This window comes from Amblyraja radiata, chromosome 41, assembly GCF_010909765.2.
Source record: "Amblyraja radiata isolate CabotCenter1 chromosome 41, sAmbRad1.1.pri, whole genome shotgun sequence".
Classification (NCBI taxonomy): domain Eukaryota; kingdom Metazoa; phylum Chordata; class Chondrichthyes; order Rajiformes; family Rajidae; genus Amblyraja; species Amblyraja radiata.
Window position 1 is genome coordinate 9,216,387 of NC_045996.1, and position 70,260 is coordinate 9,286,646.

At 48.7% G+C, this 70,260-nt stretch overlaps 4 protein-coding genes and 2 long non-coding RNA genes across 9 annotated transcripts in view; 3 read left to right on the forward strand and 3 right to left on the reverse strand.

The window, feature by feature from the left end:
• The first annotated feature begins 9,291 nt into the window (after positions 1-9,291).
• On the forward strand, positions 9,292-12,318 carry LOC116967730 (mRNA decay activator protein ZFP36L1-like). Its single transcript, XM_033014338.1, has 2 exons — positions 9,292-9,546; positions 10,571-12,318. The coding sequence occupies exons 1-2, from the start codon at positions 9,292-9,294 to the stop codon at positions 11,420-11,422; spliced, it is 1,107 nt and encodes a 368-aa protein (XP_032870229.1). The 3' UTR covers positions 11,423-12,318.
• A 9,673-nt stretch (positions 12,319-21,991) lies between these two features.
• Positions 21,992-28,669, reverse strand: sdhaf1 (succinate dehydrogenase complex assembly factor 1). 3 transcript variants are annotated; one of them, XR_004410328.1, is made up of 2 exons: positions 26,015-26,077; positions 21,992-22,584 (listed from the first exon to the last, which is right to left on the reverse strand). XR_004410328.1 is itself a non-coding variant. In XM_033014419.1 (2 exons), the coding sequence occupies exon 2, from the start codon at positions 22,552-22,554 to the stop codon at positions 22,270-22,272; it is 285 nt and encodes a 94-aa protein (XP_032870310.1). In that variant the 5' UTR covers positions 22,555-22,587; positions 28,634-28,669; the 3' UTR covers positions 21,992-22,269. The 3 variants fall into 3 exon arrangements, 2 of the variants coding, with proteins under 2 accessions (XP_032870310.1, XP_032870309.1); XM_033014419.1 differs by lacking the exon at positions 26,015-26,077 and adding an exon at positions 28,634-28,669 and having other exon boundaries at positions 21,992-22,587; XM_033014418.1 differs by having other exon boundaries at positions 26,005-26,077.
• Positions 28,670-29,197: 528 nt separating this feature from the next.
• On the reverse strand, positions 29,198-36,184 carry tbcb (tubulin folding cofactor B). Its single transcript, XM_033014474.1, has 6 exons — positions 35,832-36,184; positions 34,461-34,604; positions 32,836-32,932; positions 31,326-31,517; positions 30,665-30,737; positions 29,198-30,530 (listed from the first exon to the last, which is right to left on the reverse strand). Exons 1-6 carry the CDS (start codon positions 35,952-35,954, stop codon positions 30,413-30,415), a joined length of 747 nt encoding a protein of 248 aa, XP_032870365.1. The 5' UTR covers positions 35,955-36,184; the 3' UTR covers positions 29,198-30,412.
• LOC116967850 lies at positions 35,763-40,777 on the forward strand. The gene is made up of 2 exons (XR_004410340.1): positions 35,763-35,886; positions 40,316-40,777. It is a non-coding gene; the product is annotated as an uncharacterized LOC116967850 (long non-coding RNA).
• Positions 40,732-52,896, reverse strand: LOC116967848 (WD repeat-containing protein 20-like). 2 transcript variants are annotated; one of them, XM_033014473.1, is made up of 4 exons: positions 52,599-52,896; positions 48,819-49,001; positions 46,801-48,060; positions 40,732-41,489 (listed from the first exon to the last, which is right to left on the reverse strand). In XM_033014473.1, exons 1-4 carry the CDS (start codon positions 52,848-52,850, stop codon positions 41,436-41,438), a joined length of 1,749 nt encoding a protein of 582 aa, XP_032870364.1. In that variant the 5' UTR covers positions 52,851-52,896; the 3' UTR covers positions 40,732-41,435. The 2 variants fall into 2 exon arrangements, with proteins under 2 accessions (XP_032870364.1, XP_032870363.1); XM_033014472.1 differs by lacking the exon at positions 40,732-41,489 and having other exon boundaries at positions 46,597-48,060.
• Positions 52,897-69,639: 16,743 nt separating this feature from the next.
• Positions 69,640-70,260, forward strand: part of LOC116967780 — a 1,821-nt gene continuing 1,200 nt past the window's right edge. The window contains exon 1 of the long non-coding RNA XR_004410318.1: positions 69,640-69,673. This is a non-coding gene — a long non-coding RNA (uncharacterized LOC116967780). The remainder of the gene's footprint in view (positions 69,674-70,260) is intronic.

A 70,260-nucleotide genomic window follows, 5' to 3' on the forward strand; every position in this document is an offset into this window, starting at 1 on the left:
GGGGGGGGGGGGGGGGGGGGGGTCGGCTGCAGGACGGGGGGTGGGTCTCAAGGGGGCGAGGTGTGTGTCGCCAGATCTGCTCCCGTTTTCACAAATGGTTATGGGTTTTGAGTTTTTGCCTGGACTCCACTCCCGAGGGAGGGGCGGTGGTGCCCTGTGGCAGCCTGAGCCTGAGCCTGAGCTCAGACAGGTAGAAGGGCTCTGAGTCACAGTGGCTGACATAGTAGCGGAGCAAGCCTGCACGTACCACATCTGCCCGTACACGATAACATCTGTCTCCCAGCGACAAACCCAGCGCCTGGGGCAGACCGTCGGTGTGTGGTTACCCTGGTGAGGAACAGGCCTGATGCAATGCGCCACTGCTTGCCACAGCCAACCACCCACTTGTTATTGAGGCTACAGGTGCAGGTACAAACACAGTCACGTCCATTGCAGCACAAGAGGAGCCCGGTCAATGATTCAGTGACAGGTTATTGTCATGTGTACCAATGTGCTGTGTTTTTGCGTGGAACCCGGTAAAACCACACAGCAAAGCTCCCCTGGGCAGTACACGTGTCGCAGGCGCGGCCAAAGTTACACAAAGATCACTGAACCGTCCTGTGGCAACAAGTGCCCCCTCCCCTGACCCCCTCATGGTCCCATACGGGCCCCCGCTGCCTCGCTCTCCACTGGGCCCCTTCCTCTCCTACGAGGCTACGGGCCCCTGCCTCTCAGCCCATCGAGGCAAGACTTTTTTTAAAGCCATGTCCTCATCTTGTCAACCTTACCTTATCTCAGGGGCAAGTATGACCTTCCTAAACTGCATGCAGTAAGTTACATTGCAGAGCGAGTGAGAGGGAAACAGAAAGGAGGAGTGGACAAAGGGATTATCTTTGACAGGGATGAGGTCAGGATTACCGTGGTGATAAATATTATGTGATCTTGACGTCACATTTTATTGATATATATATATGTAAATATATATATATATATATAGCCAAAAAAAAGGTGTCACTATATATATATATATATATAGAGAGAGATATATATATATATATATATATACATATATATATAGATATATATAGATAGATATAGATAGATAGATATATATATCTATACCTGTGTGTGTGTATGTATATAAGTGTGTATATATAAAAATAAGATAGACACAAAATGCTGGAATAACTCAGTGGGACAGGCAGCATCTCTGGGGAGAAGGAATGGGTGACGCTTTGGGTCGAGACCCTTCTTATACATATACACACATACATACGTAGTTTGAAGAAGGGTCTCGACCCGAAACGTCACCCATTCCTCTCCAGAGATGCTGCCTGTCCTGCTGAGTTACTCCAGCATTTTGTATCTATCTTCTTACACATATATACACATACACACATACACACACACACACACACACACGCACACACACACGCACGCGCGCACACACACACACACACACACACATATATATATATACCAGCGTCTTTTAAACTACCAATGTCAATCTTTCGGAGATAGACAAAAATGCTGGAGAAACTCAGCGGGTGAGGCAGCATCTATGGAGCGAAGGAAATAGGCAAAGTTTCAGGTCGAAACCCTTCCTCAAGGTAATGTCAATCTTTCTCTGTCTCTGGTTACCCTCACACCTAGTGTTAGTGAATCTTGTCCTCACATTCCCCGTACCCTTCCTGGTGTGTGAGATGTCCAAATCTGGCCAAGATCGGCCAGCCGGGACCGAACCCAGAGTTCATAAAGGTGTGACCGAGGCATCATTGTTTTGAGATGGGCGTCTATTTATAATCATGGATGTGGTCACTTACTTTAATAGCATCATCACGCGCTCATCAGGTTTCCCCATTCCTCGATGATCTTTCAAATTGCGCTCATTTGCTGTTCAATAATAGATCACTTCTGGAAAAAGAACAATTATAAATGCAGAAGGTAGACAAAAATGTTGGAGAAACCGCCTCACCCACTGAGCATGCCTCTCCAGCATGTTTGTCTACCTTTGATTTTTTCCAGTATCTGCAGTTCCTTCTTAAACATTATAAATGCTGAGGTCTCAGACCAAAAGAAGGAAGCATGTGAGTTACGAAGCAGTCACCCCCCCCCCCCCCCCCCCCCCTCTCCCTCGCCCACTACAATTTAATCTGAATGGTCATAGAATTCTAGTGTGGAAACAGGCCCTTTGGCCCAACTTGCCCACACCGGCCAACATGCCCCATATACACTAGTCCCACCTGCCTGCGTTTGGCCCATAACCCTCTAAACCCGTCCTATCCATATACCTGTCCAAATGTTTTTTAAACATTGTGATGATGCCTGCCTCAACCATCTCCTCTGGGGGGGACCCAAGACGTTGCCTGTCCATGTCCTCCAGATGTCAGGGGTTATGGTTATTCAGGGACAGTTCCTTCCCAACTGTTATCAGGCAACTGAACTCAGTCTGAAGAAGGGTTTTGGCCTGAAACGTTGCCTATTTCCTTCGCTCCATAGATGCTGCTGCTCCCGCTGAGTTTCTCCAGCATTTTTGTGTACCTTCGATTTTCCAACATCTGCAGTTCCTTCTTAAACACAGGCAACTGAATCATCCTACCACAAACAGAGAGCAGTACTGAACTATTATCTACCTCTTTGATGTCCATGGGACTATCCTTGACCAGACTTTGCTGGCTTTACCTTGCATTAAATGTTATTCCCTTATCATGTATCTATGCACTGGAAATGGATTGGTTGTAATAGACAGTAGACAATAGGTGCAGGAGGAGGCCATTCGGCCCTTTGAGCCAGCACCGCCATTCAATGTGATAATGGCTGATCATCCCCAATCAGTACCCCGTTCCTGCCTTCTCCCCATATCCCCTGACTCCGCTATCTTTAATAGCCCTATCTAGTTCTCTCTTGAAAGCATCCAGAGAACCCGCCTCCATCGCCCTCTGAGGCAGAGAATTCCACAGACTCACCACTCTCTGTGAGAAATCATATACTGGTTTTCATGCACTGGTTTCCGCTGACTGGTTAGCACGCAACAAAGTGCGTTTCACTGTACATCGGTACACGTGACAATAAACTAAACTGATGGGGAGAAGGCAGGAGAATGGGGTTAGGAGGAGGAGATAGATCAACCATGATTGAATGGCGGAGTAGATTTGATGGGCCGAATGGGCTAATTCTGCTCCTATCACTTGTGACCTTATGACTGCACTTTAAAGTGGAGCATTCCAGAGTGTAACACAATGAACAGATACATTCCTCTCGTTTTGCTCTGGGTTCTTTGGCCGATTAACTTATTTAGGATATAGATTTTCCGCTTCGACGATGAGTCAGTCCCTGGGGAGTTTGTGGGATGAGGTGAGTGGTATTGTTCTGCTGCTTCCCTGGAACATGATATCCATGACAGTAAACCACAGAAACATTTTATTGGATTTTCAAAAAAGTATGCGGAATAATGTCAGAGCAGATGTGATCAGATGCAAGAGCAGGGACTGCAATTGTGGAGAGCATCTCTCAATCAACTCTGTTTAAGAAGGAACTGCAGATGCTGGAAAATCGAAGGTGGACAAAAGTGCTGGAGAAACTCAGCGGGTGCAGCAGCATCTATGGAGCGAAGGAAATAGGCAACGTTTCGGGACGAAACCCTTCTTTAGACACAACTCGATTACCAGCTTTAAGGAAGGTGATGCAAAGAAAATGAGTGAAAGGAACAGGAAGGTTTGCATTTTTATAGCATTGAACATAGTTCATAGAATACAAAACTGTCCATCACAGCCCACAGCCAACAATGAACCATTGTGGGCTCAACCTTTCCTCGATCACCATTACTTTTTTTGCATATCTTTCATTTTTTCGTTCTATATCTCTCTGATCACCAGCTACATCTCTCATTTCCCTTTCATAAGATCAAAAGATCATAAGTGATAGGAGGTGAATTTGGCCATTCGGCCCATCAAGTTTACTCCACCAGTCAATCATGGCTGATCTATCTTACCCTCCTAACCCCATTCTCCTGCCTTCTCCCCATTATCCCCGACACCCGGACTAATCAAGAATCTATTTATCTCTGCCTTAAATATATCCGTTGATATTTCCTGGAGTTTTCCTCCAGCACTTTGTGTATTGCTCAAGGTTCCAGCCTCTGCAGTTCCTTGTGTCATCTCTCCTCTTACTTATCCAAATGCATTTGCAAGGCGGCAGTGGATGTGTTTTCCTACTCCCCCCCCCCCCCCCCCCCTCCCTCCCCAGCTCCGCCTCGGTTCTCTCGCACAGTTGCCTCTCTGTTGCATGAGCTAACATGTGAGCTGTGTGAATGCCGTGGGATGCGGCAGGAAACGGCCAAAGTCAACAGCGCACAGAGGCAAGCTTTGAGCGCGGCCGCACCTCCACACTGGAGTCAATGGAGAAGGGACACAGAGCTGGCGATTGGCAGAGAGGGGAGAGGAGAGGAGGGGAGTAGAGGGGAGGGGAGGAGTGGGGAGGGAGGGGAGTAGAGGGGAGAGGAGGGGAGGGGAGCGGAGAGGGGAGGGGAGGGGAGGAGGGAAGAAGCGGATAGGAGGTGGCAGGGGAGGAGAGGGGAGCAGAGGAGAGGAGGAAAGGGGGAGGAGAGGGGAGAGGAGAGGAGGAGAGATGAGGAGTGGAGAGGGGAGGGGAGGAGGGAAGAAGAGGAGAGGAGGTTGGCAGAGGGGAGGAGGGCGGAGGAGAGCAGAGGAGAGAGGAAAGGGGAGGAGAGGGGAGCAGGAGAGATGAGGAGTGGATGAGGGGAGGGGAGGAGGGTAAGAAGAGGCGAGGCAGGTGAAGGGGAGGAGGCGGGGAGGGGAGCAGAGGAGAGGAGGAAAGGGGGAGGAGAGGAGAGGAGAGATGAGGAGTGGAGAGGGGAGGGGAGGAGGGAAGAAGGGGAGAGGAGGTGGAAGGGGAGGATGGGGGAGGGGAGCAGAGGAGAGGAGGAAAGGGGGGGGAGAGGAGAGGAGAGATGAGGAGCGGAGAGGGGAGGGGAGGAGAGGGGAGGGAAGAGGAGGAGACGAGAGGGGTGGGGAGAGGAAGAGAGGGGAGGGGAGGCAGTTCGCTTATACACCCCAGGCTGCAACCAGACACAACACAGCCGGCTGTCCCGCTGCCTGTCAGCGCTTGGGACGCGTTTGAACTTCAAATTCCTGTCGTCACCTCTCCATGTTCTCCAGAGATGCTGCCTGACCTGGCCTGATCAGTTACTCCAGCACTTTAGTTTAGTTTAGTTTGGAGACACAGCGCAGGTTTAAACCGAAGATAGACACAAATTGCTGGAGTAACTCAGCGGGGATTACTGGAGAGAAGGAATGGGTGACGACCGTGCCGAACCAGCAATCCCTGCACATTAACACTAACCTACACACATTTGGGACAATTTACAATTTTTACCAAGCCAATTAACCTACAAACCTGTACGTCTTTGGAGTGTGGGAGGAAACCGGAGCACCCGGAGAAAACCCACGCAGGTCACGGGGAGAACGTACAAACTCCGTGCAGACAGCACCCGTGGTCAGGATCGAACCCGGGTCTCTGGCGCTGTGAGGCAGCAACTCTACCGCTGCGCCACCTTGTTTCCCTGTACACTAAACTCTGGAGCCTGAGCGTAAACATAAAGGTAATTCTTCAATTGGTGATCAAGAAAGTTCACAAAAAAAACCTGCTTAAGCAACTGGAGACAAGAGGAACTGCAGGTGCTGGCATCTTGAGAAAAATATACAAAGTGCTGGAGGAACTCAGCCAGTCAGGCAGCATCTGTGGAGGGAAATGAACACAAAGACCAATCAGTCCCAACCCGAAACACCATCTGTCATTTTCAATAGACAATAGGTGCAGGAGTAGGCCATTCGGCCCATCGAGCCAGCACCGCCATTCAATGTGATCATGGCTGATCATCCCCAATCAGTACCCCGTTCCTGCCTTCTCCCAATATCCCCTGACTCCGCTATCTTTAAGCCCTATCTAGCTCTCTCTTGAAAACATCCAGAGAACCTGCCTCCACCGCCCTCTGAGGCAGAGAATTCCACTGGAATTTCCCTCCATAGATGCTGCCTGACCGGCTGAGTTCCTCCACCACTTTGTGTTTTGCTTAAGATTACAGCACCTGCAGTTCCTCCTGTCTCTAGCTCCTCCGGCAGGTTGATTTTTGGGCATTTTTGATCACCAATTCAAGAATGAACATTTTAAAATTAAAATGTCTTGAGACGGTGAAGAAGTATTCCGTGCACATGTGCCTCGTTTCACACAGGTACCAAGGCTCCTGAGTTTAGTATGTAGGCAATTCTCAATAGGAATGTGCTTTACTGCAGGCTGAGAAAAGGTCTCGACCCGAAACGTCATCTATCCATGTTCTCCAAGGATGCTGCCTGACCTGCTGAGTTACTCCAGCACTTTGTGTTCTTAATTGCTCTCTTCGTCTCTCTCTGTCTCTCCCCCACACCTTCCTCTCTGTCTCTCTCTCACTCTTTCCCTCTCCACTCAATCCATCTGCCCCCCTCCCTCTCTCTTCTCCCCTCCCTCCTTCTCTCCCATTCCTCTCTCTCTCCCCCTCTCTGTCTCTCTGTCCCCCTCCCCCCCTCTCCCCCCCCCTCTCTTTCTCTCTCTGTTACGTCCGTCCGCAGCTGGCAAGAATGTGCAGAAATAGTCTTTTTATTTTTGTGAGATTGATGTAAAGATAAACACTGGCCGGGACCCAGTGATGTGTTGGGCTGAGTGTCGAACCACCAAAGTGCAAACTGAACGCTGACGCAAGATTGTTATCCGATGAATCATGGCAAGTTCGTAAGAGTGTGCGGTTTCCTTCTGGCTTCGCGGCTGTGGCTCAAGAATGGCCATATCGGGGAGGGTCACAGGTGAACGGGGTGGTCTGCCCGAGAGTTTCACTGGGATGGGGCTCGCTGGGAGAGCGGATTGTGAGAGACTGCGCGGCCCCGGGGAGGGAGAAGACGGGGAGACCTCAACACAAGTGTACCACATAAGGACACACAGACGCACTCACACACATTCACACACTCACACACACATTCACACACTCACAGACACACACACTCACAGACACACACACACACACACTCACACACACACACACACACACATTCACACACTCACACACATTCACACACTCACAGACACACACACAGAAACACATTCACACTCACAGACACACATGCACAACACACAGGCATGCGCACATTGGCACAGACACACTCACACACACACTCAGGCACATTCACACACACACACTCACAGACACACACACTCACAGACATACACAGTGGCGGACTGGGTCTAAAAATATTGGTTGCCAGGAGACAAAGGGGGCCCACTTCATCAGGGGCCCACTTGATATAGGGGGCCCACTTCATCAGGGGCCCACTTGTCATCGGGCAAGCTGACCAGTCCGCCACTGTACACACACATACAACACACAGGCATGCGCACATTGACACACACACACAGACACATACAGACAGGTGAACACTGGCGCACACAGACACTGACACATGAGAGACAGGGAAAGTTTTGACAGGCTTGGACTATATTCTTTGGAGCACATGAGAATGAGGGGTGATCTTATAGAGGTGCATAAAATCACGAGGGGAATATATAGGGTGAACAGATTTTACCCAGCGCTGGAGAATAAGAAAAACAGAGGCCATAAGTTTAAAGTGAGAGGGAAAAGATTTAATAGGATCCTGAGGTTCATCTTTTTCTCGCAGAGGGTGGCAGGTGTATGGAATGAGCTGCCGGAAGAGATAGTTGAGGCATGTACAATAACAACATTTAAAACACATTTTGACAAGTACATACAATAGATAGGAAAGGTTTAGAGGGATATGGGGCAAATGAGACCAGGTGGGATTAGGATAGATGGGGCATCTTGGTCGTCATGGGCGTTGGGCCAAAGGACCTGTTTCAGTGCTGTATGAGTCTTGGACTCTATGTGAGAAACTGCGACACGCACAGAGAAAGACAGGCATGCTAAGTGAGAGAGAGAGAGAGAGAGAGCGTTGAGACAAATTGAGAGTGAAGCAGAGAGATAAAGATAGTGAAATATACAGAGAAAGGCAGATAGAGAGGGAGAGAGAGAGAGAGAGAACCGAGCATGGGGGAGAGAGAAATATGGCGAGAGATACAGGGACAAGCTGAGAGAGTGAAGCAGTTGAGATGGTGAGAGAGATGGAAAACAAGTGTTGGGCGACAGGGCCGGGTGATAGACAGAGCTAGACCCAGAGACAGTCAGTGAGAATTCTAGAGAGTGAAAGAGACACAGACATGGACACTGACAGCCAATAACATAGATAAAGACAGAGACAGCCAGTGACAGGTACAGAGGCTGTGACATAGCCAGAGATAGAGCCAGTGACATAGCCAGAGCCAATGACATAGCCAGAGCCAGAGAGAGTCAGTGACATAGCCAGGGCCAGAGACATATCCAGAGCCAGAGATAGAGCCAATGACATAGCCAGAGACATAGCCAGAGCCAGTGACATAGCCAGAGCCAGAGACATAGCCAGAGCCAGAGATAGCCAGTGACATAGCCAGGGCCAGAGACATATCCAGAGCCAGAGATAGAGCCAATGACATAGCCAGAGACATAGCCAGAGCCAGTGACATAGCCAGAGCCAGAGGTAGATCCAGAGACATAGCCAGAGCCAGAGATAGCCAGTGACATAGCCAGGGCCAGAGACATATCCAGAGCCAGAGATAGAGCCAATGACATAGCCAGAGACATAGCCAGAGCCAGTGACATAGCCAGAGCCAGAGGTAGATCCAGAGACATAGCCAGAGCCAGAGATAGATCCAGTGACATAGCCAGAGCCAGAGAGAGTCAGTGACATAGCCAGGGCCAGAGACATATCCAGAGCCAGAGATAGAGCCAATGACATAGCCAGAGACATAGCCAGAGCCAGTGACATAGCCAGAGCCAGAGACATAGCCAGAGCCAGAGATAGCCAGTGACATAGCCAGGGCCAGAGACATATCCAGAGCCAGAGATAGAGCCAATGACATAGCCAGAGACATAGCCAGAGCCAGTGACATAGCCAGAGCCAGAGGTAGATCCAGAGACATAGCCAGAGCCAGAGATAGCCAGTGACATAGCCAGGGCCAGAGACATATCCAGAGCCAGAGATAGAGCCAATGACATAGCCAGAGACATAGCCAGAGCCAGTGACATAGCCAGAGTCAGAGGTAGATCCAGAGACATAGCCAGAGCCAGAGATAGATCCAGTGACATAACCAGAGCCAGAGACATAGCCAGAGCCAGAGACATAGCCAGAGCCAGAGATAGATCCAGTGACAGATACAATGTCCGGTTCGGGGACTCCCCGCCGCCTGGCCCCGCCCCCCGCGGGTGATTCACCCATTACATCACAGGCCAGTCGAGGCCCCGCCCCCGACGATGACGCTGCCCGTTGGCCCCGCCCCCGTGACTATATAAGGCTGTGCGGCGGCGCTAGGCGGCAGAACGCGGCTGGAGCGGACAGAGAAACACATACACGCGCTGCTGCAGCAACAACAATAATGTCGGACTTCAGGGAGCTGTGCGAGCTGGTGTCTGAGGTGAGGGAGCGAGAGAGGACTGGGTGCAGCGCAGCGACTCCGATCGACGGGCGTTGGAGCCGGGGTGGGGATGCGCGCTCCCGTGGGGGTGGGATGGATGCGCGCTCCCGATGGGGTTTGTGGGCAAGGCAGGCGCGCTCCCGATGGGGTTTACTCGGCGTGATTAAGGGGAGCGCACTGCCGGGGTTTGCGCGGGCACGTGTAGCGCGCGCTCCAGGGGTGTGGGGGTTTGCGCGGGCACGATGCCCGGGTGCTGACGGGTCAACGCGTGATCCCAGTTCCCTGGGCGTTTGTGTGTGAACGCGCGGGGAGAGGAGCAGGCGCGCCCCCGGGCCGGTTGTGTTTGCGTGGTCGGGGGAAGAAGGTGCGCGCTCCGGGGGGGTGAGTGCACGAGCATTCGTGTCGCCGAGGAGGGGGGGGACACGACTGACAGCAGCGGGAGCGCGCAATTCCCGGACGGGTGAATGAATGCAGGGGCCGGGGTGGGAAGGCGCGCTCCCGGGGGTGGACGTGAATGCCCGGGTGGGTGGGGAGGGGCGGGAGCGCGCTTCGTGGGCTAAAAGCGAGTGCGCGCTCCCGGGGGGTCGGCTAAATGCACGGACTGTGGGGTGGTGCGCGCTCCTGGACGGGGGGGGTTGAATGGAAGGGGCGGGAGCGCGCTTTGTGGGGTAAATGCTAGTGCGCGCTCCCGGTGGTCGGCTAAATGCACGGACAGTGTGGGGTGGTGCGCGCTCCCGGAGGGGGGGGTGAGTTGAATGCAAGTGCGAGCTCCCGATTTGGACTGAATGCAAGGGGCGGGAGCGCGCTTTGTGGGGTAAATACTAGTGCGCGCTCCCGGGGGTCGGCTAAATGCACGGGCAGGGGGGGTCGTGCACACTCCCGGGGGGGGTTGAGTTGAATGGAAGGGGCGGGAGCGCGCTTTGTGGGGTAAATGCAAGAGTGCGGGTGCGCGCTCCCGAGTAAAGCGCGCCGCCGCGGGCCTCCGCCCTCCCACACCGACTGACTCTCTCTTCTCTCCCCGCAGTTGAGCTTCTTGGATCCCGACGATTTCTCCGCCTGGAAGTCTGGCCCCGAGAGCCGGGTGGTGGGTTCGCCGCTGCCCGCCACCTCCCGCCGCTACTCCACCAGCCAGCTGCCGCTGCCGGGTTGCCGGGGCCCGCCGGGGCTGGGACTGGGGCTGGGGTTCCGGGAGCCGGGGCTGGGCGACGTGGAGTGGGGGCAGGAGCAGGAGGAGGAAGAGGAGGAGGAGAGGCGGGGTGTGTCGCTGCTGATGCCGCCCTCTCCCACGCCGTCGGCCCGCTACAAGACCGAGCTGTGCCGCCCCTTCCAGGAGAGCAGCTTCTGCCGCTATGGGGACAAGTGCCAGTTCGCCCATGGTCTGTCCGAGCTGCGCTCCCTCAGCCGCCACCCCAAGTACAAGACTGAGCCGTGCCGCACCTTCCACACCACGGGCTTCTGCCCCTATGGCACCCGCTGCCACTTCATCCACAACCCCGAGGAGGAGAGGGGGCCCCGACCTCGCCTGCGCCAGAGCGCCAGCCTGGGCTCGGCCTCCCCCGGCCCTGCGCTAGACTGGGCCGCGCTGCGGGCAGCCTTCAGTCCTGACCTGGAGTTGGAGCTGGCCCGGACTCTGGGCTTGGGTGTGGGCAAGGGAGGAGGAGGAAGTTGCTGCTGCCGCCAGCACCACCACCATCACCAACACCAGCGGCAACACCAGCAGCTCCAGCGGGCGCCCGGCTTGCCCATGGCCGGCAGGAGCCCGTCCGCAGACTCGCTCTCCGACCAGGACGACACCAGCAGCAGCGGCTCCGAGTCGCCCGTCTTCGAGCAGGGCCGGCGGCTGCCCATCTTCAGCCGGATCTCTGTGTCGGACTAAGGGAGGGGAGGGGGGTGGAGGTGGAGAAGGGAAGTTGCCTCACCCAAGCTGTGTCTGTGGCTGGGTGCCGTCTCCCCAAGGGTGTCACCCTCCACTCCGGGTTTGTGGGTGCTGTTGTACCCTGGTGTGAAAGACTAAAGGGGGCAAGGGGCGGTGGTATCTTTCCCATTGAGAGAATGTTAATTGTTTTGGTTTGCCTGTGACTTGGGAATGTGTGTGTTACCACCCCAAGTACATGAGAGACCAGGGGTGTGTCCAGTATCAAACTTGCCCGTGTGTGTGTTACCCTGGGGTGTTGCTTCTGCCTGGGAGTATGTGTCGCTGATGGACTAGGGGCATTCCTTGCCTGTGCCCCAAGTTGTATGTGGCACCCCTTGTGTATGTGTGCTTGGGGGGGGGGTATGTCTCTTGAGTTTCACCCCAAGGTGTATGTGTGACTGGGGTGTCGGTATTTGTCCCCCTGTCTGTCTGACTGGGAGGGGTGTCTGGTTGGCTCTGTGCTCCCTCACCCTGTAGCCCTTGTGTACAGAGGTGGGAGGAGGGTATCTATGGATGGTGGGAGCATACATCCTGATGTAGCAGAGGAAGGGAATGCCCATTGCCAGGGATTGCGCCTTGCCAGCATTGTTGGTAATCGGGTACCTACATACAACGCATTAACCTATTGTACCAAGTATTTGTACAAACCTTTTCTAAGCTGTCTAATGCACAATAGATTATATTTAAATTATTTATTGAAGATTTTGGAATGTTTTGTATATTTAATGATAAAGTACTATATTTTTAGATAATTTATGATCTTTTTAAAAACATTCTGAATGTATCGATTATAATGCTATCCAGTGCCTTATAACTGATTTCATTTTGAAGTGAAATAAACTTCTAATTAAAAAATCTGCCCTCTGGTTTAGAATATTTGATGTTTGCACCAGTATCACAGACTAGTCAATGTCATGAGTTGCAGATGCGTGTTGAGATAGTTCTGTGTTGGCTACATTACTCTTGTTTGGTTGCTGTTGTTAATTAGTAACTGGAAGGTACATAATACCTGGCATTACCTCATGCAAACCTGTTTTTAAGTCATTGTACTATACAGTGGGTTATTGCACTTTAACCTGGTGCTGGCTTTGAAATTAAGTGGCGAAAGTGCTCGATTCTGTGGATTAACAAACCAAGGCAACCTGCCCAGCCCAGCTCTTCCACCTTCCTCTTGAGGCCCAATTTATGCTGCGTTTGACAGGCCAGCCTGTTGTGATGTTGAAATCAACAATCTATTCCAACCTGTCATGAGAAGAGATGACTATGCAGCCAGGAAAAGATTTGAGGGTGTGATCAAAGCCTTCATCTGAGATGGTGACAAATAGTTTGTTGGAGGAACCTGGTGTGTCATAAAGTATCTGAGGGAGAGGAATAGTCTCAGCGTTGGAGGGTAATGGGTCCAGACTAAGTCTAATGTCTACAAAGATGGGCTGAAAGGCCAGGACTGTATCCCAGCTTAAAGGACCATTCTCGAGTCTGATTGAAGGGAAAGAAGCTGTTCCTGAGCGTACAACATATGGAACTGAAATCCCTTGCTAAAACCTTCACTTAAGGGAGCCCCTTTAAAATAGTCCAAATAAAATCATACGCCAAGGAAATGGGTCCCGCAGCCCAACTAATCCGTGCTGACCAAGATATTCTATACTTGTCCCATTAGCCTGAGTTTGGCCCATATCCTCCTCAATCTTTCCAATCCATGTACCTGTCCAAATGCCTTTTTAAAAATGAACAGGAACCGGCCACAATAATGCCAAGTCAAACAAATCACCTCAGTCTGTGTGTGTGATCCATATCCCCCTATTCCCTACACATCCAGGTGTCCAAAAAAAACTCTTAAATGTTATTTTACTTGTCTCAACTGCATCCTCTCACAGTTTGTTTCATATACATACCACTCTCTGGGGAAAGTAGTTGCCCTTCAGGTTAACAAATCTTTCTACTCCCACCTTAAAGTAGATAAGAATTACCGGTACCTTGGTTTCCTGTGTTAAAGGACACACATGAAACGCTCCCAGTCTGCTCTGTGGAGTGTTTGGTTCGTGCATCAGCCACCTCAAAACCCACAGGATCATAGTGAAAGTAATTCATCCTTGATCTTCAGGGATTGTCGGTGGACTAGGGGCAACATTAGTTTCTGCTGAACTCTGATGCAGAGCCTAATACTTAAGCTGTAAATCCACATGTCGTCAGTGCAGAGGTGCAATCATGGAACGTTTGTGTGCCACATGTTTAGCAGTTGGACTCGCAAGTTATTTTCCACACAGAAACGGCCTTTGGTCCAATGTTCAGATCGATAAAGATGCCCCATCTCCCTCCAAAACCTTTCCTATCCATGTAACTGTACAAGTATCTATTATAGGTAGACAAAAATGCTGGAGAAACTCAGTGGGTGAGGCAGCATCTATGGAGCAAAGGAAGATGCTGCCTCACCCGCTCTATAGATGCCTCCTCACCCGCTGAGTTTCTCCAGCATTTTTGTCTACCTTTGATTTTTCCAGCATCTGCAGTTCTTTCTTAAACAAGTGTCTTTTACATATCATTATAGTATCTGCCTCAACTACCTCCTCTGGCAGCTCATTCCACACCCATCGCAATCTGAGTGGAAAATGTTGCCCCTTGTTCATATTGAATCCTGTCCCCCTTGCCTTAAACAGTGTTTTTGATTCCCCTACTCTGGGTAAAAGACTTCATAAAAACATAGAAAATAGGTGCAGGATGAGGCCATTCGGCCCTTCGAGCCTACACCGCCATTCAATATGATCATGGCTGATCATCCAACTCTGTATCCTGTACCTGCCTTCCCTCCATACCCACTAATCCCTTTAGCCACAAGAACCACATCTAACTCCCTTAAATATAGCCAATGAACTGACCTCAACTACTTTCTGTGGCAGAGAAATCCACAGATTCACCACTGTGGGGGAAAAAATAATTCTCATCTCGGTCCTAAAAGACTTCCCCCTTATCCTTAAACTGTGACCCCTTGTTCTGGACTTCCCCAACATTGGGAACAATCTTCCTGCATCTAGCCTGTCCAACCCCTAGATGCAAGAAGATTGTTGCATTCATTCTATTCCCCTCATGATTTTATACACCTCTATAAGATCACCCCTCATCCTCCTGCACTCCAAGGAATAGAGTCCTAGCCTTCTCACCTTATAGAGCTCAGTCCCGGCAACATCCATGTAATTCTTTGCACCCTTTCCAGATTGCCTATTTTTTTTTTTTTTTTACTCTATTCTCTAAGTGGTGCAATATGCAGTTGTTATCAGCTCATCGTGGTGTGATTCATCAGAGTTTTAGTTCACCATTTTAATGATGTGAATCAGCTTACTTCCGTTTTCCCAGCTGACTCCTCGCCCAGGCCTGGAGTGCGATGACTGGTTTCAGTAAATATGTTTTGAGTTAATTTTACTGTGTGATTGCACAAGAAATATTCTCGCTTTCCACTACGTCTGGCATGGGGGATGGATTCGCATGCACACCCAACTCTATTTCTGCAGCCTGAATTGACTAAATACTATTCTTGTTCTCAATATCACCTTCCTCTCCTGTAGACAATACTCCCCTCACTCCATCCATCCCAGCACAATCCCTGGCTCATAAGAGACAGGAGCAGGATTAGGCCATTCGGCCCATCAAGTCTACTCCACCATTCAATCATGCCTTCATTCTACTGCCTTCTCCCCGTAATCCCTGATACCTGTACTAATCAAGAATCTATTTCTGCCTTAAATATACCCACTGACTTGACCTCCATAGCCTTCTGTGGCTCCTGCCACAATGTTCATCAACAAGACCAAGCATATACTCACAAAGTAGGAAAGAACTGCAGATGCTGGTTTAAATTGTAGATAGACACAAAATGCTGGAGTAACTCAGTGGGACAGGCAGCATCACTAGAGAGAAGGAATGGGTGACGTTTCAGGTCGAGACCCTTCAGACTCTTTCTGAAGAAGTGTCTCGACCCGGACCGTCACCCATTCCTCCTCTCCAGTGATGCTGCCTGTCCCACTGAGTTACTCCAGCATTTTGTGTCTATCCAAGTGTAGACTAGGCTGTTTCGTCAAACACTTGCGCTTGGTCACCCTGGATCTCCCGATTGCTAACCATTTTAACTCCTTCCCATTCCCATTCTGGAAGGTATGAAGGGTCCTGACCTGAAACGTCACCCATCTTTTTATCTCCAGAGATAATGCCTGACCTGCTGAGTTACCCCAGCACTTTGTATCTATCCCCAATCTGACCTTTCTATCCTGGGCTTCCTCCATGGTCAGTGAGGCCACAACCAAACTGGAGGAACAGCACCTCGGGCCGATTGAATAGGTGACATTTTGGGTCAGAATTCTTCCTCAGACCCTCCAGGAATCACTTGGCAGGATTTTCCCTACAACCACCTCTCTTCCAGCCTTCTTCCTCTCACTGCAATCAGTCTGAAGAAGGGTCCTGACCCAAAACCTACCCATGTTCTCCAGAGAGCTGCCTGATCCATTAGGTTACTCCAGCACCTTGTGTCTATATTTGGTATAAACAAACATCTACAGTTCTTTGTTATTATATTGGGTGGAGGGAGTTTAAGTACGTGGCACATACAAAACAGAAAATATATTTTTTTAAATAGATGCAATTTGTAACTCCAAATAAAAACAGGAAATGCTAGAAAGACTGGGCAGATCAGTTTGCATCAGTGGGAAGAGAAACAGGGAAACAATTGATGTTTCAGCTCAAAGACTTAGACTTTACAGAGTGGAAACGCCCTTCAGCCCAGAATCCACTCCCATCAGCGATGACCCTGTACCCTAGCAGTATCTTGCACGCTGGGGACAATTTTATTAAAAAGTCAATTAACCTACAAACCTGTACGTCTTTGGAATCTGGGAGGAAACCGGAACTGCCGGAGGAAACCCACGTGGTCACATGGAGAATGTAAAAGCTCCGTACAGACTCTTTGACAAAACTGAGAAGGGGAGAAAAGTAATTCATGAAGCTTTGGGGAGGGCGAATCTTTGCCATAAGGGAAAACAATTAAAAAAAAAAAAGTGACCATGAGGATAAGCTTAAAACAAGGTTATGTGGTCAATGAAAGGATGGGAGCAGTCAGAGCCTGGACTAAAGAATGCAGGAGTTGCGAAACATAGAGCAGGAAGACATGCCCGGCTGGTCAGAGTGGGCATGTTCTCCACTCCCTGAGATTTAAAAAAGTGGGGCATTGGGGGTGGGGAGAGATAAACAAGCTGAGCCAATATCACAAATGGATGAAAAAGGGCCCCGATCCAAAACGTCACTTATCCATGTTCTCCAGAGATGCTGCCTCCCCCGCTGAGTTACTCCAGCATGTTGTGTCTACAACAAACGGATGACTTGTACAACCAGAGAAATCGGGTTATCTGAATTTAATGGGGACATGAGGAATTGTAGATGCTGCAATCATGCATAAAAGATGCTGGTTTACACCAAACTACACACAGAGTGCTGGAGCAGCTAGGCGGGCCTGGCAACATCTCTGGAGGGGACAGATAGGTGATGTTGCAGATCGGGGCCCTTCTTCAGACTGATTGTAGGGGAATCAAGATTGTAGGGGAGGGGAAAGGTGAGGGTAGGATTTAATATTAAGTACTGCAAGTCACATACTCTGAACTGGAAATGTATCAGTCCTTTATTGTCACCAGATCTAGATCTGGGAACCTCTTCCCCAACAACATTGTGGGATCATCTTCACCAGATGGACTTATGTGGTTCTGGGGAGATGGCAGGAAAATGGGATTAGGAGGCAGAGATCAGCCATGATTGAATGGCGGAGTAGACTCGCAGGGCAACAGGCCTAATTCTACTCCTACATATAACTTGTGCTGCAGCAGTTCAAGAAGGCAGCTCACCCCCATCCTCTCACAGGCCATTATAGAAGGCAACAAATGCTGACTTTGCCAGAGATATCCAGATCACATGTGTAAAAGGGCAGCTTGATTAATGATGAGCGGGCAACAGATTTGATTAACGTCGGTGATTAATACTGAACAATGCATCTCTCGGATGAACAGATCAATAACCAGCTTGTGATGACTGTGAGTGGTTGGTCATTGATTAGCAGAGAGCTAAAATTGTGATTTTTGAGCTCCGGACTCTGCCTTGTATTTGGATACGTCTGCAGTGAAGAGAAGCAAAAGCAATGAGCTGAGAGTAGAATGCTGTAGAAATTGCCATCTGGACTCAGCTTTTTTAGTTTAAAGATACAGCGTAGAAACAGGCCATTCGGCCCACCGAGTCAACGCCAACCAGCAATCCCTGTGCCTTTAACACTATCCTACACACACTAGAGACAATTTACCATTTTAGCAAGCCAATTAACCTACAAACCTGCGGGTTTTTGGAGTGTGGGAGGAAAATCGGAGCTCCCGGAGAAAACCCACGCAGGTTACAGGGAGAACATACAAAAACTCCGTACAGACAGCACCCGTGGTCAGGATCGAACCTGGGTGTCTGGCGCTGTGAGGCAGCAACTCTACCACTGCGCCACCATGCCGGAAACATTCCGGAGGGGGCCTCACAGATCACCATTTATACGGCATTGGTTAATGTTCCATCAATCCAGTACAGATTACTCACAATTAGACAGCAGATTCTTTACTCACCATCGATCAAATATGTTGTTTACTCGTAATGAGGGTGACACCGAGTAATAGTGATCAATGTCACACACCTGCTTAACAGTGAGCAATGTTGCACACCTGATTAATGGTGAGCTGATTAATAGTGAGCAGTATCACACACCTGATTAATAGTGAGCAATGTTACACACCTGCTTAACAGTGAGCAATGCAACACATCTGATTAATAGTGCGTAGAGTAAAAGTGAGCAATGTTAAGCATCTGATTGATAGTGTGTAGTGTCACACACGAGTCAGAAATGTTACACACCCAATTTATGGTGAGCAGTGTTACATACCTCATTGATATATTACGGCTAGACTCGGCTTGTACTCGCTAGAATTTAGAAGATTGAGGGGGGATCTTATAGAAACGTACACAATTCTTAAGGGGTTGGACAGGCTAGATGCGGGAAGATTGTTCCCAATGTTGGGGAAGTCCAGGACAAGGGGTCACAGTTTAAGGACAAGGGGGAAATCCTTTAGGACCGAGATGAGAAAAACATTTTTCACACAGAGTGGTGAATCTCTGGAACTCTCTGCCACAGAAAGTAGTTGAGGCCTGTTCATTGGCTATATTTAAGAGGGAGTTAGATGTGGCCCTTGTGGCAAAAGGGATCAGGGGGTATGGAGAGAAGGCAGGTACAGGATACTGAGTTGGATGATCAGCCATGATCATATTGAATGGCGGTGCAGGCTCGAAGGGCCGAATGGCCTACTCCTGCACCTATGTTTCTATTACACCCAATTGATAGTGTGTAATGCCACCCACCTAATTAATGGCAAACAGTACTCACTCTGACTAGTGTTTAAGAAAGAACTGCAGATGCTGGAAAAATCGAAGGTAGACAAAAATGCTGGAGAAACTCAGCGGGTGAGGCAGCATCTATGTAGCGAAGGAATAGGTGACGTTTCAGGTCGAGACGCGGAAGCATCTATGGAGCGAAGGAATAGGTGATGTTTCGGGACGAGACCCTTCCAGGTCTCGACCCGAAACGTCACCTATTCCTTATCTCCATAGATGCTGCCTCACCCGCTGAGTTTCTCCTGCATTTTATCCACCTTCACTATGACTCATGGTGAGCACCGCACATGTGAAACAATGGTGTCCACTGCACACCCTTATTTCCTGGTTCACTCTGATTACTGAGCTGTGGACTGTTGTTGTTTTGGACATACCGGAATTGCTAGTGAGTGAAGTCTGCAGTTGAAATAGCAATGCTGTGACTTGCAGTTTTCTGGATTTGCCTACAGCATGTGCTGAGTACATCTCACCCTTGGGCACGTTCCTGAGTGGTTGCAGATGTGGAATGTGTTGCAATGTTGGACCGGCCCCAAACTTTCCGAGCTGATGCCAAAGATCGCAGGCGACTGAACCAAATAAGCAAAAGAACAGGGGACGCTGGAGACTGTTGGATGAGAGGGGAAACTCATTGAAACTTTCCGAATAGTGAAAGGCCTGGATAGAATGAAGAAGGGTCTCAACCCGAAACATCACCCATTCCTTCGCTCCAGAGATGCTGCCTGTCCCGCTGAGTTACTCCAGCATTTTGTGTCTATCTACTAACCCAGCTCATGGATCCTAGCCTTCAGGGCCGTGGTGATTTTAGTTCTCATCTGGATCCGGTAAATTTGTAATAATCCACGTAGAAGCACGGAACTGCAGATGCGGGTTTACAAAAAAAAAGATACAAAGTGCAGGAGTAACTCCCTGGAGAACATGAACAGATGATGTTTTCGGTCGGCACCCCTTCTTCAGACTGCTTGTTGTGAGAAGTGGTCGATTGAGTGTAGATGCCTGAAAGCTTGGTTGGGCCCAAACTGTGTGGGATGGAACCAAGCCCCGTGACACAAGATGTGTTGCGGAAATACGCGTGGCTGTGGTAGTGAGTCCAGGTTGGAACATGGTCGTAGAGCAGGGGAGCAGCAGGAATCACAGAGAGGAGGCAGTGAGAGAGGGTCTCACAGAGTTCACGTTGGAGTGAGGTGGAGAACTTCTGTAAAGTAGGCATACCGTGAGGAGATTAAGCAGTGGAGCAGTCAAAATGTAGAAAGATGGAACTTTGTTCATGGTGCATGTTTACAAAATAAGACACTACAAAGTGCCGGGGTAACTCAGCGGGTCAGGCATCATCTCTGGTGGACATGGATAGGTAAGGTTTCGGGTCGGGACCCTTCTTCAGACAGGAAATACTCCATGTTTAAGCATTTGCAGTTTGCTATGGTCAAACACATCCCACTGATAAGAAATGTGTCTGTTCAGCCCTGCATGTTTAGTACCCAAGACAGACAAAATGTTAGAGTAACTCAGCAGGTCAGGCAACATCACTGGAGAAAATGGATAGATGACCTTTTGGGTTGGAACCCTTCTTCAGACTGATTGTAAGTGGTGGGGAGGCAACTAGAAGCAAGAACAGATGAGGACAAACCAGGGCTGGCAGATGACCTCAGGCAGGGAGGTTCGCTGTTTGGCCAATTGTTGGCTAGGGGCGGTGTGATCACAAGAAGGATACATGGAACTGGTTAACCAACTTTTAGTAGAGGGGGTGGGGGGGGTATGTTGAAGTCACCATTAAATTACAGAATTCAATGTTCATTTTCAAAATGTCATTCTCAGCAATGGTCAGTACCCATATTGACGCGGGTCCCTCCAGGCTGACACTCTCAATCCTGAGGATGTGGTGTCTCAGTGCCACCGACACATGGGTAGAGGTCTGTAAGTTATAGCTTGTACTCGTGGGGTTTTTTTACGGGTGCTCTGGTTTCCTTACACATTCCAAAGACATGTGAGTTTGAAGGTTAATTGGCTTCTGTAAAATTTCCCTAGAGTGTAGGATGGAACTAGTCTACAGGGTGATTGTTGATAGGTACAGACTGGGTGGTCCGATGGGCCCGTTTCCACCCTGTTTCTCCAAACTCTATAAACTCTCTACGTTGCGGCAGTATGTTACATCAGTGAGATTACTTCCCACTGCTCCGTATCCACTCCTCACTTGCCTTCCCCCCCCTCCGTGACCGTGGCAAACAGCCAACTTCATATTTCAACATGGAAAAATTATTCAAAAGGACCAAGCCCAATTCTGAACTACATATTTTACAATGACGACAAAACAAATCTCTGACATCCTTTCCGAGAATAAAGACAGTCTAAAAAAACACACAGACTGTTTCGCCCCAAGGTTCAAATCTTTCCTGGTCACGATTTTGTGAATTAAAATCGAAGATCTATATTTACACAGCAAAATAAAATCCCGTGGGAAGAACTTAGATGGTCAAACAGCATCATGGAAGCAGAGGGATGGTTGATGTTTCAGGTCAAGACCCTGCACCAGGACTAATGGTGGAGAGATTTACAATATTATAATATATTTATATAATTATATGTTTAAGCAAGAACTGCAGATGCTGGAAAAATAGGTAGACAAAAATACTGGAGAAACTCAGCAGGCGAGGCAGTATCTATGGAGAGAAGGAATAGGCGGCGTTTCGTGTCGAGACCCTTCTTCTTCTTGCGTATGGCGTGCACAGCCTAAAGTTGTAGGACAACTTGTTCTATTTGATTGCACGCCGGGTTGATGGCATTCGTCGAAACAGGGCGGACCACGTGAAGGTTGCAATCTCCCAATCCGAGACCCTTCTTCAGACTGAAGAAGTCTCGACCTGAAACGTCACCCATTCCTTCTATCCAGAGGTGCTGCCTGTCCCACTGAGTTACTCCAGCATTTTGTGTCTATCTCCAGTGTAAACCAGCATCTGCAGTTCCTTCCTACACATGTATAATACACTTGTGTGTGGCTTGATTGTACTCATGCTGTACTCAAGTATATTATGAATGTACAATTGGACTAGATAGCATGCAAACACAGCTTTTCACTGTATCTAGATATACTTGACAATAATAAACCAATATATTTATGTATTATACGTTTACATACTACCTTTCACAATCATAGTGTGTTACATTCTATGAAGTAGGTTTGGACTGTAATTACTGCTGGAGCGCAGGGTAAAATGCAGATATCTTTTTTTATGCATATTTGTGGCCATAACATCTGGTTCTTGGATTCAGTGCGTATACCGCAGCTTCATTCTTATCCACGTCACACTATCACTGCAGATGTGTTTCATAATCATAATGTTCACTATCTTAGATTGCCTCTGACGCTATGATGGCAAGTCCTTGGTCTTTTGCACTGTGTGGCTGTTTGGTGGATTGAATCTGATAAAAGCCGCCACTTGTTTGGTATTTGACTCCCTCAACAGTTCCAACTGCCTCTGCCCTCTTCGGAACAAGTACTCGATATGCATTACATCCGTTCTCGGTATTTGGGAGTTCTTGCGAAATTCCTCCTGAATCAGAGGCAGAAATCCAGGTTTATCTTTGGCAGCTCGAAGGAACTGTTTGTAAAGTTTTAACACCTGTTTCTGCAGTTTGCTGTGTCTGGCCATGATGTCAAATCAGTTCTGATCAATCCGAATCTAAGCGTAAACACAGAAATTATCGGTTATGGCACCTGCTGCTGGTCACTTGCAATCAAAATGTTCTAATCAACACAGAACCTTCACTGAGTATACGGCCCTAATTTGACAAAAGGAATCAACTGACAATTTTGAGTTATTGCTTGTTTTAGGGTATTTGAGATATGCTCTACACAATGGTGAACAAATTAAGTCTTCTCTGAGTACAATTTGAAAATATTTATACCAGAGAAGTAAGAAACGCGTTTTCCTAATTTACAAGAAAACGCCTTTCTGTCAGTTCCTTCCTTTTGTCAGTATAGTTCAGTTTAGTTTATTGTCACGTGTACTGAGGTACAGTGAAAAGCTTTATCAAAGCAGTCAAGTGAACACACAAATCACATTCATTTAGTTCCGAACAAGTAGATTTTAAAACACAAAGTGCGGGAAGGATTCGGTGGAAGGAATGGACAGATGATGTTTAGGGCTGGGATCTTTCTTCAGGCTGACAATGCAGTTGCCCTCTGTCTCTCCCCCACCCCCCTGTCCCTCCCCTACCCCTCTGTCCCTCCCCTACCCCGCTGTCTCTCCCCTACCCCTCTGTCCCCCCCCTACCCCCCTGTCCCCCCCTGTCTCTCCCCTACCCCCCTGTCCCTCCCCTACCCCCCGGTCCCTCCCCTACCCCCCGGTCCCTCCCCTACCCCCCTGTCCCCCCCTACCCCTCTGTCCCCCCCTACCCCTCTGTCCCTCCCCTACCCCCCTGTCCCTCCCCTACCCCCCTGTCTCTCTCCCCTACCCCTCTGTCCCTCTCCTACCCCGCTGTCTCTCCCCTACCCCTCTGTCCCCCCCCTACCCCCCTGTCCCTCCCCTACCCCCTGTCTCTCCCCTACCCCCCTGTCCCTCCCCTACCCTGTCCCTCCCCTACCCCCCTGTCTCTCCCCTACCCCCGTCTCTCCCCTACCCCCTGTCCCTCCCCTACCCCCCTGTCCCCCCTACCCCGCTGTCTCTCCCCTACCCCTCTGTCCCTCCCCTACCCCCCCTGTCCCTCCCCTACCCCCCTGTCTCTCCCCCACCCCCCTGTCCCTCCCCTACCCCCGTCCCTCCCCTACCCCCTGTCCCTCCCCTACCCCCCTGTCCCTCCCCTACCCCCGTCTACCCCCTACCCCCCTGTCCCTCCCCTACCCCCGTCTACCCCCTACCCCCCTGTCCCTCCCCTACCCCCGTCTACCCCCTACCCCCCTGTCCCTCCCCTACCCCCGTCTACCCCCTACCCCTGTCCCTCCCCTACCCCCGTCTACCCCCCTGTCCCTCCCCTACCCCCCTGTCCCTCCCCTACCCCCCTGTCCCTCCCCTACCCCCGTCCCTCCCCTACCCCCCTGTCCCTCCCCTACCCCTCTGTCCCCCCCTACCCCCCTGTCCCCTCCCCTACCCCCCTGTCCCTCCCTTACCCCTGTCCCTCCCCTACCCCCCTGTCCCTCTCCTACCCCCCCTGTCCCCTCCCCTACCCCCCTGTCCCTCCCCTACCCCTCTGTCCCCCCCTACCCCCCTGTCCCCCCCTACCCCCCTGTCCCTCCCTTACCCCCCTGTCCCTCCCCTACCCCCCCGTCCCTCCCCTACCCCCCTGTCCCTCCCCTACCCCCCTGTCCCTCCCCTACCCCCCTGTCCCTCCCCTACCCCCCCTGTCCCTCCCCTACCCCCCGTCCCTCCCCTACCCCCCTGTCCCTCCCTTACCCCCCTGTCCCTCCCCTACCCCCCTGTCCCTCCCCTACCCCCCCGTCCCTCCCCTACCCCCCTGTCCCTCCCCTACCCCTCTGTCCCCCCCTACCCCCCTGTCCCTCCCCTACCCCCCTGTCCCTCCCTTACCCCCCTGTCCCTCCCCTACCCCCCTGTCCCTCCCTTACCCCCTGTCCCTCCCTTACCCCCGTCTACCCCTCCCCTACCCCCTGTCCCTCCCCTACCCCCCCGTCCCTCCCCTACCCCCGTCTACCCCCGCCCCTACCCCCCTGTCCCTCCCTTACCCCCCTGTCCCTCCCCTACCCCCCCTGTCCCTCCCTTACCCCCTGTCCCTCCTTACCCCCGTCTACCCCTCCCCTACCCCCTGTCCCTCCCCTACCCCCCCGTCCCTCCCCTACCCCCGTCTACCCCGCCCCTACCCCCCCGTCCCTCCCCTACCCCCGTCTACCCCTCCCCTACCCCCCCGTCCCTCCCGCCTAGACCCCCTGTCCCTCCCTTACCCCCCCGTCCCTCCCCTACCCCCCTGTCCCTCCCTTACCCCTCTGTCCCTCCCTTACCCCCCCGTCCCTCCCCTACCCCCTGTCCCTCCCCTACCCCCGTCTACCCCTCCCCTACCCCCCTGTCCCTCCCCTACCCACCTGGTCCCTCCCCTACCCCCTGTCCCTCCCCTACCCCGTCCCCTCCCCTACCCCCCTGTCCCTCCCCTACCCCCCTGTCCCTCCCCTACCCCCCTGTCCCTCCCCTACCCCCCTGTCCCTCCCCTACCCCCCCGTCCCTCCCCTACCCCACTGTCCTTCCCCTACCCCCCTGTCCCTCCCCTACCCCCCTGTCCTTCCCCTACCCCCCTGTCCCTCCCCTACCCCCCTGTCCCTCCCCCTACCCCCTGTCCCTCCCCTACCCCCTGTCCCTCCCCTACCCCCCTGTCCCTCCCTACCCCCCTGTCCCTCCCCTACCCCCCTGTCCCTCCCCTACCCCCTGTCCTTCCCCTACCCCCCTGTCCCTCCCCTCCCCCCCTGTCCCTCCCCTACCCCCCTGTCCCTCCCCTACCCCCCTGTCCCTCCCCTACCCCCCTGTCCCTCCCCTACCCCCCTGTCCCTCCCCTACCCCCTGTCCCTCCCCTACCCCCCTGTCCCTCCCCTACCCCCCTGTCCCTCCCCTACCCCCCTGTCCCTCCCCTACCCCCCTGTCCCTCCCCTACCCCCTGTCCCTCCCCTACCCCCCTGTCCCTCCCCTACCCCCCGTCCCCCCCCTACCCCCCCTGTCCCTCCCCTACCCCCCTGTCCTTCCCCTACCCCCCTGTCCTTCCCCTACCCCCCTGTCCCTCCCCTACCCCCCTGTCCTTCCCCTACCCCCCTGTCCCTCCCCTACCCCCCTGTCCCTCCCCTACCCCCTGTCCCTCCCCTACCCCCCTGTCCCTCCCCTACCCCCTGTCCCCCCCCTACCCCCCTGTCCCTCCCCTACCCCCCTGTCCCTCCCCTACCCCCCTGTCCTTCCCCTACCCCCCTGTCCCTCCCCTACCCCGCCCCTCTACCCCTCTGTCCCTCCCCTACCCCCCTGTCCTTCCCCTACCCCCCCGCCCCTCCCCTACCCCCCCGTCCCTCCCCTACCCCCCCGCCCCTCCCCTACCCCCCCCGTCCATCCCCTACCCCCCTGTCCCTCCCCTACCCCCCCCGTCCCTCCCCTACCCCATGCCCCATCCCCGCCGCCATTGCCCGACCTTGCTCCTTCCATCGCCGCCCGTGGACGCTCCCGGTCCTCCGAGCGCTGCGCCACCTGCCGGCACTCCGAGTGGTTGCACCACCTGCAAGCACCGCGAGGGTTGCGCCACCTGCCGGCGCTCCCGGTCCTGCGAGCGCTGCGCCACTTGTTAGCAAAGATCCTATAGCAAGCTATAAGATCTTTGCTGACATATATAGCAAGTTATAGGATCCTTGCTGACATATATAGCAAGCTATAGGATCTTCGCTGACATATATAGCAAGCTGTAGGATCTTTGCTGATATATATATAGCAAGCTATAGGATATTCGCTGACATATATAGCAAGCTATAGGATCTTCGCTGACATATATAGCAAGCTGTAGGATCTTTGCTGATATATATAGCAAGCTATAGGATATTTGCTGATATATATATAGCAAACTATAGGACCTTTGCTGATATATATAGCAAGCTATAGGATATTCGCTGACATATATAGCAAGCTATAGGATCTTGGCTGATATATATAGCAAGCTATAGGATCTTTGCTGACATATATAGCAAGCTATAGGATCTTTGCTGATATATATAGCAAGCTATAGGATCTTTGCTGATATATATAGCAAGCTATAGGATCTTTGCTGATATATATAGCAAGCTATAGGATATTTGCTGATATATATATAGCAAGCTATAGGATCTTTGCTTGTCAGATCCCATGTCGTCCTCCACAGCGGAGAAGTGTTCCCCTTCGCCCTATTGTACTTGAGTTTGACTTCATTGTATTTATGTGTGGGTAGGAACTGCAGAGGCTGGTTTAACCCGTAGCCACAAAAAGCTAGAGGAACTCAGCGGGCCAGGCAGCATCTCTGGAGAAAAGGAATAGGTGATGTTTCGGAAGAAGGGTCTCGACCGGAAACGTCACCTACTCTCCAGAAATGCTGTCTGACCCGCTGAGTTACTCCAGCGCTCTGTGTCTATCTTTGATTGTATCTATGTATGTTATCGCCAATATGTTTCTTAGCATGCAAAATAAAGCCTGCCAGTTCAAGTTTATGCTTCCTTAAAATAAACCTAAACCTAGTCTTCAAGGAAGCTTGAACTTGTATTTGAGGGGGAATAGATGATGTACTCCATTGGTGCCTACGATACACGTTCAATAAATTTTTTAAAAGGGCCCAATAAAATAAAGCAGACAATGAAGACATAAGAAACAGCAGATGCGAGATCTTGAGCAAAAACCAAAGTGCTGGCAGTATTTGAAGGAAGAAAGCTACCCACGTTATCCAGAGATACTGCCTGACTGGTTGAGTAACTGCAGCACCTTGCGTCTTTTTTTGTAAATGAGCATCTGCAGTTTGCTGACTGGAAGTCTGCTGGAGGAAGTCAGCGGATCAGGCAACACTCTAGAAGCACATTGACGACTGCTTTGGTGCCACCTCCTGCACCTACACACAACTGACTGACTTCATCCACTTCACCACCAACTTCCATCCGGCACTCCAATACACCTGGACGATTTCCGACACTTCCCTACCATTCCTTGACCTCACCATCTCCATCGCAGGGGACAGACTCCTGACCGACATACATTACAAACCCACTGACTCACATGGCTATCTGGACTACACGTCTTCCCACCCTGCCCCCTGTAAAGACTCCATCCCCTACTCCCAATTCCTCCGCCTAATCTGTTCCCAGGATGAGACATTTCACACCAGGGCATCGGAAATGTCCTCGTTCTTCAGGGAACGGGGATTCCCCTCCGCCACCATAGATGAGGCTCACACCAGGGTCTCATCCATACCCCGTAACACTGCTCTCTCTCCCCATTCCCGCACACGCAACAAGGGCAGAGTCCCTCTGGTCCTCACCTTTCACCCCACCAGCCGGCAAATACAACACATAATCCTCCACCATTTCCGCCACCTCCAACGTGACCCCACCACTCGCCACATCTTCCCATCTCCCCCCATGTCTGCCTTCCGCAAAGACCGCTCCCTCCGCAACTCCCTCGTCAATTCTTCCCTTCCCTCCCGCACCACACCCTCCCCGGGCACTTTCCGTTGCAACCGCAAGAAATGCAACACCTGTCCCTTCACCTCCCCCCTCGACTCCATTCAAGGTCCCAAGCAGTCGTTCCAGGTGCGACAAAGGTTCACCTGTATCTCCTCCAACCTCATCTACTGCATCCGCTGCTCTAGATGTCAGCTGATTTACATCGGTGAGACCAAGCGTAGGTTGGGCGATCGTTTCGCCGAACACCTCCGCTCAGTCCGCAATAACCTACCTGACCTCCCGGTGGCTCAGCACTTCAACTCCCCCTCCCATTCCCAATCCGACCTCTCTGTCCTGGGTCTCCTCCATTGCCAGAGTGAGCAACAGCGGAAATTGGAGGAACAGCACCTCATATTCCGTCTGGGGACCTTGCGTCCTTATGGCATTAACATTGAATTCTCCCAATTTGGCTAGCCCTTGCTGTCTCCTCCCCTTCCTCAACCCTCTAGCTGTCTCCTCCCACCCTCCCATCCGCCCGCCCTCGGGCTCCTCCTCCTCCTCCCCTTTTCCTTCTTTCTTTCCCCCCCCCCACCCCCCATCAGTCTGAAGAAGGGTTTCGGCCCGAAACGTCGCCTATTTCCTTCGCTCCATAGATGCTGCTGCACCCGCTGAGTTTCCCCAGCAATTTTGTGTACCTTCAATATTCCAGCATCTGCAGTTCCCTTTTGAACAACACTCTAGAAGTATTGGGTAGAGATGTTTCAGACTGATAACTGAAACGTTGTTTATCCCATGGAGGGTCTGACTCAAAGATGGCCATTCAGGGCTCTAGGAGGAAATGTCTTCATCTCAGAATAATGAAATTTTTGTTATTTTGTGCACAAAAGGGCTGTAGAGGCTGAACCTAGATCTTTAGAAGCAAGGGAAATCAAACAATTAATGCAGGAAAGGGGTGGACTGAGGAGAATCAAAAGGGACCGATTCTCTCCCAGTCAATGTTAACTTTGCTTTCTCTTCCACATCCCACCATGCTCTGTCCATTTCACCCTATATGGATGGACCACTTTTCTGCTCATGAAAATTGATGTGACCAAATCACTGAAAATCACACAAAATCTACTGCCTAATTTGGTTCGGAATAAGCCATTACCTCGTGAAATTGGTTTGTGGCCAACTCAATAACTAATACCCAAACGCAATAAAAAAGCTGCCAACAGGCATTGATGCTTTATTATTCTACTTTCTTTTACAGATCAAAAACAAATTGGTGTACATGCGTTGAAACCTTGTTGCAAGAGGCCTTAATAATGCAGCCAATTGTCAAACATGTTAAAAAAATTGTAATGGTTTAGCAACAAACTTTAAAACATTTGTGCATGGAATGTATGGAGTGAGACAAAATGACCACTGTGCAGTAGGGGGTGATTTTCTTTTATCAGCAGCAACAATAACCAGTAGTACAAGTTAAGGCAAAAAAACAACAACTTTCCTTACAATTCAAAGAAACAACTCTGCACACCCTGGCTAAAACAACATTGAGTGACATGGAAGAAGTCACTAGCTCATCTTTCAAATAGTAGGAAATGGGTGTTTGGCAAGATAACAAACTTGTAAAGCGATCAAGTGTGATAAACTCTCAGGAAAACACAAGAAAAAATAATCAACCATGTTTTCCATGCAACCTCTTACACAGCTGAGACAACATGGACCTCTGCATAAATACCTTAGCTCAGTAAGAAACCAAGGCAGAAATGATGCAACATTTCAAGTATTTTGTTTAGAGTTAGTACCTATATTATTCCAACAATAAATCAAAGAAAAATTAGACGAGTCATTACTCAATGTGTCAACTCTTAGTGATGATTATCACAGTATGTTACTTTGGCGATCAATTGATCATTTACTTCAGCTGAAAACTCTAAATAAAGTGTGCCGTAGTAAACAGAATCGCAAAATACACAAGTATAAAAAGACAAAACTCCGAAAGGAAGTAACTCTTTGTTTCACATAAAGTATCAAGATGGGCATAATTCAGCCCAGATTAGTCAGGTGCTTACATTTGGACTTTACAATGCAGTACAATCACAATACAAGAGAGATTCCAAGTGTGACTCACAACAGTGGCTTTTGTCAAACTAATGTACTTTGTAAATTTTGTCTGGATTTTCAAGTAACTAGTGTCAGATGCTAAACTAGGAATACTTCGAATGTAGCAAATTGAAAAAAAGTAATAAATGTCTCTATTTCATCATGAGTCAAACAATCTGCAAAGCATGTAAACCAAATAACTACATAGTCCCAACATATTCAGTAATTCCAGCCACTTGCATTCAACTGTAACAAGGAATCATTGGATTCTGGATCTTCAGCATACAAATCCACTGTGCAATGCTTCCAAGATGTAGGATGATTAGCATTCATATTTCATCATTTAGGCCATAGTCGTCCTCTGGATAATCTCCCACTGTTACGGACTGTGGCTTTACAAATGCTCCATACTTTTGCTGACATTCAAAGTATTTTTTTCCATTTACACTGCAGAATGAACACAATTATTTGATGAGGAATAATGAATGAAAAACAGTAATTCTACTTTTTACAATCAAAATGTCAACTCAGCACATGGTTCAACAGTCTCAGATAATTTGGAATTTCACAAAGGTTTTTACCTGCCATCATGTTTTCCTAAAGGTTCGTCATATTTCAATCCAACCCAGTATCCTGGCTTAAATTCCGTTTGACCTGAAACAGTAAGTCCAGATTTATATAGCAATGAAATTGAATTGACTGATTGAAAGATACAGAATGGAAATAGGCCCTTCAGCCCACTGAGTCCACGCTGACCATCGATCACCCGTTCATACTAGTTGTATGTTATCCCACTTTCTTATCCACTCCCTGCATGCTTGGTACAATTTACTGAGGCCAATTAACGTATAACCCCACACGTCTTTATGATGTTGGAGAAAACCAGAGCACCCGGAGAAAACCCACACAATCACAGTGTAAACTCCACACATCTAGCACCCAAGGTCATGATCGAAACCAGATTGTGGCGCTGTGAGGCAGTAGTGAAAACAAAATGAGCTTTAAGTTGCTGTGAGTTATGGAGGGATGGATAGGACAAAAGGAGAGTCCAGGGCCACTCAGGTGATGACAGTGTTTCTAGTCCCGATTCAAGAGATCAGTTGCCGTCTCAGTACACAAGTCAAATTGCAGTTTCATCTTCAATTAATGTTGCATTATTGTTCCCAATATATTCTTGGACTACATTGTTTTCTACATCAGCATTCTCTGAATTGTATCCAGGGATTTCTACAGTTAACTCACCAACAAACATCACTGTGCCTCGCTTGGTTGGCTGTCCCGATACTAGAACCTCACACCTTGAGCCGACAAGGATGTCGTCTGCCAAAGTCTTTTCTTCCTGTTGTCTCTCCTGCATCTCGGACTCATCCTTTGCTCTCTGCTCCTCATTATACAAGCCCAGCTTGCTGCGCTTCAGAAATAATCGAGCTGATTCTGAAATAGAAACCAGCCCACATTGTTACCAGAGAGCCCAAAGTACTTCCAGTTAAATGCCACGTCAACAGGAGATGCAGCTTAACATCGTAGCGTGCAAAGTAGTAACGCGACGAGTACAAGAAAAAATAAAATATAAACTACTTCCTGGTAAAAGATACTCAAATATCACCATCAGCAACACCAACCCAATACATATACTAAGCAAATGACACCAATGAGACCTCCAGTTTTAACAGCACACTTTAGGAATACTATTCCACATAATGTAATGCAATTAATTCCTTTATGATTAATGCCACAGCCACATGCCCTCTGGAGAGAATAACTGATACATTTACACATTTTTAGCGTCAAAATTCAACTGTGATTTGGATTTTTTTCTCCGTACAATTTATTTTTCTCTGAACATCATTACAAATGGAAATTAGAAGCAGTGAATAAGGGCAACCAAGTAAAACAGATAAGGGAGTACACAGTGCTGTGGTATTTCTATTTATTCGAGAACACTACTCATTAATTAATGTGTAAACCTGCCACCCCACACCATCGCTTCATCAGCTTGAACAAAGAATCAGGTTGGTATCCATTCCCATGATCCCTCATCTGATTCTGTTGCCATGCAAGATGAGAAATCAATAGAGACTTCATGAATAGGTGTCACAACCTACTGATGCCAAGTAAAACATTTTACATTTTATACCTTTGACTATTAGCGGACAAAATGAACTTCCAATTTTATTAACAGTTTTTAACACTAGCCACATTGCTTTCTCTACCTTGAGTTGGATGGATGTGCTGCACAGGCTATTTTTGGTGGTTACCCTTATAGGCAATAGGTGCAGGAGTAGGCCATTCGGCTCTTCGAGCCAGCACCGCCATTCAACGTGATCATGGCTGATCATCCCCAATCAGTACCCCGTTCCTGCCTTCTCCCCATATCCCCTAGCTCCGCTATCTTTAAGAGCCCTATCTAGCTCTCTCTTAAAAGTATCCAGAGAACCAGCCTCTACCGCCCTCCAAGGCAGATAATTCCACAGACTCACAACAAGTCTCTGTGAGAAAAAGTGTTTCCTTGTCTCCGTTCTAAATGGCTTACCCGTTATTCTTAAAATGTGGCCCCTGGTTCTGCACTCCCCCAACATTGGGAACATGTTTCCTGCCTCTAGCATATCCAAACCCTTAACAATCTTATATGTTTCAATAAGAATCCCTCTCATCCTTCTAAACTCCAGAGTGTACACGCCCAGCCATTTCATTCTCTCAGCATATGATAGTCCCGCCATCCCGGGAACATTATCTTATCAAAATGCCTTACCTGGTCTCTTTTCATATGCTTCATTAGACATTTCGTACTTAATAACTTTAGAAACATCGTCATATTCTCCCACCTTCACTCCACTTTTGTCTGTTACCTGGAAAACACAGACTTGAAACAATAATCCTGTTAACAAGTGAAGGATGGCAAGAACTATCCTGTATAGCTCCAGAGTGGCTACATGCACAATAATCTAAACTTCATTGACTACACTGCTTCAGTATTGTCTGAAAACATACTGCCTATCCAAGCCGAATCTGACAAGCATGCGACTCAGTTAATTCATCAGATGCAGGACTAATATTTTACTTCAATCAGTGATTCCTATCTTTTAGTTGGCAAGCCTAGAGAAATTCACTCTACGATAAGGAGTTCATACCATGATTTTAAAAAATCAGAAAAAAATTTGAATACAAGAGTAAAGACAATGTGCTCTGGTGTGAGCACATTTGGAATGTTGTGAACAAGTCTGAATTCCATGCCACAGCAGGATTTACAATTCCCAATTTTCACATAAATCTTTGCTACAGCAAGGGTTTTATTTAATTTAGTCTGTTGCATACCAAACATTTCATTCAATACAAAAGATAGGGAATACATTTGAAGATCTCTTTCAAGCATGGGTCCATGAAAGCCAGTAACAGTCTCTTTGTACTGGTTGATGGGAATGATTTAAGTAAACAAGCTATTTAAAATGGAAAGCAAATCACTTGGGCGTCTTTGTTCTTGCATCTGGAAACTGGCCATTGGAGGAATGATTTGTAAGGTTCAGTTTGTTTGTTGATACCCGTCAAAGCATGTGGGATTTGCTTTTGCTTTACTGCATCCTGACTGGAAGAAAAATATCTGGCTTCTGGTTTCTTTCCTTACTATTCCCATTCAATTCCTCAGAAACGTAGGACCATAATTAATTAACATGCCAACAGGTTTTTGGGATATGTGAGGAAAAAAGAACACCCAGTGGAAACCCATGCAGTCACAGAAAGTGCTGCAAACTCCAGAGACAACACTAACATACTTGTGTCGTTCAAGACTTTCAAACTTTTCTACTATTTTTATTTGCAAATTACTCAGAATTATCCATACGCCAGTAATTTGTTGCACACAAGTAAACAGTTGAGTTTAAGCAGCATCCAAATCATTAACCAGAATAATGGACCTAATATATTCCCACCAGTCATCGGTTTAACTATATCTAAAAGATGACAGTGGCGCAGTGGTAATAGAGTTGCTGTCTCACAGCGCCAGAGACCTGGTTTTGATCCTGACTACGGGTGCTGTCTGTGCGACATTTGTACGTTCTCCCCGTGACCACACGGGTTTTCTCCCACAATCCAAGTTTGTAGAATAATTGGCTTCTGAAAAAATAGCAAATTGTCCCCAGTGTGTAGGATAGTATACGGGGATCGCTGGTCGGTGAGGACTGTGTTACCGCATTGTATCTCTCAACTAAACTAAAGCTACAGTAATTAAAAATATACTGAAACAAAGTTAATATTAAGAAGCATTACAGAAATGTTTTACTTTTAATGGAAACAAGTATATTCTGATTACAACTGACACAGTTAGATGGCCTATATTCATGGTGTTTACTGACAATAATTATCTGACTGTATTACACTCACATGTATCCGGCAGCGATCATCTACAGGGTAGGATCCAAGCAGGGCATCATCTTGGTCTAGTAAGCCAAGGAATTCGTCATCTGGGCTGAACAACTCCAGGTCCATGCACGAGGCAGGAGAGCCCACAATCAGTTCCAATTTACACTATTATAAAATGGTTCAATAACATTTTTTTAAATGAGCACACTAATTCTAGAATTTAAACAGTCTGATCAACGATAGTGAGTCTTTAGAGCTTTATTGAAAATCAGTACATTTTCTTATTGTGGAATAGTATTAATAATGCATCAAACTGTATTGTGGCGGGGCTCCCTGTTAAAGTAACCTCACATCTATCTCTTCAATACAATTCCCTGCCGGCTCAACATTATAAAAATGTGAGTGTATGTGCAGCATCCTATTCCAGCTGTCTGCCTGTAATCCAGTCTCTTTCATCTTATTGCACAGAAGAAATATCATGAGGTGTTTTACAACCATAGATCTTGTGTTCAACAATAGTAGACAGCATGAAAATTGATTTCTTACAACCCATTTCCCCCCTTTTCTCTATGCCCCACCTGGACTCACACCCATTTGTACCCTTCCACCTATATTCTTTCCTCAGGCCCCGCCCCACTCCCCGTGCCCTGCCCCCACTCCCTGTGCCGCACCCCCACTCCCCGTGCCCTGCCCCCACCCCAACTCCCCGTGCCCCGCCCCCGTGCCCTGCCCCCACTCCCCGTGCCCCGCCCCAACTCCCCATGCCCCACCCCAACTCCCCGTGCCCCGCCCCCACTCCCCATGCCCCGCCCCCACCCCGTGCCCTGCCCCAACTCCCCATGCCCCGCCCCAACTCCCCATGCCCCGCCCCAACTCCCCGTGCCCCGCCCCCACTCCCCATGCCCCGCCCCCACCCCGTGCCCCGCCCCGTGCCCTGCCCCCACTCCCCGCCCCAACTCCCCATGCCCCGCCCCAACTCCCCGTGCCCTGCCCCCACCCCCCGTGCCCCGCCCCCACCACATGCCCCGCCCCAACTCCCCGTGCCCCGCCCCCACTCCCCGTGCCCCGCCCCCACCCCCCGTGCCCCGCCCCCACCCCGTGCCCTGCCCCCACTCCCCATGCCCCGCCCCAACTCCCCATGCCCCGCCCCCACCCCATGCCCCGCCCCCACTCCCCATGCCCCGCCCCCACCCCATGCCCTGCCCCCACTCCCCGTGCCCCGCCCCCCCCCCGCCCCCCCCCCCCTGTGCCCCGCCCCCACCCCATGCCCTGCCCCCACCCCATGCCCTGCCCCCACTCCCCGTGCCCCGCGCTCCGCCCCCTCCCCCGGGCCTTCAGCCGTTAGACGCCATCACCGCCGGTCCCGCGGCCCCGCTTCGACTCGCCGCCCACCTTGAACTCGGACACGGTGATGCCGCGGTTGAATCGTTTCTCCGAGATAAAGGAGGTGAGCGAGCTGCCGATGCGCAGGTTGACCACCGGCAGCGACTCCACTCGGTACGAGTCCGCCTCCATTCTCCGCCTGTGCTCCGACTCCGGCTCTGGCGTCCGATCGCGGATTCACGGCGGGCCCGGTCCCTGTGCTTGCTGTGGGGTCGAGGAGGGCGGGGGTCCTGTCGGCGCGGTCTCTCTCTCACACACCCACCGCACTGTCCGCTTCTGGAAGGTTCCGCCGCACAGCTCGCCGATGATTGGCGCGCCGGCTTGTCAGTCACTCCTCGCCGGCGTCCAATTGGCGTCGAGCAAAGGGGCGGGTCCCGGGTCGGGGGCGTGGCCTGGGAAGGGGGGAGTGGATAGAGACAAAGGGGGCAAGGGACCTGAGGAGGGAGAGAAGGGACAGACAGGAGGGAGGGGGGTAAAGAAAGAGAGGGACAGATGTATAAGGGGAGGGCAGAGTGGAGGCCTTAAAGAGGGAGAGGCAGGAGGTGGGTGGGATAAAGACTGGAGGGACGGAGGAGGAAGGGGATAGATAAGGGCGGTACTGGAGGAGGGAGGGGAGTATTAACCATACTGCACCTGCAAAAGATAGAAAGGTACCTCTGAGTCAAATTAGACATTGGTGACTGAGTGTTTCTGTGCATCGGGTGGAAAAGGATCAGGGGTCAGACCTGGATTGATCATTACAGTGTGGCTTCACCTCTCCTTGAGTGGACGATAGAACAGCAATAAGTTGCATTAGCACTACTTGAAGAATTAATTCAAATCCCACACTGCAGTGGAGTTAAACATCTAGTCTTATTCATTCATGAACTGGAATATGTAGAACAAGAAATGACAGCCAGACATGAAGTGATATGATAAAACATTTCTCTGTTAAACGTTCACAAAAGCAAAACTTAAGAGATAATCACATTTTGCCAATTATCTGGAAACCCAGTCTTGTGATCTGTACAATATTTGCCTAAATCATAAAATAAAAAATAGGCTTTATCAGAGGTTTGTATTTGCATTCCACTTTTAACATAGTAACGCAAATTGTTTCCGACTTACAGCCCTCTGATTCACGTCTCTTCTCCATTTCACTCTTTTACTCAAGGCTTGTGTTTCTTTGCCATCGACAAGCCCCTCTCCCCTAGTCCTTGCCACAATCCTTGTGATATGTCCGTTTAATTCTCTCTTGCTAAAACAGATGAGAATGTTTTAATTCCATTCAAAAGTCGAGGAAATGCAACATTCTGGTAAATGCCTAGGGAAAATTATGGGCATAAATCTTTTTTACACAGAGAGTGGTGAATCTGTGGAATTCTCTGCCACAGAAGGTAGTTGAGGCCAGTTCATTGGCTATATTTAAGAGGGAGTTAGATGTGGCCCTTGTGGCTAAAGGGATCAGGGGGTATGGAGAGAAGGCAGGAATGGGATACTGAGTTGGATGATCAGCCATGATCATATCGAATGGCGGTGCAGACTCGAAGGGCCGAATGGCCTACTCCACCTATTTTCTATGTTTCTCTCCCCAAGGCGTGGTGATGGGAGTCTGGGTGGAGCTGAGCAGAGCTGCGACTGCTGAACAAACACTCATTCATTCACTCATTGAGTCAATAGGTCGGCTAGCGGCCGCTCTCATCGTGCCTGCTCGCTCTCCCATCATAACAGTTTAGGAAAGAACTGCAGATGCTGGCTTATACCGAAGATAGACACAAAGTGCTGGAGTAACTCCGCGGTCAGGCAGCACTCTTTGGAGAAGGAATAGATGATGTTTCGGGTCAAAACCCTTCTTCAGACTCGTTTCTGTGATCCTCTCCCACACACTGTTTCTGCTCATTTCCACCTTACGAACAGTTTGGGTTACAGACAGAACCTTGTTGTGACATAGCAACTTTCTGACCAATTTTTGCCATCCGCAGATTTACTAATTGTACCCCTTACATTCACATTCAAGTACTTACTGTACATAACAAACAGTAAGGCTCCCAGCACTGATCCCTGAAGTCAGTCTGAAGGGTCCCAACCCAAAATGTCACTTCTCTATGTTCTCCAGATATGCTGCCTGAGTCGCTGATCACTCCAGCACTTTGTGCCCTTTTTTTGTAAACCAGCATCTGCTGTTCTTTGTGTCTAAACCAATAATCACTGGTTTCCCGTCATAAATCTCCATAATGTGCTGAACATATACAGGTGAAAAACACACGAGAAAAAATAAATCCAATGTCTTGATTTATGGTTAGTGTCTTTTAGTTTTGTTAACCGATAACATGATGGAGCAGTGGGAACAAGAACAATAACAGGATGATACTACTCAAGTAATTTGGAATATTCCCCACTGACAGTTGTTGAGTTTAAGAGTAATTTGAAGTTGGTAAATGTTCTTTTAGGCAAAACTGTGAGAAAATATGGAACCAAGGAGACTGAACTGCAAAAGAGATTAAAGGTAGATTAAAATGCTGGAGAAACTCAGCGGGTGAGGCAGCATCTATGCAGCGAAGGAATGGGTGACGTTTCGGGTCGGGACCCTTCTTCAGACTGAGAGAGATTAGCTGTGATTTGACTGAATGACCTTTGATCTTTGGAACTCCATCAGAATGAGTAAAACCCACACTCCAAAGACGTACAGGTATGTAGGTTGATTGGCTCTGCTTAAAATTGTCCCTGGTGTCTGGAGAACTGGCATGAAAGATTTGCAGCGGATGCCAAAATGTCCAGCGGAGAAGGTTTAAGCATCAGGCAAACAAAAATGAACTAATGGGAAGGGTCATAAGATTCAGAAGCCATCTTGTGTTCATTCATGCAAAATGCCCAGAGGAGCACGAACAGACTAAATGGTAATATATTTGAGGTTAGAACACAAAGTGCTTGAGTAACTTAGCGGATCAGGCAGCCTCTGTGGAGGACATAGATCCCTCTTCAGAGTGGTGCAGCTGGTAGAGCTGCTATCTTATAATGCTGTCTGTGTGGAGTTTGCACGTTCTCCCCGTGATCGCGCGGGTTTCCTCTGCAGTTTTCTACCACGTCCCAAAGACAAGAGGATTTGTAGGTTAATTGGCCTCTATTAATCACCCATACGGTGTAGGAAGTGGATGAGAAAGTGGGATAACAGAACTAATGAACGGGTGATCGATGGTCGGCTGAAGGTCGGTTTACATACTGTATCTCTAAACTAAACTCGTCTTAATTGCAGGTGCTACTGGTCTGCTGATATCAGATCTGCAGAGCATTATTAATGTGATAAAACAAAGTTGTCACTCTGTTCTAAATCTATATTTATTCTTTGCACCTCAGGAAATTGCAACTAGTATTCCATGGTGCAGCTGTGCCAGAGAACATTATCCTTATGATAACTGTGAATTAATACTAATCAATCATATTACTGCATACTCATCGTTGAATTTTAGTGTCTGCAAATTAAAAATGCGTTTGACCTAACCATTGCTCCATTAGTTTTGGATGCATCCGATTACAATATGAATGCAGGTTATTGTAGGACCAGTGATAGACTGTGTGGCTTGGGTGGCTTGGTTGGCAGATATTATAAGGACCTAAGATTTGAAGATGTTAAATCCCATCATCCAATAATTTATGTTTAAGAAGGAACTGCAGATGCTGGAAATTCAGTCTGAAGAAGGGTCTCGACCCAAAATGTTGCCTATTTCCTTCGCTCCATAGATGCTGTCTTACTCGCCGAGTTTCTCCAGCATTTTTGTCTACCTTCCAATAATTGATGGTCATTATTTTCATCAATAATTTGTCAAACCATGGCCGTGCTTGGATCCCTCTCAACTGGTGTCCCAGTGGAAGGCAATGCAACTTCCATCAAGGGTCCCGCACACATTATATTGCCCATACTCAAGCCCAGCTCTGAATGAAAGTGCACAATACATCTATCTACTGTACCCCTTACAACAGATAGAGGAGGAAGGGAAGAGAAGAAAGCAGGAATGAAAAGATTTTAAAAAGCAGTTGGGGAAAAGGATTAAATGAGGGGCCCCCCACAGCTCTGTGAAAAAAAAACTTTTCCCCCTCTCCCTTTACAGCTCCGCCCTCTAGTGTTGAACATTTTCACCCTGGGGAAAAAGGTTCTGACTGTCCTCCCTTAATGCCACACCGACCCATAGCTGGGCAGCATGGTGGCACAGCGGTAGAGTTGCTACCGTACTGTGCAGAGATCTGAGATTTATCCTGACTACGGGTGCTGCCTGGACGGAGTTTGCACGTTCTCCCTGTGACCGCGTGGATTTTCCCTGGGTGTTCCGGTTTCCCCCCCACACTCCAAAGACGTACAGGTATGCAGGTTGATTGGCTCTGCTTAAAATTGTCCCTGGTGTTTAGAATTGGGCTAGTGAACAGGAATCGCTGGTCGGCACTGACTCGGTGGGCCGAAGGGTCTGTTCCTGCACCATATTTCTAAACTTAAACCGTATCTCCATTTCTTGTTATATTAGTGTTTCAGACTTCAATACACTTGACAGCAATATCAAAGGCTCACAATCCTGCGAATGAAGATGTTTCTGCTCTGCTCGGTCCCACATAAACACAAAAAGCCAATGACAAGGAAAGTGCTGAAGACATTCAGCAGGTCAGGCAGCACTCCATGTGGCCTGAAAGCAGACGGAACACTTCATCAGACCTGGTGGAGTGAGGAAATGAGCTTTACATTGCAGAGAGGGAGGGGTAGAGAGAACAAAAGTAGTATTTGTCATCGGGTATACTTCATTTTTATTTCAGATTTCCAGCATCTTAAGATTTAAAATTTTCAACAAAATATTTAATGTTGCCCAAAGTGCATATTGTCTCTCCCACCCCATCGCTCACATAGCTTATACTCGTGGGTGGAACAAGTCAAGAAATGAAACTTTACTGTATTAGAAACATACTTTAAATATTTTAATAAAGGTGAAACCAGTCATTTGTTATCTCTTGCAAATCATCACATGTACAATATTTATAGCCAGAGGTAATGGCACCAAGTGTACTTCTTCACAATTCACTCCTGCAGAATTCGGTCAAGTGCAAATTTTAAAAAGTGACCATCAACTGTACATTGCTCATTCCACTAACAGTGGCAAAAGCAGATCGCTCTGCCTAGCCTTCTATTGCTCACGTGTTTCTGCACCAGATCAGACACAAACCTGTATCATATCCTATTCCTCACACTCGTGGGATAAGCATTTGTCTGTGGTCATGCTCGAGATTGGAGGGAGAATTACACAGATTGCCTCTTAGTTAGTTTTTCTTGAATCATTGTCTATGTGCACAATATATAATAATCTATCTGTAATAAGACACTGATAAAGCTCCTGATTTTGCTCTCTGGGTTACATTTTAACTGTACAGTTTCATAAATTAGATGTGATTTGAGGTTCAAATCCACGGTAGGATTTAGTGTTGAACATTTATTAATAAATAAAGGAGTCCATTTCGGCTCACGACTGGTCAGCTTGGGCATCCAAGAACTGGGACCACTGAGGCAGCAGCAGCTCTGATGTTCAACAGGCAGATGCCTGGATACTTGTAGAGCTCTGGCAGCGCGCAACTGAATGTATGTCCGCTGAAGACTCCCAACTACACCACAGTGCCACTCGGTGAATTAGCTTGATTCTGTGCCGACAGTAAACCCTGGGAAGAAACACACAGAGGAGGGGGAGGGTTACCACAACTCAATAGATAAAAGGTGGCAGGGATGGGTGCGCGTACCTAATTCCACAAGGCACTTCATGCGGAATTGACACATAAAGCTGGAGTAACTCAGGGGGACAGGCAGTTTCTCTGGAGAGAAGGAATGGGTGACGTTTCGGGTCGAGTCCCTTCTTCAGACATGATTGAAATCTGCAACTCTTCCAACGAAGTTGCTGTATTCCGTTGAAAATTCAGATTAAGAGTGTTTCATTGTCATGTGTCTCAAAATGGAACAACAAAACTCTTACTTGCAACAGCACAACAGATATGTAAACATAGTAGTTAGTGGACACCATAATAAACAAAAGTTCAATATATAGGAACGAACAAACAAACAGTATAGCGCAAAAAAAAAACCCAATGCCCCTAGTGCAATCAAGGGCAGTTTATAGTTCGGTGTATAGTTGGAGTTCGTAGTGTACAATATTCTGATGGTTGTTGGGAAGAAGCTGCTCCTGAATCTGGATATTACACATTTCAAGCCCCTATACCTTCGTCCTGATGGCAGGAGTGAAATGAGAGTGTGGCCAGGGTGTCATGGGTCTTTGATGATGTGGGCCTTTCTAGATACCTTTAATGGTGGCGAGGTCAGTATACTGATGAACTGGGCAGTGTTCACCTTATTGTGCAATCTTCTTTGTCCGTGGGCGTTCAAGGTGCCAAATCAGGCCGTGACAACCAGTCAATATGCTCTCTGCAGTTCAGGTTTAAATGGTGGAAATGGACTGAAAGGCCGTCTATTCCTATGTCATCTCCAGACAAACTTCACACACACTCAACATTAAGTGCACTGTGAATGGCTCGATTGTAATCACGTATTGTCTTTCCGCTGACTGGTTAGCATGCAACAAAAGCTTTTCACTGAACCTGTGACACTGAAACTGAACTACTCAGCTTCAACATTAGTTTCACATCACTGAAGTAGAATGTTTTCTTTATAATTCCTCTCTGCCTAAATCCTCAAATCTGGATGGTAATTCCAATCATTGAAATTCACTGCCAGTCTCCAACGATACCTATCTTTAGACTGGAAACACGCCCTACAGCCCACCGAGTCCGCATGGACAGGCAATCCCCATACACTAGCACTATCCTAAACACAAGGGACAATTTACAAAAGCCAATTAACCTACACACATGTATTTCTTTGGAGTGTGAGAAGGAACCAGAGCACCCGGAGAAAACCCACCTGGTCACAAGGAGAATGTACAGACAGCATCCGTGGTCAAGCTTGAACTCAGATCTCTGGCAACATTACCACATTCTTAGGCATCTGAGAAGGTTCAGTATGTCGAAAAGGATTCTCTCAAACTTCTACAAATGCACTCTAGAAAGTTTTCTGACAGGATGCATTTCATCCTGTCAGGACGACTGCTCTTGACCGCCTGAATCTTCCCAGAGTGATGAATACAGCCTCGTCCATCACAGGCTCATTACTTCCTTCCATTCAGTCCACCTTTACGGTGCATTGCATCAGGAAGGCTGGAGCTATTGGCAAGGATGCCTGCTGCCCTGGCCATTTCCTTTTCTCTTTTCCACCTTCTGGTAAATTCAAGAACAGCTTCTTCCCCACGCATAACGGACTCTCCAATCACATCTTGCACAAACCCCGGAGGTGGTGCCATGTACTCTTGCTGTTAACCCTACCTCATTGAGTTATTCCACTGTTGTATTCTAGTGTTTCTTTGCACTACTTCAGTTTGCATTGCAATATTTGCATCATTCTGCTGCTTCACATTCATTGGTATATTTAATAGTATAATGCATACTGTTTTAGTTTAGTTTATTGTCACGTGTACCGAGGTACAGTGAAAAGCATTTTTGTTGTGTGCTATAGTCAGACTATACATAATTACAATCAAGCCATCCAGTGTACAGATACAGGAAATAATGCTTAGTGCAAGATAACATCCAATAAAATATAGTCCAATTAGGTATATGGTAGGTCAGTACAGCTCTCCAGTTGGTGAGAGGATGGTTCAGTTTCCTGATAACAGCTGGAAGGAAACAGTCCCTGAATCTGGAGGTGTGCGTATTCACACTTCTGTGCCTCTTGGGATGGGAGAGGGGAGAAGAGGGAATGGATAAGACTGGTCCTCGATTATGCTGGTGGCCACGCCGAAGCAGCATGATGTGTAGACGTAGTCAATAGGTTGGTTTGCGTGATGGTCTAGGCCGCGTTTACTCTGAGCTTCGTGCACCCTGATATATATATCTGCATCTGGTGACCAATCTTGGACATCAGACCTATCATGGTCTGGGGAGGAGTGAGTTACACATTTAGCCAAATGATATCTTGATTCCAAAGAAATAGTGTACGCTTTCAGAAGCATGTAGATTTTTAGATATTAAGGAAATCTACAGATATTGAGTTAGGCCGGAAAGTGTAAATATAATATGGAAAAGGATGAGCCATGATCTTCTTGAATTGTGGAGCAGGCATGAAAGACCAAATAGCCCACTCCAGTGTATTATATTCTTAATTAAAGTGGAGAAATTATATGTCCTTTGGTTGTATTCCCTATGATTTAGAAGCTTGAAGATGTTTAATTGGCAACACAGAGAACTGACAGATTAGAATGAATCAGTTCTCGGATCAAGCGGTTATAACACACTCCTGCGTACAAGAGGTGGCAAAGTTAACAGCTCCTAGCTAAAAGATGAACTCATGCTAAATCAACCATCAATGTCAAGTTTGTGTGAGATATTTTGTTAATCAAAGAAACACAAAGCACATGCAGCCTTGTGGATTTAGATTCTAGATAAAGCAAAGGAGGTAGTTGAGGCAGGTACAATGGGAGGGGGGGGGGGGGAGAACAAAAGGAGGAGCCAGCGAGCTTTGTAACTGTCAGTGCCGTAGGTGGCTGCTATTTGTATACATTGTGTGTGCAAGCAAAGAATCTCACCATGCCTAGTCACATGTGACAATAAAGTATTTCATTCCAACATTTAAAAGACATTTGGACGGGTATATGGATAGAAAAGATTTAGAGGGATATGGGATAATCAAGAGCAAATTGGACTAGCATAGATGGGGCATCTGGTCGGCATGGGCGAGTTTGGCCAAAGGGCGTTTTTTAGTGCTGTATGACTATTATTGACGGGAGCAACATAATAATTATAAGGGCCAAAACAAGGGTCACATCTTCATGAGAGGGCAATTGGGACAGCACAGTGGCACAGCGGTAGAGGTGTTGCCTTACAGAGCCAGAGACCCAGGTTCGAAACTGATTACGGGCACTGCCTGTATAGAGTTTGTGTTCTCCCTGTGACCTGCGTGGGTTGGCTCAGGGTGTTCCAATTTCCTCCCACACTAAATGAAGTACAGGTTTGGTTAATTGGCTTCTGTAAATTGTAAATTATCTCTGGGGTGTAGAATAGAACTAGTATACTGGGTGATTGTTGATCGGTGCGGACTCAGTGGACCAAAGGGCCCGTTTCCACGCTCTAAAGTCTCACGAGAGATGGAGATCAGAGATGGCGCAAGAAGGAAACAGACGCTGACACATTAAAGTTCAAAACCTTAACTTCTCCCAAATCCACTACCTCTGTCATGATATTTGGCAGAATCTTATGCGCAGACATCTAGACTATAGTGTCTTAAACTCAGCAAAATGTGTCAAAGTGCATCGCAAGAGCATGATCTGACAAAATGTGACTAAGCCACATAGGAGGATATTATGACCTAAAGACCCACACCACACTGGCCATGTTCACATTTCGCTCCTACCATCGGGAAGATGGTACAGGAACTTGAAAACCATGACTGCCAGGATGAAGAATAGTTTATTTCCAGCAACTATCAGGCTCTTGAACGCTAGACGACACGAACCTCAACCATGAACACCGATGGACTGTCTTTGGTTGAACTAAGAACCTTTGGGTTTTTGCATGTATTATGATTATTTCTTTTTATATATTACCCATGTGTATTGTGTTTTACGCTGCTACGAGTAAGAATGTCATTGTTTCTTTGTGGGTACAAATGACAATTAAACACTTGAATGTTGATAGACCTTTCATATACACTTTGCCACCATAATCAATTGATCAATTAAGCACTACACTAACTTGCATTTATACATGAAATGACATATTTTTAGTGCCTTTCACCACCTCAGAACATCCCACAGAGCGATGTGATTCTGAAGTGTGGTCACTTGCTGTAATGTAGCATCCTTTAACATCACAAACTGTTCCGCTGTCCCTCAAAGGGTCATTGCCAGCCAACACAATACACCCTGTGTTGTGTGAGAAGGTAGGCACAAGAAGCTGGAGTAACTGAGCAGTCAGGCAGCATCTCTGGAGAACTCGTTATCACCTAGCCCACAGCCAACAATGGACCATTGTGGGCTCAACCTTTCCTTGATCAGTTACTTTTTGCATATGTTTCATTCATTTGTTCTATATCTCTCTATATCAACGTCTATATCTGTTATTTACCTTTCCCCTGACTCAGTCTGAAGAAGGGTCTCAACCCAAAATGTCACCTATTCCTCTTCTCCAGATGCTGCCTGACCCACTAAGTTACCCTAGCTTTGTGTCTATCTTCGGTTTTAACCAGCATCTACAGTTCCTTCCTATTGTGCGAGAAGGTATTATGCTTGGCCTGGTTTTAAAGCAGCATTGTAAAAGGAGGGGTGGTTTAGAGTTGCCACACTTTTTCCTGCCGCTGATGGCATATGCACCAGTGATATGGGGGGGAGGGAGCAGAATAAGCTCGTAAGTGATAGGAGCAGAATTAGGTCATTCGGCCCATCAAGTCTACTCTACCATTCAATCATGGCTGATCCATCTTTCCCTCTTAACTCAATCTCCTGCCTTCTCCCCATAACCCCTGACACCCGTACTAATCAACAATCTATCTATCTCTGCCTTAAAAATATCCATTGACGACCTCCACAGCCGTCTATGGCAATGAATTCCACAGATTCACCACCTTCTGACTAAAGAAATTCCTCCTCATCTCCTTCCTAAAGGAATGTCCTTTAATTCTGAGACTGAGACCTCTGGTCCTAGACTCTCCCACTAGTGGAAACCACTCCACATCCACTCTATCCTGGCCTTTCACTATTCGGTAAGTTTCAATAAGGTCTCCCCCCCTCATCTTTCTAAACTGCAGCGAGTACAGGCCCAGCGCCGTCAAAAGAAAGCAGTATTGGAGGAGCACACACATCTGAGAGGGGTTCTAAGGCAGGAGGAGGTTACAGAGACGATGCCTCTGCCCTGTCCCCATGCCTCCCATACTCACCACTTTACCTGGCCGCGCCCAAGTGCATATGAAGCCTTCCTGGCAGGCAGTGACTATGCAGTCCTCCAGAAATATCAACACCGTTAGCCTCTCGTGTGCGATCTTTTTACAGACCAGAGGCTCCAGCAAGGGCACCTCGTCCATGCGCGGGCACAGCGTGGTGCCCAGGGTCTTTGCCGCGTCGGCTTTGGCGCGGGTCACCATGTGGAGCTTGTCGTTGCTCTTGCTGATGACGTGCCCGATGCTGTGGTTGCGCTTGTGGTCCTTCTCCGCGCCCTTGGCCTTGCGCTCGTGATAGGCCAGGGTGGCGAACTTGCTGACGGAGAAGGGCGCGGGGCCGTCCGCGTGGCCCTTGGCGTTGGCCACCGCCGGGTGGGGCAGGCTGTTGGAGCGGGAGAGCGAGTGGGGCACGCAGTTGGCGGTGCCGGCCTCCAGCGCCAGGCTGCCGCCGCTCAGCGAGCCCGGCACCGCGGTGCTCACCACGTTGGTGTGCGTCCGAGCCCGCGAGAGGGACTGGTGGGGGAAGAGGATGTCCTCCGTCAAATCCCACAGGCAAAACTGGGTGTCCTGCCCCACGGAGCCAAAGCGATAGGTGACTCCGGCAGCCCGCCCCTCTGTGGAGTTGTGCTTGGAGAGTCGGGATAAAGTGCTGTTGGTGCGATCGCGGGCAAGGGGGAGAGCGTGTTCCTGTAATTCCTCATCACTGCCGCTAAACTCGGGCGGCTCCCCTTCGTCCACGCTGCTCGTGTACGGGTCAAATGCCACCACGCTGACCCAGGACTTGTGACCGTGGCCTCTGGCGATCACCCGGCAGTCCCAGAAAGACCAGACGGTCACCAGGTCGTCCTCGCCGCCCGTCACGATGTACCTCCCGTCCGGGCTCCAGCACACGCACAGCAAGCCGCCAAAGTAGCTCTTCATGACGCCGTACAGCTCCATGGAATCAAAGTGGAAGACCCGCAGGCTGCCGTCCTGGCTGGCGCACGCCACGTGCTTCCCATCCGGAGCGAAGGCAAACTCGTGCAACGCCCCCTCGCCCACTGACCACTTCAGCAGCGGGTTGCGGCTGGACTTGCTCTTGCAGGTGTAGACGGAAAAGCCGGGCCCCTGCTTCAGCGGCTGGTAGTGGGGGGCGGTGGTCCCGCACGGGTGGTCCACGTTGTAGAGGTAGAGGTTGCCGCTGGTGTGGGCAACCAGGAAGAGGGTCTCGGACTCAGGCATCCACTTCAGACAGGTCACCTTGGTCTTGTCGATGAACCTCTGCAGTGGGAACAGAGAGAAAAGCCGTCGTCAGCCTCTAACAGGCAGGAAACTAGCAGAAGATAAAGACACAAAATGCTGGAGTAACTCAGTGGGTGAGGCAGCATCTCTGGAGAGAAAGAATGGGTGGCATTTCGTGTCGAGATGCTTCGTCAGCTTCAACTAGCAGTACTGATGAGCTGAGGTCCCTACACAGGACAGACAGTGGCAGAGTTGCTGCCTCACAGCGCCAAATTTGATCCTGACTACGGGTGCTGTTCTTGGTCTTCTTGGGTTCTTGGTCCTCCAAAATATTCCAAATGGAATTTAAACTGGAGGGGAGGGGAGGGGAGGGGAGGGGAGGGGAGGAGTCTGTATGGTCTCCCGGTGACCGCGTGGGTTTTCTCCGGGTGCTCCGGTTTCCACCCGCCTCTCAAAGACAGGCAGGTTTGAAGGTTAATTGGTTCTGTAAATTGTCCATAGTGTGCATAGAACTAGTGTACGCGTGATCATTAACCGTGTGGACTTGGTGGGCCAAAGGGCCTGTTTCCATGCTGTGTCTCTAAACTAAACAGCTGTCACGGGGGAGTTTTTAATCACTAGCTTGGTCACAGGGAGAACATACAAACTCCGTACAGACAGCACCCAAGGTCAAGATCGAACCCGGGTCTCTGGAGCTGCAAGGCAGCAACTCTATCGCTGCGCCGCCCTATTGTTCTACATTCTATCTGGTTATAAATTGTAGCCAAACCTTAACAGAAAAAGTACAATTACACTACCTCTTCGTTGAAGAGTTTGCTGGTTTCCTTCTTGATGGGATCCAGGTACTGCACTTGACCCGCAGAGAAGCCGACTACGAGTGAGACGCTGTCGGGTGAGGCAGTGAACTGGTTGAAATCGTGACAGGTGGGCTGCGTCCCCTTGTAGATTCGCTTGTCGATAGGTTTGCTTAGGTCGGCCGCCTACAGAGAACATAATAGACCCACTTTTAGTCAAGCCAGTGCCAAACCTCCATGCAAACAATTAAACAGTCGCCACTTTATGACTTGTTTAGGAAGGAACTGCAGATGCTAATTTACACCAAAGGTAGGCTCAAAATGCTGGAGTAACTCAGTGGGACAGGCAACATCTCTGGAGAAAAGGAATGGGTGACGTTTTGAATCGAGACCCTTCTGCAGATTGAGAGTCAAGTGAGGAGGAAATAAAAGGGGTATGAAAAGGTACAGACCAAATCCCACCGGCACCGATGGCCAAGGAGCCCACAATGGTCCATTGTTGGCTGTGAAGGAGGTGATAAGAAAGGGATACGAATAGTAAAACTAGCAGGACTTCTAGGGTGGGGGAACGATGGAGAGGGAAGGAATGGAAGGATTACTTGAAATTAGAGAAATCAATATTCATACAGCTGGGGGTAAGCTGCCCAAGTGAAATTTCAGGTGCTGTTTCTCCAATTTGCATTTGGCCTCGCTCTGACAGAGGAGGCAACCCAGGACAGAAAGGTCAGTGTGGGAATGGGAAGGGGAGTTCAAATGTCTGGCAGCCAGGAGATCGCATAGGCCAAGGCGGATTGAGCGTAGGGACTTGTCGAGACTAACATGTTGGTAGGAATTTGAAATTGCAAACCAGTAAATTGCGCGTGGTTACATTTTAACAAATCTATTTTAAAATCTATAAACCCTACATCCACTTTATCTTCAAAACTCCAGGTATGTTATGAACGTTGGCCATTCAGCTAAATATTGCCAATCTCATTTTATCAAAGAAACCTCTTGAACCGTAGTAGGTATTTGTGGCATTTTTATACAGCTTTCACCAGATGCTACCCGACCTGCTAGGTTCTAGCAGTATATTCCTTCCTATGGGTTTCCATTTCACTCCTCCTGTCTCCTTATCTAATACCCCTTTCATCTCTAACTTTCATGACTTACTCCACCTATCAGCCAGTCAAGCCCCCTTACCTATATCCACCTACCACTGCATGAAACACAAAGTACGGGAGTAATTTAGAGGGTCAGGCAGCATCTCTGGAGGACACAGATAGGTGACGATTCGGGTCGGGATCCTTCTTCACATTAAATCAGTCTAAAGACAGTCCTGAAATGTCACCTATCGTTTACTAGCCTTTGACCTGCAGAACACAACAGTACAGCACAGGAACAGGCCCTTCAGCCCATAATGTTTGTGCCAAACATGATGCCAAGTTACACTGATCTCATCCACCTGTACTTGATCCATATCCCTCTATTTCCTGCACTTCCACGTGCCTACCTAAAAGCTTCTTAAACACCACTATCATAGCAGCCTCCACCACCGCCCCAGGCAATGCATTCCAGGATCCCACCATTCTCTTTGTGTAAGAAACATGCCCTGCACGTCTCTGTTAAACATTCCCCCTCTGACCTGATAGCTATGCCTTCTTGCATTGGACATTTCCATGTGAAAATGGTTCCGATTGTCTACCCTATCTATGCCTCTCATAAATTTTATATATTTCTATCATGTCTCCCCTCAACCTCCAATGTTCTTGAGAACAATCCAAGTTTATCCAACCTCTCCCTGTAGCTGAAGCCCTCTAATCCAGGCAGTGTACTGGTAATCTTCCTCTGCAACCCTCCACGGGATGATCACTGGTGGGTGCGGACTCAGAGTCCCAACTCGAAGCGTCACCTGTCCATTCCCTCCGTAGATGCCGCCTGATCCAGATTCCTCCAGCTGTTTGTTTTTTACTCCACATTACAGCCTGTAGTCGCTAGTTTCCTGACTCCATTTCACTCCACTGATAGACACAAAAAGCTGGAGTAACTACAGGTCAGGCAGCATCTCTGAAGAAAAGGAATGGGTGATGTTTCGGGTCGAGACCCTTCTTCGGACTGTCCTATCAATTTCACTCCCCATTGTTTTTGTAAATAGATTATTTGACCCAAAACGTCGCCCACTACTTTTCACTCGAGGTTAGTAAGAGAGTGATGCAGTGGGGAAAAAAGCCCTTGTGTAAATCTTCTCTGTACCATTTCCAGCTTGACATATTTCCTATAACATGGTGCCCAGAACTGAACACAATACTTTAAATGTGGCTTCACCAACATCTTATACAACTTCAACATGACCTCCCAACTATACTCAATACTCTGACAGATGAAGCCCATGTGCCAAATGGCTATTTGACCGCCCTATCCATCTGTGACTCCTAGATCCCTCTGCTCTACAACACTCCCCAGAGCCCTGCCATTTACTTTGTAGGTCCTGGTCATGTTAGACTTCCCAAAATGTAACACCTCACATTTCTGCTGCTTGACCCACTGGGTTCCTCCAGCAGTTTTATTTTTCACACCTCCTCCAAACTTTGTTACCTATTAACACCTCCCTTCATTTCACTTATAACACCACGCCTCCTTTTCTCACTTTAAATCTCCTTGCTGACACGCTTTGAATCTTGTTCAAGAAGGAACTGCAGATGCTGGAAGATCGAAGGTACACAAAAATGCTGGAGAAACTCAGCGGGTGCATCAGCATCTATGGAGCGAAGGAAATAGGCGACGTTTCGGGCCGAAACCATTCTTCAGACACGTTGAATCTTACTGTCCATCACCGTCATAAACAGTAACACTTTCTCATTCAATTACATTGATGGGATCGGGTGTTTTCCTGGCCTCTGGATGCTTTTTACCCCATGTTATTTATCGGTAGTAGATGCAGCCCGGGCTACCAGGCCTAAAGTAACCCATCCCAGCCCAGTCCAGACCCGAATTTGGGGGGCATTCTCTTACGTAATCCCAGCACAACTTTTATTCAGATAAATTCACGTTACAGATCTGGACATCGCTCTTAGGCTGTGGGATTTATCGCCCGAATCTAATTGCCCTTCAGAAGGTTGCAGTAGTTTTTAGTTAGTTTAGAGTATAACATGGAAACATCCCAGGCCCACCACATCTGCATCGACCATCGATCACCCATTCCACTTTCTCACCCACTCCCTACAAACTAGGGGTAGGTTTACAGAGGCCGATTAACCTGCAAACCCTTGAATGATCTCCACCCCATCAGTAACACTGGATTCCGATTATATCCCAGTGTTTGACCTCCCTCTCCGATCCAGCCATCGTTGTCTGATCTTCAGCCTTTAGACCACTGTGCGGGGGAAATGGAGGAGAGACCGGGCTCGGTCCTCCCTTCTCTCCCGCGCCGGGTTGGGTTAGTCTCCTGGGCTCGGTCTGAAGAAGGGTCTCGACATGAAACATCACCCATTCCTTCTCTCCAGAGATGCTGCCTGTCCCGCTGAGTTACTCCAGCATTTTGTGTCTTATCTTCGGTTTACATCAACATCTGCAGTTCTTTCCTACACATTCGGTTCTAACCTCCCTTCCATTCCCGGGCCGGGCTTGGTTCCCCCGGTCTCGGTGCATCTCTCTCCCCCACCCCGGTCCCTTCACACCCCCACCCACCACCGGCTCGGTTCCTCTCACTCTCCCGGACTGGACTCGGTCCCCGCGGTCTGGGTCCATCTCTCCATCCCGGAGCCGGGCCCGGTTCCTCCCTCCCTCCCTCCGGCCCGGCCTCACCTTCCTGGGCCCCCGGTACAAGTAGAGGTAGAGCTCCCGGCCCACGTTGAAGCAGATGCGGTCGCCGCTGCCGCTCTGGTCGCGCACGTTGACCATGGAGACCCGCACGGGGTTGGTGCCCTGCGCGGCGCTGAGCGGCACCCGGTTGGGGCGGCTGTACTCGGACAGGCTCAGCAGCTTGTAGGCTCCTTCCCGGGTGCGGAACTGCGACTTGATCTCATTCAGCTCCTTCCCCCCGCCCTCAGCCGCCATCTTCAGCCCGAGCGACCCGCAAAACAGCGGCTCCGCCCAAAGATGCTCTCCGCCCGCCCCGGGTCCTCCACCCACAGCGCCGCCTCCCGGTCCTCCACCCACAGCGCCGCCTCCACCCACAGCGCCGCCTCCCGGTCCTCCACCTCCCGGGTCCTCCACCCACAGCGCCGCCTCCCGGTCCTCCACCCACAGCGCCGCCTCCACCCACAGCGCCGCCTCCCGGGTCCTCCACCCACAGCGCCACCTCCCGGTCCTCCACCCACAGCGCCACCTCCCGGTCCTCCACCTCCCGGGCCTCCACCCACAGCGCCGCCTCCCGGTCCTCCACCCACAGCGCCGCCTCCCGGGCCTCCACCCACAGCGCCGCCTCCCGGTCCTCCACCCACAGCGCCGCCTCCCGGGTCCTCCACCCACAGCGCCGCCTCCCGGTCCTCCACCCACAGCGCCGCCTCCCGGGCCTCCACCCACAGCGCCACCTCCCGGTCCTCCACCCACAGCGCCGCCTCCCGGTCCTCCACCCACAGCGCCGCCTCCCGGTCCTCCACCCACAGCGCCGCCTCCACCCACAGCGCCGCCTCCCGGGACCTCCACCCACAGCGCCGCCTCCACACACAGCGCCGCCTCCCGGTCCTCCACCCACAGCGCCGCCTCCCGGGACCTCCACCCACAGCGCCGCCTCCCGGGCCTCCACCCACAGCGCCGCCTCTCGGTCCTCCACCTCCCGGGCCTCCACCCGCAGCGCCGCCTCCCGGTCCTCCACCCACAGCGCCGCCTCCCGGTCCTCCACCCACAGCGCCGCCTCCCGGTCCTCCACCCACAGCGCCGCCTCCCGGTCCTCCACCCACAGCGTCGCCTCCCGGTCCTCCACCCACAGCGCCGCCTCCACCCACAGCGCCGCCTCCCGATCCTCCACCTCCACCCACAGCGCCCCCTCCCGGTCCTCCACCCACAGCGCCGCCTCCCGGTCCTCCACCCACATCAAAAATCTTAATGGGAAAGTAGTGGGCAGAAAGGCATGTCATGCGTGGTTTGAAGAGCAAAAACTTGTAATTTACAATGCCAAAATTGAAAAGTTGAGGGAAAACAAGGTGTACAGAGTTGCTTATTGGTTACCAAAATGTTGGAGAAACTCAGCGGGTGCAGCAGCATCTATGGAGTGAAGGAAATAGGCAACGTTTCGGCCCGAAATGTTGCCTATTTCCTTCGCTCCATGGATGCTGCTGCATCTGCTGAGTTTCTCCAGCATTTTGTCTACCTTAGATTTTCCAGCATCTGCAGTTCCTTCTTAAATAACTGCTTATTGGTTACAATCTGAGGAGGAGGATGATGCTACTGATTATGATATGCCAATGTGCCAGCTAGCAACTGATCTTCTCCAAAAATCTATTGGTCTATTGCTAGAAATTGTAATTTATTTACCTATCTGTTACGGACTTGTAGCATATAATACAATAATATTAAAGTTCTGATCTTGAGAATATCACATTTTTGAATGTTCAAGGCAATCTGGGCGTTTATTACTATTTCCGTCACAACGGTCAATTTTGTAATTAACTACAATTAGGTAATTAACTAATTATATGCTTTAATTTCAGGTCATCCAAGTAAGATTGTTTTATATTTGTTTCAGAATGCTTCAATCTATAATAATTGAAAATTTCATTCAGTTATCTTAATTTTTAAGAAAGTTATGGGCTTTTGACTGTCCTCGATCACAGCTTTTGTGTAAGTCAATGGAAAATCAATAGGGAACAAGATGCTAATTTCCGAGTATGAAAATGGCCATAACTTTTTTAATACTGAAGATATGAAAGTAAATTAGGTGTCAAATTAAACTTCTTTTTATACTTTATCTGATGGGATAAATTGCAGACTTGATTTTTTAAATCTCAAAATTTTGTAACATTGCTACTCATCTACTCAAGCGTCCTTCAGTCCCTCAACATCAGTCAATGTCCAGTGCTCCCTCAATGACCCTCAGTCTGGCAGTCCCTCAGTGACCAACTGACCCTCAGTGACCAAGTCGATCTTTGTCAGGCTGTTTAGCTGCTGAAGAATAATCGATACGACTTGTGTTTTATCAAGTTTTTTAAAAACATCGCTGGATAATTTAATTGCTGGAGTAAATTAAAAATCGACTTCTAACGCTGTCAACGCAGACAACAGGACGGATCTCACGTACGGGACAAAGCAAGGTAAGCCGTTTATTTTACATATAAACGTGCCTCTTAGGATTAATTTAATCCAAATTTTGCGTTGCAAAAAGGTGATTTAGGCCCCATACGAACCGGCAGTGTTTTTTCTGCCGATATGGGGTTTAAATTCACCGCAAATGCAACATTCCAATCGATCGCGTTCCACAAAATCTCACTCGCAAGATGATTTAAATGGCCATTATATTAAACACTAAATTCCTTCCATTTGGCCTATAAATTCAAGACAATGAGATTAGGCCATGATGGGCACATATGGTGGAAGAATGGATCAAATCCAAGGCAGAGTCCCATTGCTGGTCTGTTAGTTTCGTATTCAGCTCACCCTCCCATGCAGCTTTTAATGAGGTATGAGGTTTCAATATAACCGATCCTAACAAGTTATACAAAACAGAGATGCATTTCTTCCGGTTGGGATCTAGAGCTAAGATGGTATCGGTCAGGGTTTCAGGGGGGCAATTTGGGAAATGGGGGAATGTCTTCTTCACAAAATCCCTAATCTGGAAAAAACGAAAAAGGTGGGAGTTTGGGAGGCTATAGTTGGACGAGAGCTCCGCAAAAGACGAAAAGATGCCATCCTTGTATAGGTTTTTGATACTACTGATACCGTTGCTATGCCAGGTTTTGAATGCGTGGTCTGTACTTGAAGGTTTAAAGATGTGGTTTTTAAGCAGTGGGGTCAAGATGGAAGGGCCTTGTAAACCGAAGTTTTTTCTGAGTTGACTCCATATCTTGAGTGAGAGGGACGCAATTGGGCCTGCAGCCACAGATGTTATAGGAAGGGGGAGTTGGGAGCATAGGACAGACCGCAACGGGAGATGTGAACTCGCCTTTTCCATGTGAACCCAGGTCGGTAGGTGGTCGCAATCATCATTCATCCAATACAGAAGTTTTTGCAAGTTAGCTGCCCAATAGTATCGCCTAAAGTCAGGAAGTGCCAAACCGCCGTCACTCTTAGGAGACTGCAGTATCGCCTTTCGGATTCTAGCCGGTTTGCTACCCCATAAAAATTTAGATATTCTCCTTTCTAATTTATCAAAAAAAGATTTAGTGATAAGTATAGGGACGTGCTGGAAAAGATACAGGAATTTGGGTAGGACGACCATCTTGACCAGATTTATCTGGCCCACGAGGGATAGCGGTAAAACTGACCAGCAGTCAAAATCTCTTTCAGCTTTCTCAACCAGAGGCAGAAAGTTTGTGCGGAACATATCAGATAAGGGTGTTGTGATAAAGACGCCGAGGTAACGAAACCCGTCCTCTGCCCATTTGAATGAGGTTAAAGAGCGAGGGAGCTGCTTAGCCAATGAGTTAATCGGTAATAGCTCACTCTTTTGGTAGTTAAGTTTATAACCAGAATACGCACCAAACCGTTCTAAAATATTCGTAATCACAGGGAGAGAGCTGACTGGGTTCGAGATGTACAGGAGCAGGTCATCCGCATACAATGAGATTTTATGAGTTGTGTCGAACCGTGTAATACCTTTAAAGCCCTTCTCTGAGCGTAACCAGACCGCCAAGGGTTCTATCGCGACAGCAAACAGAAGTGGTGATAACGGGCAACCCTGTCTGGTACCTCTCTGAAGGGGGAAGTGGGGCGACAGTGTGCCGTTTGTTTGTACTGAGGCCACCGGGGACGAGTATAATAGACTGACCCAAAGAATAAAACTGTTACCGAGGCCAAACCTGTCCATCGCCTCATATAGGTACCTCCACTCGACCCTGTCGAAAGCTTTTTCGGCGTCGAGGCAGACCACTATCTCCGGGGTCTCACTACTCGGTGAATGGATGATGTTAAGGAGACGCCTAGTATTGTGGGAAGACTGTTGGCCTGGTATGAACCCTGTTTGGTCTAACGAGGTAATAGAGGGCATCACTCATTGAAGACGGAGCGCAAGGGCTTTAGAGAGGATTTTGAGGTCCACATTCAGGAGTGAAATTGGTCTATAGCTACTACAAAGCAGGGGATCTTTCTCCTTTTTAAGAATTAGGGAGATAGTAGCCCACGACAAGGTGGGCGGTAGGCGATGATGTAAGAACGCCTCATTGTACATATCTCTCAGGACTGGTGCGAGGAGAGCAGAGATTTAAAAATCATGTTATATTGTGAATTCTTGTGTGAATGTTATTTGGACACTTAGGCTATTTAAAAATGTTAACCTTTTCTTAAGAAATTGATAGATGTTTAAATCTAGTAATTCAATTTTGTAATTAGCTACAATTAGGTAACTAACTAATTATATGCTTTAATTTCAGGTCATCCAAATAAGATTGTTTTATATTTGTTTCAGACTGCTTCAATCTATAATAACTGAAAATTTCATTCAGTTCTCTTAATTTTTAAGAAGGTTGTGGACTTTTGACTGTGTCCGATTATCACAGCTTTTGTGTTAAGTCAATGGAAAAGCAATAGGGAACAAGATGCTAATTTCTGAGTATGAAAATGGCCATAACGTTTTTAATACTGAAGATATGAAAGTGAATTAGGTGTCAAATTAAACTTCTTTTTATGCTTTATCTGATGGGATAAATTGCAGACTTGATTTTTTAAATCTCAAAATTTTGTAACATTACTACCAATGGTCCCTCAAAATAAAACTGAAACCGAACGCAGAATTGATTATTTTTGGAACAATGGAAGTCAGCCCTGAGCTTACTGCGTCCCAAAAGTGCCTACTTAATTACGGTTTAATAATGGGAAAAAAACTCATACTTAAATTCTGGAAAAACGCCCCAACACCAACAATAAATATGTGGATTTCAAATATGTCCGAAATGCTACACCTGGAAGATATGAGATTCCCTCTAGCAGGCAAACCAGACCATTTCCAAAAGATTTGGTCTCCATTTATCGACTTACTACAAGTCACAGAATTACAGAACAGAATTCTGAAAATAAATGGTTTCAGAACCTGGTGAGGGGTGAGTAAAAATATGAAGTTGGTATATTTTATCCTTTTTATCACTTTTTTTACTTTTAATATACCTTCAGTTTTCTTTTTCTCTTTTTCTTTTCCTATGGCTTGCTTCTTAACTCTTTTTCGAATGTTTCGTTTCTCTTTTGATCACTCTTTCACACACTTAATGTCCTATTTAACTCTTTACTTTCCTTCTTTTTAAAGTTTAAAATATGAAGTGGTACAGGAAATGTATGATGTTGTTTTTGGCTTATATCCGCACTACTTCTAATAAATAAAATTTAAAAAATAATAATTAAAAACAAATCTTCCCTCGGTGACCCTCATATCCCTCAGTGTCCGGCTTGGAACCAGTGGAGGGGGGGAGGTCACGCGGGTTCATGGCCGAAGTGAACGGACAATCGCTCGACACGAGCCTTGGCGCGCTGAAGTTTGGCGGGTTTCGCACAGACGGACAGCGGTCTCCGCCAATCGGATGGACTGTCCACCCCCTGGCCCAACGCTGTGGCCGGAGCGTGGACCAATGGTCAGCGAGGGGGGGCGGGACATGGCGGGGTCTATAAAAAGGCGGCGCTGTCCAGGCAGCGTCCACAGTGTCCTCGGGCGAGTGGCCGGAGAAGAACCTCGACGCGAGCCCCCACCGTGAGTGGACAGCGGCGCGCTCCCGCTAGGGATCCTTCAAGACACAATCCATCGCTCTGGTCATCCCACTGGTCAGCGAGTTCACCGGCCGGACCGGGTCTGCGTTCCGGACACGACCAAGGGTCAAGACCAACGACATCGCCACTCTCCCGCAATTTAGTAAAATATCCTCTCAGAGGTCACTCCTTCCCTCCCACCCATCCTGTCCAGAGGAGCGAGGGGTGAGTATGAAGGGGGGTGAGGGCGGGGAGTCCATTGATGGTTTTTCGCGGTTACACAAACTCACCGGCGCTAAGTCCCCGCAAGTCCAGCTGCGCGCAAACATCTGCAGGTCAGGTTGGCTCAGTAGACCCAGCGCCACTGGACCGGCCTTGAAGACAGTGGCGCGGGAGACCGCGACCGAGATGTGCTTCCACACCGAGATCTTGTCGGAGATCGGTGAGGTTCAATCTCCTCGGTAAGGAGAAAAAGAGCTGGAGGAACTCAGCGGGTCAGGCAGCATCTGCGGAGGGAATGGACAGGCGACGTTTTGGATCGGGATCCTTCAAGACTCCAATCTTGTCTCCAATTAACAGGTCAGTTTCCCACGACAGCAGGTAGCAGAAGTGATGATCACCATGGGCTGGGATGACACATCGTTGAAGATCCCAAAGGTCTCCAAATTTGAGGAAGGACATCCTAAAACTTGCTCCAAGTTCTCTGTGACCTTCCACACCTGGTGCTGGAGAAGCTGTTGAGGAACAACTTGGTGGGATTTCTTGTCGCTCTGGATCTCCTCCAGATGGTGTGAAGGGGAAAACATGAAACATCTGCCAACTGATGTGGTCTGCAGTTGTTTGCGAGGAACCTTCCCTCCAAAGACTTGCAGGAAAATGCCATTGGGCAGATGATGAGTTTGACAAATTTCTTAAATGCCTTGGACTGGATAGGATAGCACGCAACAAAAGCCTTTCACTGTACCTCAGTACACATGACAATATAAACCAAACTAAAGTAAAGTAAAATAAAATAAATTAATCTAAACGAAACAAAACTAAAACAGATAAAATGAACATCAGAAATTCGAGCACCGTTCGTGTAAAACCATCGGATTTAAAGCCATCGGTGGGGACCGCCCCGGAATTTCTCACTCCGTCCAACAAAGGCCCTTTTAAGAGCCACTAGCCACCCCACCCGCGCTCTCATCTGTATTTGGGATTTCATCGTCAACATTTCCCAGTACAACTGGCAGCGATCTGTTGCACAGGAGAATCCACTCGTTTAAGAAATTTGTCAAAATCGTCCGGCTCTGACTTATCATCTGGCCCAGTGGCATTTTCCTGCAAGTCTTCGGAGGGAAAGTCCCTTGTTAACAGCTGGCGACCACATCAGTCGGCAGATGTTTTATGTTTCCCCCTTCGCACCATCTAGAGGAGAACCGGGGCTATAAGAAATCCCACCAACTTGTTCCTCAACAGCTTCTCCAGCGCCAGATGTGGACAGTCAAGAACGTGGAGCAAGATTGGCCTTTGGGATCTTCAACCTTGTGTTATTCCAGTCCTTGGTGATCATCAACCTCTGCTATCTGCTGTCATCGTCAACTGACCTGGTGAATGGAGACAAGAATGGAGTCTTGAAGGGCAGTGATCCAAAACATAATCTGTCCATTCCCTCCACATATGTTGCCTGACCCACTAAGTTCCTCCAGCTGTATTTCTTCTGACCGATGAGATTGAGCCTCGCTGATCTGTTCCGGAGCTACAGGAAGTTGTTCTTCAACCACTGCTCCACATGTGGAAGTTTGCTTCAAACGTGGAGAATGATTGGCCTTCTTGCAATAACTTTGTTGGCCTTCATAACGAGAGGAGTTGTGTCTAGGAGCAAAGAGGCCCTTCTGCGGTTGTACAGGGCCCTGGTGAGACCACACCTGGAGTATTCTGTGCAGTTTTGGTCTCCAAATTTAAGGAAGGACATTCTTGCTATTGAGGGAGTGCAGCGTAGGTTCACATAGTTAATTCCAGAGATGGTGGGACTGTCATATGCTGAGAGAATGGGGCGGCTGGGCTTGTATACTCTAGAATTTAGAAAGATGAGAGGGGAGCTTATTGAAACATAAGATTATTAAGGGTTTGGACACTCTAGAGATGGGAAACATGTTCCCGATGTTGGGGGAGTCCAGAACCAGGGGCCACAGTTTAAGAGTAACGGGTAAGCCATTTAGAACGGAGATGGGGAAACACTTTTTCACACAGAGAGTTGTGAGTCTGTGGAATTCTATGCCCCAGAGGGCGGTGGAGGCCGGTTCTCTGAATACATTCAAGAGAGAGCTAGATAGGGCTCTTAAAGATAGCGGAGTCGGGATATGGGGAGAAGGCAGGAACGGGGTACTGATTGGGGATGATCAGCCATGATCACATTGAATGGCGGTGCTGGCTCGAAGGGCCAAATGGCCTACTCCTGCACCTATTGTCTATTGTAGCAAGGTTGTGTCCCAGCTCCCATGCTGTTCGGCATCTTCCTATCTGCCCTCTGTCCTTTGTCTTCACGACTGACACAGAAGGAACGTATCTCCACACTAGAAGCGACAGGAACCTCTTCATTCTAGCAACGCTGAAAGCCAAGACCAAGGTGAGAACTGTGCTTATAAATGTTCAATGGTTCTTTATTAGTCATACTTACCGAGCTAAAGTGAAATTCATTTCTGTGTACAGTTTAATACATGTATCACCATACATAATCACTATGACAAATCTTAAATAAGCATCTCGGATACGGTACAAGTGTATAACAGTAGTAGATTGAGATAGTGGACAGATAGGCCAGGTTTGGTGCCATTTTTCAAGTCTCAATTTGTACGTGCTGTGTTCTCTCCTTCGATTCTGCCCGCAGATATGGCTCTACCAGGTATTGGAGATGATTAGATGTCCATCACGTCTTCTAAACCTCACTCAGATCTTCCACAAGAACATGCATCTACCGTGCAGTTTGATGGCCCTACTTTGGACAGTTTCCCCATGAGTAGTGGAGTGAATTGGGAGTATGAAGATAGAGTTAAAGGGAAAGCAAGCACAGGAAAAGTTACAAAAGACTCCCGAATGAATGGGAAGAAAAGTTCGAGAAGGGTTAAGAGAGTAAGGTCAGGCCCAATAGTTAGGGTTAGGGACCACAGATGGGCTGTAAAATATTCTTCCTTCAATGCATGGATTTTGAAGTTTAATATATTAAAAATTAATTCAATAAAATCAACTGAGCAAATAAAAATATGTCTGATCGTTCAGTTTTATTTACAGATGTATTGGTCCGCTTCCAGATCCAATCACATCTCTAACTTTTCACTGGGATGGATTCAATGAGTGTAGACTGAACTCCCCTCTCCCCTCCACCCCCCTCTTCCCCATCCCTCTTTCACCACTACTCTCCCGTCCCCTGTCTCCCCCTTCTTCCCTTCACCTCTCTTCCTCCCTTTTCCTCACTCCACTCTTCTCCCACTTCTCCACTCCCCCCCCCCCCCCCCACACATTCCCTTTCTCCCATTCCCCAACACAATCCCCCCCCCCCCGACTTTCCCCGATGCCCCCCCTTTGTGGACCCAGCCTGCAACCAGCGAACTCCCGCATACTACCCCACACACGCTAGGGACAATTTTTACTAACACTAGCCATAACCCTAACCCTAGCTGTAACCCTAACACTAACCCTAGCTGTAACCCTAACACTAACTCTAGGTTGATAGGCTTGTATTAAGTATAAATTGTCCCTATAGTGTGTGGAGGATCGCTGGTCGGTGCGGACTCGGTGGGCCAAAGGGCACTGTATTGCTGAACTAATTGTGATACAGGGGCCCCAGGGGTTGGCTTCAAATCCCCAATGTTCTGCCTGCTCCTCATGGGAACTAAACTGTTGGCCACGAGTTGTCCCAGAGGCAGATCTCTCTTCCAATGGCCTCTCCAAACACCCAGAGGCAGCGGGCTCTTCAACTGGGTACAGGCAATGTTGTCTTTGTACCAGTGCCACCCACCTGCTCCGGCCACTGGGTCTAAATACCCACCACCCATTTTGAAGCAAGGGGAGGTTGTTCCCAAAGTTTGCATTTATCCCATAGTCAATGTTACTAAAACAGATGATGTGGCCTTTGTGCAGTATTATTAGTGGGATCTAACTGTCACATCCCTGAATGAACCTATCTACACTGAATCCTTCCCTGTGAAAAGTTGGAGACGGTAATTGGATCTGGAAGCGGGCCAATACATCTGTAAATAAAACTGAACGGCTCAGACGTCTTTTCGTTTGCACAATTGATTTAATTGTATTAATTTTAATATATTAATGTTTAAAATCCATGCATTGAAGGAAGAATATTATACAGCCCATCTGTGGTCCCTAACCCTAACCGGGCATCACCCGCAGGACAGCATAGGTCAGCGTGTGACAGGGCTCACGACATGATGAGACACCCAGATGTCGCCCCTGGATTTTGAACATCTCAAAATCCAGGGAGACACCGCACATCATTACATGCGTCACCTGCATGGGGTACCGCAAATCTCAGTGCTGGGACCGCAGCCATTTACAATATATATTAATGATTTAGATGAAGGGATTACAAGTAACATTTTCAAATTTGCAGATGACACAAAGCTGGGTGGCAGTGTGAACTGTGAGGTGGATGCTTTGAGGATGCAGGGTGACTTGGACAGGTTGGGTGAGTGGGCAGATGCAGTTTAATGTGGATAAATGTGAGGTTATCCATTTTGGTACCAAAAACAGGAAGGCAGATTATTATCTAAATGGTGTCGATGGGAAAAGGGGAAGTACAACGGGATCTGGGGGTCCTTGTTCATCAGTCTATGAAAGTAAGCGTGCAGGCAGTGAAGAAAGTGAATGGCATGTTGCCCTTCATAACAAGAGTGTGTATTGGAGCAAAGAGGTCCTTCTGCAGTTGTGCAGGGCCCTAGTGAGACCACACCTGGAGTATTGTGTGCAGTTTTGGTCTCCAAATTTGAGGAAGGACATTCTTGCTATTGAGGGAGTGCAGGGTAGGTTTACAAGGCAAATTCCCGAGATGACGGGACTGTCATATGCTGAGAGAATGGAGCGGCTGGGTTTGTACACTCTGGAGTTTAGGATGAGAGGGGATCTTTTTGAAACTTATAAGATTATTAAGGGTTTGGACACTCTAGAGACGGGAAACGTGTGTGGGGGGGGGAGGGTTGTGTGGATGGGGGGAGCAGTATGGGGATGGGGTGTGCCTGTGGGGGAGGGGTGTGTGGGCATGTGGAGTGTGGGGGAGGGGGGCTGTGGGTGGGGGAGGGCTCTGTGGGTGGGGGACGGGGTGTGTCGGGTGTGGGTGTGTGTGGGGGAGGGGTGTGTGTGGGGGGAGGGTGTGTGTGGGGGGATGGAGCAGTGGGGACGGTGTGTGTCTGGGGGAGGGGTGTGTGAGGGAGGGGGGTGTGGGGGAGGGGTTGCATGGGAAGGGAGGATGTGGGAGGAGGGATGGGGGTTTGTATGGGAGGGTATGTGTGTAGGGGAGGGGTTTGTGTGTGGTAGGGGCGTGTGTGTGGGGAGGGTTGTGGGGGCGTGTGTGTGGGGGGAGCAGTGGGGAGGGGTGTGTGTGGGCGCGGGTGTGGGAGGAGGGATAGGGGTGGTGTGGGGGGAGGAGCAGTGTGGGGACGAGGGTGCATCTGTGGGGGAACGGGTTTGTGGGCGGGGGTGATGGGTGTGTGGGTGAAGGGGAAGGGAGGATGTGGGAGGAGGGAGAGGGGGGGGGTGGGTGTGGGTGGGGGGTGTATTTCTTGCTGTAGATTAACAAGCCTGTAATTGCAACAACATAAAAATGCATTAATTTACATTTCAGTAAATTTATACTCACGATACTACTGTAAACATGTCTGTAATGCAACCAAAGGCTCAGTCCATAGTTCTTCACAGTTCATAGATGTTGTTTGTGTTGGCAGTGTTCAAGAGCCTGATGGTTGCTGGGAATAAGCTGTTCCTGAACCTGGAGGTCACGTTTTTTGGGCTTCTAAACAGAATAATGGGAGCGTAGTCCAACAACACACAGATAGCTAATAAAATCAAAATCCGGGAAATTAATATTTAAATGCTAGTGTAAAAAATATCTGTCGGGCAGCAAAAGACACTGTCCATAATATCTCATCGTTGCGGTTCATGTTGTGCAGTGTTCGAGAGGCTTGTAATTGCTGGGAAGAAGCTGCTCTTGAACATGGAGGTCAGTTTCCCTGCTTCTGTTGGCTTTTCACACTGGGAGGGTGGTGTGGGTCTTTGATGTTAGCTGGCTTTTGCAGGTAGCATCTCCTGTAGATCCCTTTGATGGTGAAGAGATCATCACCCGTGACGGACTGTGCAGTTTCTGCGCAACACATGCGTAATATCAACATCGTCACATTGTACAAGAACAAGGGAGTGCACCAACTACAGGGACATCTCACTTCTGAATGTTACAGGAAAGGCCTTTGCCAGAGTGATCCTGCAAAGACTGCACAGACTCGCTGACTTGAGGCACAATGCAGTTCCCATGGAGGTAGATCCACAATGGACATGATCTTCTCCCTGCGTCAAATACAAGGAAAATGTCAAGAGCAGCAAACCCCACATCGTCTTTGTGGATTTTACGAAAGCTTAAAGGTGGTCATAAGTTTTGTGTGTGATTGCATTGATGTGCTGGACCCAGGACAGATCTTCAGCGACATGGACAACCAGGAATTTGCAACGTAACGTTCTCCACCACTGTCTCATGAATGAAGACAAGTTTGTGGATCATCAGCTTTCACCTCCTGAGGTCATCGACCATCTGCTATGTTTCCTGTGATTGATCAGAGGACAAGAACTAATGAGATGGCCATGGACCAGGGCTGGAACGCAGAAGCTTCCTCACACCTGACCCTGCTGTGTTGCTGAGAAGATCTGGCGTCACTGGGAATATGGAACTGATCCTCTGTAAACTACCCTTAGTAGAAGACCACGATAGAGATATGTTTTTAGAGCTCGGCTGTCAGTGAAAGTGGAGCAGAAAACTGCTGGAGGAACTCAGTTGGCCAGGCAGCATCTGTGGAGGGAATGGACAGACAATGTTTGGATCAGGACACCTTCAAGACTCCATTCTTGTCTCCATTTACCAGGTTGGATTATGATGACAGGAAATGGCCAAGATTGATGATCACCGTGGACTGGAGTGACAGATGATTGAAGATCCTGAAGACCCAATCTTGCTCCACATTCTCTGCGAACTTCCACACCAGGCGCTGGAGAAGCTGCTGAGGAACAACTTGGTTGGATTCCTTGTGGCCATGGATCTCCTCCAGATTGTTTGAAGGAACAAACAAGACAGATGTGTGAGTGCCGGAGGTCGGTCGAGGACGTGCCGCCGAGAGAACACAGCATCTGCGGAGGGAATGGACAGATGACGTTTGGATCAGGATCCTTCAAGATCCATTCTTGTCTCCATTTACTGTACCAAGTCGGTTTCTGACGTCAGGAAATTGCCAAGTTTGATGATCACCGTGGACTTGAATGACAGATCCTTGAAGATCCCGAAGGCCAATCTTACTCAACGTTCTACCCGACCTTCCACACCTGGCGCTGGAGAAGCTGTTGAGGAACAACTTGGGGTGACTTCTTGTCGCCCAGGATCTCTTCCAGTGAAGGGGAAAGCATGAAACATCTGCCCACTGATGTGGTCGCCAGCTGTTTGCGTGGAACTTTCCCTCCAAAGACTTGCAGGAAAATGCCACTGGGGCAGATGATGAGTCAGAACTGGACGAATTTGACAAATTTCTTAAATGCCGTGGATTCTCCTGTGCAACCCCAAGAGGGATTGGATAGCACGCAACAAAAGCGATGTCAGGAACTCGAGTACCGTTCGGATTTGAAGCCATCGATGGGGACCGCACTGGAATTTCTCATTCTATCCAACAAAGGCCCTTTTAAGAGCTACTTCTCGAAAGAGCTACAACCTCATCCCCGCTCGCACTCTCGTCTGCATTTCAACGTCAACATTTTCCAGTACAATTGGCAGCGATCTGCTGCACGTGAGAATCCACGCCGTTTAAGAAATTTTTCAAACTCGTCCAGCTCTGACTCATCATCTGCCCCAGTGACATTTTCCTGCAAGTCTTCGGAGGGAAAGTTCCTCGCAAACAGCTGGCGATCACATCAGTCGGCAGATGTTTTCATGTTTCCCCCTTCACACCATCTGGAGGAGATCCGGGGCCACAAGAAGTCCCACCAAGGTGTACGTCAATGTGGACCATTGGGACCACACTGGTCACTCATCATCCCAACAGAAGAAGGACTTCAGGAACTGATGGACAGACTGTCTCATGCTCGCAACATAGACCGACTGACAATTGTTATCGTGGATCAGGACACTCCACTCCCCTCTGAAGACACCATAAACACCACTCCGCTGGAAAATGTCTTAAATTCACCAACCTAGGATCTACGGTGACTGACAGCCACTCTCTGGATGAGGAAACTAGTTCACGTACAGTAAACCACCTTCCTATACAGCACCCACCTTCGGGAGGCTAAGCAAGCCGACATAGAAGAACAGGAAACTCACAATGAAGACCAAGGTAACTCTACAACGCGTGCATGTTGAACACGTTACTGTACAGCAGTGAAGTTCGGGCGACTTACCTACATCAAGAACGGTAAATGAATGGGAGAGGACCAAGAGAGGACCCGATGGTGGGCAGCCTAGGATGGGCCCGCGGTGGGTGCCGGAGGTCGGTAGAGGAGTGATATGGAGAACAAAATGGGACCCACCTCGGAACCAGAACAGATCTTCAGAGATATGAACGCCCAAGAACTTGAAGCAGGATCTTGGAACATAACGTTCTCCACCACTGTCCCATGAATGAAGACAAGTTTGTGGATCATCGGCTTTCTCCTCCTGAAGTCATCGACCTCTGTCATGTTTCCTGTGATTGACCAGAGGACAATATCTGAAGAGATGGCCATGGACCAGGGCTGGCACACAGAAGCTTCATCACACCTGACCCTGCTGTGTTGCTGAGGAAGATCTGGTGTCACTGGGAATGTGGAGCTGATCCTCTGTAAACTGCCCTCAGTGGAAGACCGTGAGATGTGTTTTTAGAGCTCGGCTGTCAGCGAAGGTGGAGCAGAAAACTGCTGGAGGAACTCAGCGGGTCAGGCAGCATCTGCGGAGGAAATGGACAGATGACATTTGGATCGAGACCCTTCAAGACTCCATTCTTGTCTCCATTTACCAGGTTGGTTTCTAGGAGCCAAGATCGCCCCGTCAACGGAAGTCTCGAGGCCGCCGACCGCGGGAGAACAAAGAAGGGAAGAGATTTAACTTTTTCCAGGGTGATCATCAGCCTCTGATTGACCAAAGGACAAGATCTGAAGAGATGGCCATGGACCAAGGGAAGCATGTAGAAGCTTCATCGCTCCTGACTCTTCTGTGTTCCTGAGGAGGATGTGGTGCTACTAGGAATAGACTGAGCTGCTTCTCCGCTGAACTGCCTTCCCTTGTTAAGATTTGTTTCACTTCAAACACAAAAATGCAATAAAACTAGTAGTCAAGTAGTAAAATCTTTATTTCGACAGGCAGGTGTGGCAGTAAACTCTTGCAGTTTGTAATATACAGACTATAGGTTCACTCTATCCCCACACACACAAAGGTAATGTTCAATCAGATATATTTATACCCCAATAATCAGCGATTCAGCAATACTTTATCTTACAGAGTATTGGGCAGCCTCTTGCTTGTTAAGAATGACAGGTTCTTCTGAGAGAGGAAAGGTTAGCCCACATATGGTTATGCTAAAGAAGCTATTTTTCTGCAGATCAAGTATTTGTTTGTTTTTTTACCTTATTGACGCACATTATAATCTTATAGAGCAGTGGTTCTCAACCTTTTTTCAGTGATGTACCCCCTGTGAAATATTTTTTCAGCCAAGTACCCCCTAACCAGCGCAAAAATATAGGCCTACATATATGTAGGCCTATATTTTAAAATCTCACGTACCCCCCGGAGTGCCTTCACATACCCCCAGGGGTACGCGTACCCCCATTTGAGAACCACTGTTATAGAGTAAAGAGTACGCCAAGTGTCTGAACATTCTCCTGATGTTTATATCATAAAGGAAGACATTCATGAAGTTGTGTTGTTATCTCGCTAGTGTTAAGGAAGAATGGCGAAAACATCTTTGTTAGCCTTGCTCGTGTAACAGGAGAGAGGTGAACGCCTTTCTCTATTGCTTCTAATTCTTTAAACTTTCTCACCCGTGCCTGGTAAGGGACATCGCTCGGGATTTCAGGTAAGACCTTTACTTGGGTATTCTTCTTCTGCAATTCCCCACGAGATAGACCTTACAAACAGTTGTAGAACATTCACTGGCAGCATATTCATGGCTCCCCATCTCTCACTGCCTGAAGCAGCTCCTGTGCCACCAACAACGTAGACAGCTATCAGTCTTCAAACTGTTCTGTCAGTACCACTTGTCATAAGTTCATTAGTCATAGGACCAAAATTAGGCCATTCAGCCCATCGAGTCTACTCCACCATTCAACCATGGCTGGTCTATTTTTCCCTCTCAACCCCATTCTCCTGCCTTCTCCCCGTAACCTTTGACCCCTCCTTACTAATCAAGAACCTGTCAATCTCCGCTTTAAAAAATTCACGTCTGTGGCAAATAATTCCACAGATTCACCGCCCTCTCCCTATAGAAATTCATAAGTTACAGGAGTAGAATAAGGCCATTCAGCCCATCAAGTCTACTCTGCCATTCAATCAGGGCTGATCTATCTTTCCCTCTCAACCGCATTCTCCTGCCTTCGCCCCATAACCCGATACCCGTACTAATAAAAAATCTGTCAATCTCTGCCTCAAAAATATCCATTGACTTGGCCTCCATCTCCACCTCCGTCTGTGGCAATGAATTCCACATCTTCACCACCCTCTGACTAAAGAAATTCCTTCTCATCTTTCTCAAGGTACGTCCTTTTATTCTGAGGCTATGGCTTCCGGTCCAAGACTCTGCGACTGGTGGAAACATCCTCTCCACATCTACTTTTACTGTTTGGTAAGTTTCAATGAGTTTCCTCCTCATCCTTCTAAACTCCAGCAAGTACAGGCCCAGTGCCGCCAAACACCATCATATCTTAACCCAATCATTCCTGAGATCATTCTCGTAAATGTTCTCTGGACCAACACATCCTTACTGAGATTTGGTGCCCAAAACTGCTCCCAATATTCCAAATGTGGTCTGACCCAGTGCCCTAGGAACTCCTCAGCATTACATAATAATAATAATAATGGATGGGATTTATATAGCGCCTTTCTAATACTCAAGGCGCTTTACATCGCATTATTCATTCACTCCTCAGTCACACTCGGTGGTGGTGAGCTACTTCTGTAGCCACAGCTGCCCTGGGGCAGACTGACGGAAGCGTGGCTGCCAATCTGCGCCTACGGCCCCTCCGACCACCACCAATCACTCACACACATTCACACACAGGCAAAGGTGGGTGAAGTGTCTTGCCCAAGGACACAATGACAGTATGCACTCCAAGCGGGATTCGAACCGGCTACCTTCCGATTGCCAGCCGAACACTTAGCCCATTGTGCCATCTGTCGTCCCATACATCCCTGTACCTGTATTCTAGCCCT

What these genes read in the sequence shown, in the direction of transcription:
- LOC116967730 (XM_033014338.1), top strand. Translation starts at nt 9,292, where the DNA reads ATGTCCGGTTCGGGGACTCCCCGCCGCCTGGCCCCGCCCCCCGCGGGT. An exon ending in TGTGCGAGCTGGTGTCTGAG is followed by an intron (nt 9,547 to 10,570) that starts GTGAGGGAGCGA and finishes CTCTCCCCGCAG; the next exon opens with TTGAGCTTCTTGGATCCCGA.
- sdhaf1 (XM_033014419.1), bottom strand. Translation starts at nt 22,554, where the DNA reads ATGGCCAGACACAGCAAACTGCAGAAACAGGTGTTAAAACTTTACAAA.
- tbcb (XM_033014474.1), bottom strand. Translation starts at nt 35,954, where the DNA reads ATGGAGGCGGACTCGTACCGAGTGGAGTCGCTGCCGGTGGTCAACCTG. An exon ending in AGCATATGAAAAGAGACCAG is followed by an intron (nt 31,518 to 32,835) that starts GTAAGGCATTTT and finishes TTTCTATTTCAG; the next exon opens with AATCAGCTCGATTATTTCTG. An exon ending in AGGCACAGTGATGTTTGTTG is followed by an intron (nt 30,738 to 31,325) that starts GTGAGTTAACTG and finishes TTACTGTTTCAG; the next exon opens with GTCAAACGGAATTTAAGCCA.
- LOC116967848 (XM_033014472.1), bottom strand. Translation starts at nt 52,850, where the DNA reads ATGGCGGCTGAGGGCGGGGGGAAGGAGCTGAATGAGATCAAGTCGCAG. An exon ending in TGTACCGGGGGCCCAGGAAG is followed by an intron (nt 49,002 to 52,598) that starts GTGAGGCCGGGC and finishes TGTTCTCTGTAG; the next exon opens with GCGGCCGACCTAAGCAAACC. An exon ending in GCAAACTCTTCAACGAAGAG is followed by an intron (nt 48,061 to 48,818) that starts GTAGTGTAATTG and finishes TTCCCACTGCAG; the next exon opens with AGGTTCATCGACAAGACCAA.